General features: G+C 37.7%; 1 long non-coding RNA gene across 1 annotated transcript; it reads right to left on the minus strand.

Moving 5' to 3' along the window:
* Nucleotides 1-13,538: 13,538 nt before the first annotated feature.
* On the minus strand, nucleotides 13,539-48,376 carry LOC311430266. Its single transcript, XR_014688649.1, has 3 exons — nucleotides 47,336-48,376; nucleotides 28,809-28,944; nucleotides 13,539-15,507 (listed from the first exon to the last, which is right to left on the minus strand). It is a non-coding gene; the product is annotated as an uncharacterized lncRNA (long non-coding RNA).
* Nucleotides 48,377-72,089: the final 23,713 nt, after the last annotated feature.

Genomic DNA, 72,089 nt, shown 5'->3' on the forward strand with positions numbered 1-72,089 from the left:
ATGATTTCCACAACCAAAATAAATTGCAGCATTTCTTCTGTGATCTTTTCAGTGTGACATTTAGAAAATGTGTTGCATATAGGCAAGATAAGTCATAAATAGGGATTCAATTTATATGGCACACCAAGTCATCTTTTTGTTCAACTATATTCCAGGAACCATGTATTTATTTCATCTTTTGTTGAAAGGTTATCACCACCAGGTGTTGTTAATATCAGATTAACAACAACATTAGCAGTAAATATACATATAGCTTTTTAATGAGAGAAACATTCTGATCGTATAGGGACACTGATCACTTGTGTCTGATGGCATTAGTTTGAATTGCAGAAGTGTTGCTTCCAAGTACAAGCTTGCCGAGACAAAGTTCTAATCTATATCCTTCATAAATAACTACAGTGATGTCCATGTTTGATAAAAGTAAAGCAAGTCTGCTATGACTATTAAGATAATGCATTTAATTAACCCTAACAAATAAAATCAGGTCAGAGCCACTTAGTGTTAAGTTTAATTCTGAATACACTTTCAGTTTATCATGCTATCATCTGTGCTAGTATTTTAATGTCCTTACTGGGTTCTACTAATAGCTTTAATGTAATCAGAGATGTAGCTTTTTGTGGACTTACTTCCCCTCCCCTCCTCAGCAGAAGTAGGGATACTTCCCTCCCTCACACAGGTGCTAGAAATGACATATCTGAAAAACATAATTGGAACCACACAGTCAGTCACCTTAGACAGTATAAGTGCCTAAGCATATATACTATCCTCTCTGTACCAAAAGAGTGATGTAGTTTGCATATGTTGAGGATTTATTTCATGAAATAAAAATGAATCAAACAGCCTTGAACACTACTTCCAACTTACTAACCAGAAATACTAAATGAATAGTCATTCTAAAACTACAGCATAAATAGTGAAATTGTATGCTGTCTTAATATGATCATGTTCCATGATTAGGTAAGTCATACAGCAAACACATAAGATTCCAGGCATGCAAATTTAAAAACCACAGATCAGCGGAAGATCCAGAGCCCATTATTTTCTTCCAAGTAGACTTTGTGACCACTGAGGGGAAAACAAATAAACACAACAAAACAACCTAAGACAATAAGGAAAATGGCTACAGATGCATTTAAAGCAGTAAATATCAGATTGTGGAAGGTCTACCCATGGAACATCACAGGGACTTCATACTTTGGGAGTGAGATAGTTTATTTATATAGCTTATTTTGCTGATATTAAAGTGAGCTAGACATAGATTCCAAAACTTTAGTGAGTCGTGTGAGTTTACTGAGTCATGTCATATTCTTATGTGAGAGTTTTCTCTTGTGAGAGATTTAGCAAGTGACAGGAATTGTAGACAAGCTTCCTTTATTAAAAACTATTATTGTATCAGTGCCTGAGTGAACTCTCTTGTACCATGCACTATAAGTAAGCTTTCTTAAAAAGAGAACTTCATAAAAAAAGTCCAAAGTATCTAGAAAAATGCCTATGCATTTCCTTTAGTTTATAAATTTTTTGGAAAAAAAAAAAAAAAAAAAGAGAGAGAAAGACTAGCACTGACTCAAAGGTAGCCTTTAAGAGTGCCTATTACTACTTGAAAATGTTTAGTAACAATTCTGTAAAAACATTAATGCATTTTAAAATAAATTGTTTGTGTTTGGCTCTTTTCCTACAGCAATGGCTAAAAGAGCTCAGATTAATTCAGATCAAAGACAGAATTAATGTAAGTAAATACCAGTCACTCCAGACATACAGCTACCTGGTTTCTTTATTATTCTTCATTGGAAACTAAGTCCCAACAAAACAGCTGGGAATGGCCCTTGTACTTACTTACCTAAGCAGAGGAGAATAAAGGTCATTGAGAACTAGTTCCACTGATGTTGCAGCTAATGAAGTCAGCTGTAACATTCCCAAAGTCTTGCCACAGGCCTATTTAGGCTAACACAGGATTGCACGATAGCATGAACTCACGTATAGACTTCATCACCACCAGGTGATCACATTCATAGCTGCAGATGTGGAAATTTTTCGCTTACACACAGTTTCTATATTACAGAAGAAGTTCTTATTCAAATACACTATCATTTTGTTTGTTTGTTTGTTTGTTTTTTAAATGCCACAAATCAGCTTTTGTTGTAATACCTCTGAATTAGGGGGTAAAAATATCCTTCCAGCTTTTTACCCTATCAGGGACAGCATTTGGTTTTCCTTCCCAATCTGTGTTCTGTACTTTAATGCAGTTTTTCCATCTCTCAGCTTTATAAAAGTATGTTGTCCAAGCTTATTGCTACTACCATAATTAAAACAAAACAAAACAAAACAAAACAAAACAGAGAATAATGGCATTATGCAACCTCACTAAAGCTGGTAAGATGGAACCAAGCACATACACTGGTGAGGTCTTGATGTTCTGGTTTCCAAAAAAAAAAAAAAAAAAGAAAAAAAAGAAAAAAGAGAAAAAAAGAGAGATCTAGTGGAGGAAGCAGACATGGACAAGTTTGGTATGTTTGTAGTAAGCCAAGAATGAGCTCTAGATCAAAGCAGAAAGTCATTTAACCAGTTACATAAGCTCTGAAGCCTCAGTCACTTAGGAAGAAAGCTTTCATGCCAATAAAGGAAGAGGAGTTATTATGGCCAAGCCTGATTATATCCTGAAAGCAAAAATGTGATTTTATTTTTTTCCCCAGCAGTAGCAGCTCAAACAGTTGATTTAACTTTTCTCCTTAACTAGATGCAACTCCTTCTCTGGTACTTTGTAACATTAACTACCATTTTCTATCAACCATACATCTCCCCTAAATTAATCACAATTGAAGGGGTGGTTGGAAAGCAACATTGACAAATCCAAAGAAGGAACCCAGGAATGAACACTGAAGACAGAATGTTTTTGCTTCAAAATGCCTGAGAGAAGAAACTGCATGCAGTAGGATATCCTAATATCACCTAGTTGACTGATATTATCATCTTCAGAAACAGCTGAGGAAAAATCATCCAGAAAGACAAAGATATAGTTAAAAGAATTTATAGCTTCAGTATATAAGAGCAACAATCCTTTTATACTCCTGAGGTGGCAGACAGAACTGATGCCATCTTTTACTTGCTGGAATCTGAACTGTTTCTCACAGATTAAACATAATCCTGTTGGACAACTGGAAATGCAGTTTGTGGGAGAAGAGAAATCTGAGTGCAAATAGGCAGGGCAAAGGACTCTAGCAAGAGTTAAAATACCTTTCCAAGTGTGCCAACAGCTGGAAGTCTGAAACAAGAAACATTGGACAAAGGGGAAAAGAAACATCAAGCCACAGAACTATGTGATGTACCACAAAGAAATATTTTTTTTTTCCCAATTTGAAGGATTATTTCAACTATCACAGAATGACATGAGTGACCAATTGAAAACAGTACTCTTACAATGAGAAAAGGCATAACATCATTGCTCATCTGAGTTACTAAAGCCATCCTTATTTATCCACACAAAAAAAGCAAGAAACAAAAAAAAAAGGTTATATAGAGCTTGGGAAAAATAAAAGTTCACCTGCATCTGTGCATTAAATCACATTTTAGTGAGCAACAGAACGCTATTGCTGGCAGCAGGTGCTCAGTCATTCACTGATCAGTATCAAATAGTTGTCAGTCTTTCGATCAAACATTTCAAGAGCTTGAGGAAAAAAAGTCAGCTTTCAGAAACAAATGATAGTGATATCACTATGGCAACCAAATCTTTCATGCATGATGCTGAGCAATGTGTTTCTGACTATCACTTGAAGGCTGCTGTCACTATATTAGATCACAGTTTTGGTCTTTATTTCTCAAACAATAGCATGTGCATCAGGAATGTTTGCTGAATAGTAAAATAAGTATTGTATTTAATATAGTTTTAGAAGAATGGAACATAAATAAAAGTTTCAAGAGCTGATCTTTATAACATTACTCCCTTAGCTATTGGACTGACAACACTGAACAGTAGTTGCTAGCATCAGCACAGTGGGGTCATTTCTTAATTGGAAGTGTTAACAAGTCAGTACTTCTGTAACTAATGCTGCCCCATAACATTAGATAAGTTAATGGCAATGCAGCAAACCTTTAAATACAAGGAAGAGGAAGCAGAAGAATGAAGAGAAGAAGAAAAATATTTCCAATCTCACTGCTTACTGGGATCATATTATTATAGGCATTTTAAAGACCATCTTTTACTTCCTGTGAGATCTATCCAATAAGATTGCAATAGAAGACAAGTACTCTTTGACATGTACTGTCCCTAAGTATCCAATAACCAGGCAGGTTGCAAACAGAAACAGTGAGAAGTATCTGCTTGCAACAGAGACTCCTTGCTTAGCTGCTGACTTTCAGCAGTCCATAGGTTCAAGTATTAAAAGTTATCATTATCTTAAGGGAAATTATACTAGCAGTAGAAAGTAGTGGAGAGGAATGTATTATCAGGAGCAAGTTGTTGCACTTACACCGAAACTTCTAATTAATTTACACTGGGAAAGAAATATAAACAAGTCAGAGTCATACCACAGAGATAAAAAGAATATTTATTTCTGTGAATGTACTTTGTGTATCTAAATATATATCTACTGAGAAAATCTGGAAGCTCAGTTTTCAGCTATCATCACACTGTTTAGACACCTCAAAGAGAGCTGAATCACTGATTTTCAATGTGTTAGTGATATTTGGTCCAAGCTGGGATATCACCAATACCCTATAATCAACTAGAATTTTGAGTCCTTTAAAAAAAAATCCAGCATAATAGCATTTATTTTACAAGGCAAATATGAAATAGGTTAGGTGAAACGTTAGGCGAAATAGATTGTCTCATGGATAATTCTGACCTTGGATAGCTCAAATCTCTTTAAGTATACAGTACTTCCACAAGCCACTCCCATACCCCTCACCCCAAACAGGAAAAAAACAAACAACAAAAAAAAACCACAAATCCTTTCAGTTCATTTGTCAGATTAGACAAATAAAATAAAAATGAAACCCCAGGCTTCTCAAAGGCTAAGTTAGCACATGCTGTTGCATTAATTAGGGGACAGACTTCAAATGCTTCTCCAGTTCTGAGAGACTTGGAAACACAGGCAGCCTTGCAGGCAGATATTCCACCAGTTATCTCACTTTCTCACCATGTCAGTATCTTCTCTATCACACAAATGCTCCTTTTCCTCTCTGCACTAGATTAAAACTTATCTCTGTTGAACAATGCTGCAGAATCACTGGTGTTTCTTCTCGTGCCCTCCCACAGCCACAAATACATAAAAAACATTTGCTGCTACAGCCATAAAAGGAATGGTTAGAGATTTAGCTGATCATAGTTTACTTACCCAGAAAATGAATGTGAAATCTGGGGTCTGAACAAAAACAAACAAGCAAAAAAACCAAACAAACAAAAAAAACAAACACAAGTCTGCAACGTAGCTGACACCATGGACTTCTTTTAGAGATGGGGAGAGACAATACTAAGAGATCAGCATGGAAGCCCCAAACCTGGGACAAAAGAGAAAGTGCTTTGCTTTAGAGCTCCATCATGAGAGAGCTACACATCAGAATCTCTAAATACATACCTGTTTTGTACAATACTTACAAAATTTGAAATAAATCATGTTTGTTTCCCTCATACTTACCTTCCAAGGAAATCAGACCTGCTTTCCCACCATTTTGGGATTAAAAAAAAAATAATAATAAATAAATAAATAAATAAATAAATAAATGGAGTTATTTCTTAAAGACAACTTCATTCATCACGCAGCACTTGCAGGGCAAGCAGGCGATCAGGTCCAGTCAGCATGGGTTTATAAAAGGCAGATCCTGCTTGACGAACCTGATCTCCTTCTATGACAAAGTGACGCGCAGGGTGGATGAGGGAAAGGCTGTGGATGTGGTCTACCTTGACTTCAGCAAGGCTTTTGACACCGTCTCCCACAGCATTCTCCTCAAGAAACTGGCTGCTCTTGACTTGGACTGGCACACACTTCATTAGGTTAGAAACTGGCTGGATAGCCGGGCCCAAAGACTCGTGGTAAATGGAGTCAAGTCCAGCTGGAGGCCAGTCACTAGTGGCGTCCCCCAGGGCTTGGTGCTGGGGCCAGTCCTCTTTAATATCTTCATCGATGATCTGGACGAGGGCATTGAGTGCACCCTCAGTAAGTTTGCAGATGACACCAAGCTATGCGCGTGTATCGATCTGCTTGAGGGTAGGAAGGCTCTGCAGGAGGATCTGGATAGGCTGCACCGATGGGCTGAGGTCAACTGCATGAAGTTCAACAAGGCCAAGTGCCGGGTCCTGCACCTGGGGTGCAATAACCCCAAGCAGAGCTACAGCCTGGGAGATGAGTGGTTGGAGAGCTGCCAGGCAGAGAAGGATCTGGGAGTGATGGTTGATAGTCAGCTGAATATGAGCCAGCAGTGTGCTCAGGTGGCCAAGAAGGCCAACAGCATCCTGTCTTGCATAAGAAGCAGTGTGACCAGCAGGGCTAGGGAGGTGATCTTGTACTTGAGCCCTGTACTTGGCTCTGGTGAGGCCGCACCTCGAGTACTGTGTTCAGTTTTGGGCCCCTCGCTACAAGAAGAACATCGAGGTGCTTGAGCAGGTCCAGAGAAGGGCGATGAAGCTGGTGAGGGGCCTGGAGAACAAGTCCTACGAGGAGCGGCTGAGGGAGCTGGGCTTGTTCAGCCTGGAGAAAAGGAGGCTCAGGGGTGACCTTATCGCTCTTTACAGATACCTTAAAGGAGGCTGTAGTGAGGTGGGGGCTGGTCTATTCTCCTACGTGCCTGGTGACAGGACAAGGGGGAATGGGTTTAAGTTGCACCAGGGGAGTTTTAGGTTGGATGTTAGGAAGAACTTTTTTACCGAAAGGGTTGTTAGACACTGGAACAGGCTGCCCAGGGAAGTGATGGAGTCACCATCCCTGGAAGTCTTTAAAAGCCGTTTAAATGTAGAGCTTAGGGATATGGTTTAGTCTGGACTGTTAGTGTTAGGTCAGAGTTTGGACTCGATGATCTTGAGGTCTCTTCCAACCTAGAAATTCTGTGATTCTTTTTCACAGCAGTTTAATCTTCATGAGTCTCGACATGAATTACCACTCCATATATAACAGTATGGGTGACAAATGTTAGTTTGTGAGCTTAGAGGTTTCATGACTTGCTTTTAAAGAAGAAAAAATATATAACCTTGTTATATAAGGAGTGGTTATTCATGTCGAGAAAATGGTTGATATTAATAAAGAAGGAGGAGATTTGAGAGTATAGCCATTGGGGTCGGAAAGCCCCGTGGTTGATGATAACATTAGACTCTTAACGATGAGGCCATCAGGAATATAAAAGAGTTTAGAGGGAACAAAAAAAACGGTGATTCAGGAGACTCCATGCAGTCGCGGGTTGCTTGTTCTCCAGCCGTTAAGGCATGGAAGTTTCTGGGTGTTTGCTGTTGTTGTTATATTCAAAGTTATTTGAGCAATGAAAAATTGTTTTGAAAAGAACTGCTGTGGAGAGAAGGGTATATGAGGGGAGCCTGCCCTCAAGATTAAAAAAAAAAAAAAAAAAAAAAAAAAAAAAGCAACACGATGTAATGAAGTTATATCATCAATAAAGAAGCAGAAAGAAGGAATGAAAAGGAACAGGCTAGCAGAATGGAGACCAGAACGGGAACAGGCACATTGATCATCTCATGAAGATAGGTTTGGCCAAACTCAGCAAACTGCTCAGAGAAGCTCGTACAGAAAGTCGCTGGAAATAGGCGCACTGGAGCTGGGAAGAAGCTCAAGCTGAGAGAAGCGGACCTGTGCACACAACTGCCCCTCGCTGGTAAGCAGTTGTGCATTATGGGGAATCATACGTCCTTAGAAACAAAGACTGTCCTGGTAACCTTACAGCATATTCTCCTTTTTAACAATCGCATAGTTAATGATCCTGAAACATGGAACCAACTCAAGGTGTGGGACTCTGCAACTAAAAATGACGAGGTTGCAGCGGGATTGCTCGGCACCTGGTGAGCAGTCTCTGAGGCCTTGAAGAGCCCTGTGGGGCTACAGTCACAAATGTGTGTTTTACCAGTCAGTGAGGGAGCTGTGGGCTCCTTTATTGATCCGACTGCTACGCCATCAGCCCCTCTGCTGCTACAGCCATCTCAGGCCTTTGCTGTTACGCCCCCTGCTGACCTGGACGTGCCTTTTAACCCAGGCCCTATAGGCCTTGAGAAGGAGATGGATATGCTTTTCTTCGATCCAGGAAGAAGGGGATATGTAGGGCCCAAAGACTGAGTTGCTTGACAACTTAAAGCAAGACATATTGTTCAAAAGGAATGGAAAATGGAGACTGTTAAGTCATGGAACTTAAGGGATTGTTTGTTACCTTTCCTAATTGTACGTACGTATAAGCATACTCGTGCTTAGTATGTAAAGCAACATTATGTATATTTAGAATGTTTGATGTTTGTGTTTGCGTGTTGGTGGAGCATAGACTTCCCGCACACCCAGCACTGTTTACTTGCCTTTTATAATGATTCAAAGATTGAAGCCGAAATTCCTTTAAGTGGTATATTCTTTATTGCAGCGCTGGATGCATGGGGGATCTCTCCACCTATCGTGCATACCCAAAGCGAAAAGCAGTCTTGAACTTATACAATCAATCTATCAATATTCTACTAGCATCTATACATATTCATTACTTATCCCCGCCTTCCCTTGCTTCTCATGCTAATTAGCCTTTTGGCACCTTGCACCTGTGTAGAGCCTCCCAAGAATTGAGGGCAGGGGTCTTTGGAAGGAAGACCCCAAGTCTTCCTCACAGTGTACTTTTCACCTTTGGCCAGGAATCTGCTGAGTTGGCATGTTCCTTAATTGCAAGAGCTGGTTGTTGCTAATTCTTCCATTTGTTGTATCTTTATAATGAATTCCAATGTCCAGTTTTGAGATTTATAATCCTTACATTTGTTTCTCTGTCTGTCTGCCGCTTCCTTATCATGAGTTCCAGTGTCTTGTTTTGAGATATACAGTCCTTGTCTGGGGATTGTCCTTGCCTCCCCAATACCTCCTTAATCAATAAGTATAAATATTACAAAATTCAGATTGAGTTGAGATTTCATTTATAACAACTTGTGGTGTAATGACCCCATGGTCTCCAAGGTTCTTTTAAGATCAGTAACTGCTACCACTTTATTGATGACATAACTTCAACTTCTACTATATCTTCTTATACCATTCGCTCTACAACAGTACTTTTCCACTATTTGTTGGTCTACAACTTTGCCCAGCAACAGCAAACACCCAGCAACTTCACTCTTACGGGCTGGAGAACAAGCAGTCCGAGACTCCTGAATCACCCTTTGTTCCCTTTAAACTCTTTACATTCCTGATGGCCTCATCATTAGGAGTCTGATGTTATCACCAAGGATGGGGCTTGTCGACCCCAGTGGCCACACTCCTACACTCTCTCATCCTCATAAGGTGACTGTTTTATATAATAAAGAGGCATAAAACTTGCATTTTTTTTCCTTATGCACTTTAATAGAAGAGTTTCAAGTCACATTTGGTCTAAGATAAAACAGAAGCCTTCTCATATCAGGGTCATTTTAAGACTGACATGAAAAGAAGCCTATAATTATTCTCAGTTTCCCATAGAGACACAAAGAAGATTTACCTGTTATCTTTGCTTTCATAAAATGAAGTAACATTTCTTAACTTAGAACCCATCAGAGGGAATCCTACTGCTCAGCTACAACTAGAGCATTTAGAGCATCTCCTATGAGCAGATTCTTTAAGTTCGTTTTCACTACTTACTTTATCATGATACTGGTTATGGAGAAGCAATAGGCAGAGACTTCATTCCATTGAACCAGAGATAAACACATACTCTTAAACCCTCTTCATTACAAGAGCTCCTTAAAGGATAGAGTCAGTATTAATGACTACATTTAATAATAAAGTATAACTCCAAATCAAAATGTTTTCACTCTAAAAGCTAAACTAAAACTAGGATTAGCAAGCAAAGCTAAAAATCTAGTTTCTTGCATGGAGAAGGATAATGACAAAGTCACCTAGGGCTTAACATCCCCCATACCTGCATACTGCTCATATTTCAGTCTTTCCCCAGTCACTCTACAAAAAGTAGGCCAAAGCTGTAAGAAGGCACCAGGTGCTTCAAAGACTCTGTCTTTGAGGACAGAGTCTTATTAACACACCAGGGCTACTTAACCCTCCCCCCCAATTCCTCTGCAAAGGGGAACACTCAACTGCAGTTCCAGTCAGGGTAGGCTAATGAGCTGAACCTGCCAGAGCCGTCAGTATGAATCAATTAACATCTGCCTCTAGATTTGCAGCACCTGCTAGAAGGGTGGATTACTGGAGAAAGCCAGCTATGCTCGCCCAGGGTACTCAGAAGCGTCAAAGTACATTGGAGTTAGCGGAAGTAGGTTGTTTAGTCCCTGTTGGTTAGTGTGTGGGAATGTATATTATTTTCTGTAACAAAATATCATACCATAAGTAAAAGGAGCTAATTAATGTGCTTTTTTTTTTTTTTTTTTTTTTTTTTTTTTTTCACCCAACTGCAAGATATCTGGCATTGTGGCTCTTAACTCTCACTGCCTATAAGCTTTTAGATGCTCTTTGAAATCTGAGCTATCTTCTGAGGCTTTACAAAGCCAGTAAGGGGCAGTGGACTTCCTCCTTGATTTTTGCAAATGTATATGTGTTAGCACAGGTGCTAAAAACACAGTGGCTTCTGTTCAGTTGTTGGTCAACCTAAAAGTCATTCTCATAAAGTAGACTGCTTTGACAGACTTCTTATCACCTGGAGCAGGATGAAGCTGGCACATATACAATGAAATGGGCATAGCAGATGTGCTGTAGATTATCATGAAGATCAAATAGTCTAGAAGATGATGTGTTGTAGGACAAAAACATTTCTTTCTAAGGTTGCTACATCTTTCTGTAAAATACAGATCCAGATCATTCAACAGATGCATAGAAAATATTATTCTATGTCAATTACTTCCTTAGTAATTTATTCTTAAAAAGAACATGCTTGTGCAGTCTTGCTTTCTTCAAAGTTCTCCCTTTATTTTCAAGATTCATTTTTTCCCCTTTTTCATATCCAAATTTCATGTAGCTGGTATTCTGATTTGAGAAAAATGATCAGTCTTGTGTAATTCTAAAAAAATCTATCAAGTTTTCTTCTAGTTAACAATGAAGTGTTACAAAACCTCTCCTGTAGTCACCCAAACCTCAAAAACTCAGGCACAAACTGAAATCCTATCTAAGACATACCGGTTGTAAATTTCTGAGGCTTAACTCCAAGTAATACTTTTGTTGAGCTACTGATACACAATGAGAGAGAAAATAGCTTAAAATTGCTTGGTATATTATGCAAGGTAAAATATTCATGTTGAATTAATTGAACGTATAACAGTCTTCTGATTTGCTGTGGTCTTGCTTTGTCAATTTCATCAGGAATCATAAACCCTTCTGCACTGATGTCTTTGGACAGGTATATTCCCTCAAACAAATAGTAAATATCCTCTTTGCCTGTTTTACCTTAATTTATCTTTGTGCAACATGAGAGCTATGAGAACAGATAAAATGAATTCTATTTGTTTAAGAGATTCATTCCCAGTCTCATGTTTAGTTGGTGTTGGTTCTGAATTATACAGTCATGATAACAGTTTTCCTGTCACTGAAATATATCTCTTCAAAGAAGGCACATAAGAGTTCAGAGGAAGAAAAAAATGGCTTAAAGCCATTAAGTCAGTTATGGAAAGTGTTTCTGTAACAGTAAATTTACGAATTTATTAGGAAGGAGAAGAGTATAAATCTAAGTTAGTTTTGCTTCTTTATTTGGATGTTGCTTTTTAAAAGATTATATGAGATATTATATCCTCAAAGGAAAGCCTTGCTTCAAATAAAAGCTTCAGCCTGGACATTAGGAAAAAAATATTTCCATGAGGGTGGTCAAACACTGGAAAAGGCTTCCTAGAGAGGTGGTCGATGTCCCATGCCTGTCAATGTTCAAGAGGCACTTGGACAATGCCCTCAATAATATGCTTTAAATTTTGGTTAGCTCTGAAATGGTCAGGCAGTCAAACTCTATGATCTTTGTAGGTCTCTTCCAATTCAACTTTTCAATTCTAACAGAAACTCTATTCTATTCTAATAGAAACTTCTTCCATTCCATTCCATTCCATTCCATTCTATAGCCATGGTTAAGAATTTACAACCAATGTCACTAGGTTCTCAACTGCAAGGTGAATATACCTGCTCTCACCTTTACTGACTTTCCCTATCAATAGGAAAACCTTGATGCAACTTCCTCAGCTGTGGGACTTATAATTTTGCTGCCACGTTTATAGATGACACATTGCCTTTTACTGCAAATCATGAAGTGTCTTATCAACTACGCAGTAAATAAATGGGGTATTTGTGCTCGAAAGTGCACTATAGGGCCAGCTGCTGCAGAGACCTTACCTGCAAGCCCAGCGGGAGAAGGAGTGGAAGTCTTGTACCTGTGGGAGTGCAGAGAATATCCCTTCTGGACACACATTTGCTTTTCCCCTGTAGTTGTCTGTGGGATTTTTCATCTACTGGGGCTAGTAACCTACATTGCATGAAGGGATGTGACAGTACGCATACTTACCCTGCCTTCCGAGACATAGTTTTAAATTATTTTTTTAATGATTGTGGCTTTCTCTAATCCTAAAGGAAATGAATGGGATGAATATTTAATGAGGTTGCATTTTTTCTAACAAATCTAGGTTTTTCATTCAGAAGTAATGAACCATTGAAATTATTCTGGGTGTCAAAACTACCAATAATGAATCATTTATACGAATCCCAAATAAATTGAAGTGCTACACTGAAAGCAAATATAGATAATAAATACATTAAATGTCTTACTTAAAGAAGTTAATAACAGACATTTTTTCAAAACAAATTTAATGACACTGTTTAAAAACAACTCATTTTTAAATTAATATTGAAACTGTGCTTTCCAAATTCTGTCCATTACTGTTTTATTCAAACAGAAATCCAGTTATCATGTAAGTGTACACCTACAGGCACACAGAGTGGAGAGGTGAGCTTCTGACAATATTTTTTCCCATTTATATATTGAAGTCATCCATATGGAAAAGATAACATGGCTGCAAAACCTGTTTCTAGATATATATGCTTAAGGAAATAGAGGTTGAGAGAAAAAATGCCAACAGCAATGAATAAAACATGTGAAAATATGATACTACCATGATTTTTTTGGACAGAGGTTTTCCAGATTCTCTCAATTCTTATTACTGTCTTTTAATTAAAACCTTCTTAAACCTTCTTATTCCCTTCTTTCATTCAAGTCTTCATTGAATCTCTCTCTCCCTCTACCTTTTTTTTTTTTTTTTTTTTTTTTTTTAAGCAGTTTTGAGACTGTCGCTATATGTTCTGGATAATATTGTTGCTAAAGTTGCAAGGATTATATATGCCTTGGACTTTATACCTTTGGCTATCTGTTGCCACACCTCTTTTGTCTCATGGTAGTACTGCTATTCTGGTGTCAGAGTGTAAATGTAACTCTTCAATAAATCTCACTAAGAGCCATGCTAGTCTTTCCAAGCTTGGAAAAGGCTTGGTAGATAGAAAGACCTCATCCATAGTTTACTGAATTCAAAGGGAGTTTTGCAATAACTAATGAGTACTGGATGTAGGGTGGCTGAAATGCACTAGTCTGTCAGGTCAGTCATATTTATTTTTTTGTTTTTTTTTACAGAAAAGTAAAGTAATTCCAGATCAACACTGCTAAATGTTAGCAACATTTGATTATACATTTCCCCTAAACATGAAAATCAAAAGTTTTATTTTTGTTTCTGAAGACCTGTTCATATTCAAGATTTTTGGTTTTAATCAGTGGTTTGCCAAATGTTCTAGGCTGCTTTCCTTCCAGGGTTTCTCTCCTATGACTTAGAATTAGTTAATAAAGGGGGACTTGAATCTTACATTACTTGTGTCTTGTATCTTACATTCTCCTGTATCTTGCATTAACATTCTCAGGAATGCTGCAGAAAAAGGACCCTTCATCCCTCATCAGCTAGGTTTTGAACTTAGCAGAGCTACTGTTCTTCCTATTCAGCCTACACATATATTTTCTTCCTCAAATGGCTGATCAAATGGCTGAACTGGACATTACCTGGATCTTCTCTCTCTAAGGACTTGGAAGTATATCCTTGGATCCAAACATTTGACACAATTCATGGATCTGGTAGCAGAAAATTGACTTTTATTCTTTTTTTTTTTTTTTTTTTTTTTTTTTTTTAATTCACATTTTGGTGCAGATCATAAATGTTAGCAGTTGCAGAGCTTAGTGGATCTGTACCAAGTTCTTCAATCACTACTGTTCTTTTCCCCTGCAATAGAAAAGTTTTACTGCAGTAGAACAAACAGCATCCTTCTGTGCAGAAGATGTCTGGTAGGATGCAAGGCTGTAGTAGAGTGGTCTTTTCTCATATTAAAATCAGCTGAGGTCAAGATGGGAGAAGCAGAGCTACTGACAAAGTCTTTGTGGCTTTTTGTTTTTGTGCAATTTAGAAGCAACTTTTTGTGTCCAAGTTCTGCTTGTTAGAAGTGAGTTTGCAACCCTCCCTCCCTACAGGCACTGCAGTCCCCTATATACATGTACAGCCCTTGATTGCTCAAATAATCCATTATTTGGCTGAAAATACTTCAACTCTTTGATATGAAGCCAGCCAAGAAAATGAATGCCTAACTGAATCAATTGCTCAGCTGCAAAATGAAAAGCATGCTAGATTAGAATAGAAAATAAGAGTAGAGGTGACTTTAGAGCCATGATTTTATTTTTTTTTTCTGCTTTTGTCAGTGGAAAACTATAATTTTTCTTTATGTTCTCCAATGACAAAACATGATTTATAGCCAATTTTTTTAAAGTGTATTTATAGTTGTGCTCATGAAAGGTGCCACACTGACAGCTTGCTAGGCTCTGCTATTCTGTTAAAATACAGTTAGGGCAGAGGCAATGGTGAGAGACCACTTTTTTTTTTTATCTTTTCTTTTTTTCTTTTTTCCTGTTCTTAAGCTCTCTCCCATCCAACGTGAACAACTTCGTACTCCAGGCTTGATGGATACTTAATAAGAGTCAATGGATTCTGTAAAGATTTGGTAATTCTATATCAAAAAATTAGAAAGCATTAAACGCTAAAATCATCTGGTTTTAGAGAAAAGAGAAATAAAGCTCATAGCTTATTTCAATGGGTTGCAAGCTAAAATCCTAGGGTCCTATTTGTGGTTATTTGACTTCAGTCATGTGAAATGCATAGTAAGTGGCACACAGTTTTCAGAAGAATGAATTCATGTCAGGAATGTTATATATAATGAACATTGATATGACTCATGAATTAGAGTTCCCATGTGAGAAGATTGCAGGTGTGAAAAACAGAAATGCGCTACATTGTCAGTTAGAAAGTGTACTTCTCATCCATTTTTCCCCAGCTGGAATCTTTATCCAGTTTTCTTTTATCTGAAAAAAAAAAAAAAAAAAAAAAAAAAAGAGAGAGAGAGAAACAACAAATCAAGCTGATAGAATTTTTCTGATACTGTACAACCCAATGTTTAGAAGAAAAAAATCTAACCCACAGGGGATTATAAGTAAATTCACTTTTTTTTTTTTTTTTTTTTTTCCTGTGCTGTGTAAAACACATATTTAACAGTCTTAGCTAGTATGCTGTGAGTAACAGATTGTTCCCCAAACCTGTACTCATAAGCACATAGAGTCATGATTTCTGAAAGCCTGATACCCACAGTGCAAAATGCTGCAAAGATTTGAGGAGCTCTGCCTCTGCAGAGCACACAGTGAAATATGTACACAGATTCTTTACCTTCTGCTACTCTAAGAGCAGAAGAGACAGTAAAGCTGTGCCTGAAGGAATTTGGCTCTGTTTAACAACATGTGGTTATAATAGCTGTTAAATGGAACTGTTCCCAAAGTTTTTGTATAATATAATATGCTGAAAACATTTCTGAAATGTTCTATATCAAAAGCGATATACTTAATGAAAGTATTGGAGTGGTTTAATGTCATAGGTAATCAATCAAAAAAGACAGAGAGCAATTTTATAAAATTTTAATTACTGCAGATGGATGAAAGTGTAAGATATTTATATATGTAGCTGATTTTTAATATTAATGATGGTAGTAGAAAAGAAGGATATCTTTGTAGCATTTGGGAGGAATGAGAATATTATTTTTTAAGCAAGACTTCCTAAACTAAAGAAATATCATTTTGCCTTTAAGAAATAAAATGTTAGTAACACATTAAGCTAATCATGTAGCAATTATTTGGAAAATAATTGTAATCAATATATTTGCCACTTTCTTGATAATAAGATTAAAGAGCATAATAAACAGGAATAAGTGTAGTTACATAGAGATCATGTATATATCACTGAAGTTCCCATGAAGAGAAAGAATAACTTAATTGAAACCTGTTCTTCTGTTGAACGCCGATACTGATCTTACATTGCTGTGTTAATTTAGCAGAATTTAGCTCAGTGACCCTTAAAGAATGAAAGCTGAGCTATCAGAACCTTTTCCCCTTGTCGCGGTATCATATCATGTGAACTTGAAGAGAACATGGTCTGTCTAATTAAATATGTTAAAATCTTTGTAGCTAGATTAATGGCAGGGATATAGCCCAATATAGAAGAAATACCCTGATTGGCATATAAAGGCTATTATTTTTTGGATAGCACTAGCCATTTGTATGCCCTCCAGGGGATATCACTGTAGATGTCCATTTGGTGGAAAGCCGTAAGAAGTCTTGGGGTCTGTCTAGCTTTTATTGTCACCCAGAAGACCACACAAAAGCAAGAAATATGTGCAGCTACTGAAACCAATTATTCTTAAAACTGACTTACAGATGACTCACAGTTATATCTTATCCACAGATGAAGAACTTATGGTACATTAGGTGCAGGAAAAGAATCAGCTGGAATTTTCAGTTTCTTTGGATTTAATAGAGTCCAAATAGCATCAGATGTGACATGCTGAAGTTAACAGAAGGAATAATATGCTACCTGCATGTTAGTGTCTGTGGTCATTATAGTTAATCCTTTGGCCCACCTGCAACATGCTATAAAAATATGTAGAAAAAAAAATAGCCAATGAAAAAAATCCTTTATTGTACAATCATATTGTCCCTATTTTACCACCTAAAATTAGCAGACCCACATGAAGCTATAAGGGCAAAAGTAATGTTAACAAAACATTCTGGAAAGAAGTATGTAGTCTGATAGCTATTAGGCTTTTGCTAAAGGTATCTTTTCCTGATTATGAATTTGTGTAGTGATCCTATTGAGCAATTCACAAATAATTCAATTTTTCAGATGGATTTCTTCATTTTCAACATGAAAAATAAGTACATCTTTGTTTATAGAGAGCTTCATGATACTAGAAGAGTCAAAATTATTTATCTTATGCTTTGTCAGAGCTTAGTTAGTAAAAATTCAAGAGGATTTATTATTTTCTAAGGACTATAGCAAATATTGAAGTAAAATTTCATTATCTGAAACAAAATGATCTAATGCAATCTGTATGGCAATATCTTTCAAATACTTTTTCTTTTATTTTGCACTCAAAAGGGAAGTCTTCTGCCATAAACTGAGGGTCTGACTCACATCACGTAATTAATAATTCTGTGATTTTTAACCATCAGTACTGTCACATGGTCAAAAGACCATTCAAACACTGCAACTATTCAGGCAATGACACCACTGCAAACAAATTTTGACCCTTATTTAAGCTTTCCAGAAGATTTAGAAGATTTTAGATAATTAAACTAACAGTATAACTGGAAAAAAATATCTCTGGACTCTCATGATTGCCTTTTATCCATCTTCATTATGAGTGTCTTTTATGAAGATACACCTGTGTTCAAACTTACAATTAACAGAAAAATTAAAATGATAACAAACATAGGTAAAGAAAATGGATTTTAAAAAATAACCTGGAAAAAGATTTGGGTAGACCGTGGTCAATAAAAATAAAGATAGTACCAATGACTGTATTGTTGTTTTATTCAAAAAAGGAACATAACTGCTCTACAGTTAAGTAGCCCAGTCATCTGTATGAAACAGAATGTATATTCTCACTTCAAGGTCCTAATGATACTGTTAGTAATATAATTAAGCACCGTATTTGCTGAAAAGAAAATTTTGAAGTAAGAAGCCTAAAAGACAAATAGCCGTGAGTGCATGATAAATTGTCCAAAACATTAAAGAATTTGAGAATGCCTTCCATGAATGATTTGTTAGAATGGCTTAGGGAAAAAAAAAAAAAAAAAAAAAAAAAAAAAAAAAAAACAGTTATATTTGTTAAGGCTTTTTTTTCCAGATGTTTCTTGTGTTAAGAGATTATATTAATTTCTGGTATACTTTACAAGTGATTGATCAGGATTCCTAGAGATTTAAAGACTGAAAAGGCCAGAAGGCAATACCTTGGAACATTCTAGTCCAACCTTCTGTGTGATAGTGAAAGTAGAACTTGTCTAAGTTTGTATATTCTAAATCATGTTTCTTCATTTCAAATTATAACCTTAAATGTAAAGAGAATATGACTGGAGTCTATGGGGCTGGTGAAATAAATGAACATGGCATCATAGTAAAAGTTTTCTTAGTCTTCTTCACAGCAGAAGATGAAAGTTTTGTTTAACTCATAGACCAGAACAATCTTATCCCTTGATGAGATGCAGAAATATTCTCTTTCATAACAAGTAAAATATTCTTCCCCCCTAAAATAAGTCTTCCCACAACAGTGTGAACTCTGGTAAATACTTATTTTTAAATTGTTCAAGATTGTTCTGTTGGTCACTATAGGAGACTGATAAGCTATTTAGAAAACAGAAGTTATTTTACTTCTTTTAACAATAACTAATACTTCCCCCTGACACCATGGAAAAATTACTGCAGTTCTTGCTGAGGTATCTAAATGTTGAGGTCCAGTGTCAAAGTGACTGCTTCTGTTGAGGAAAACAGTAGCTTTGTCCCACACTAACAAGTACTTTGTTTCTTTGTTAATTGTTCTTCATTCTCATCTCCTTATTTTCCATTGATTTAACATTTATATATTACTAATAAAACTTTTTGCCATAACTTTTATATTTAAAATATATAATTTATTTTTTTTTTTCAAGTCAAGCACGCTTGATGAATCCGATTTTTTATTATTTTTTGAGTGATTTTTTCTCTATGTTAGAATTGCTGGCTTTGGAAGGCATTTGTGGTTTTGTTTTGTTTTGTTTTTCAAAGACAGTTATGCATTTCACTATTTTCTGTCATCAACACTACAGAAAAAGTTGTGTTATTTTACATTTCAGGGAAATATCTACATGAAGACTTGGACCATTCTAAAGGTGGCATTCTCAGAAATGCTTTCACATTGGAAATAGATTTGGTAAATTATTTTTTTAATTTTCTTTTTGGTCCTCATGGTAGCCTGAAATGGGCTATTTTTTGTTAGAAAATAAAAACAGTCTTCTGTTGTTAGTTCCCAATATCAAATATACACACTTTGGCTTATTTACTCATAAAAATAAAGTGAATGAATGCATGTAATTACTAATGCATAGCAGCGGTCCCTGATGGAAATACTATTTCTGAAAAAAGTTCCTTGCATGAACTGAATGTAATTGAGCTGTATTAAGTTTAGCTGTGTGATGATGTTCACATTCTAACAAGAGTAGTTCATTAAGAATTAATAATTGTGTCTAACCAATCAATAGTCAGAAAAAATATACTGCAAATGATCACATATTCCCTAAAGAAATCTTGTAAGATTGATTAGATGGAACCTTTTTGTGCTCTAGCTGGAAAAGTATATCTCTTTCAATAAGGTCACCAATGTGAATGCATGTGAAAATAACTTTTAATTTATATTTACCAATAGTTTCAAATTGAGCTTTCTTGTGTTATATCATTCAAAATTCTAGTTCATAAAAATGTATACAACATAAGTGTTGATCACAGTAAATGCAACACTTGAATACAAATTAGCAAATTATTTTGCTAAATGTGCAGGTAGGAAAACAAATTTATGCTTAAATTATCCTTAACATAAGAAACAACATAAACACTTAGTATAAATAACCTACAATTAAAATTTTAAAGTGAATATATTATTATGACTTAATTAATTATTTTTAAATTCTAAATGTATAATCATAGAGTGAACTATTCTCAATGTGCTGTATTTACAGTGCCACTTACATTTCTAGGAATATATGTGATTTAAAATTTGTTTTTGTTTTTGTTTTTTTTTTTTTTAAAGAAGAAGAAAGCAAAAATTAGTAGTTCAGTTGTTTATTATGGACCAATTGAGAAATTTATACTTAGAGATGGGATAGCAAAACTATTAAATCAAAAAGTGACATTCTAGCAAAAGCCGAGAATAATCAAAGACTCTTTTCTTTAGGTTAATAAGAACTTGTATAAAGAGGACTAAGGTAGACTGATGTTTCAAATTATATATGCATAAAATTCATATATAAATATTCATATAAAATATAAATATAATGAATATACAAATAATATATATATATTTAGTGGGTTTACATGGCAAGGTTTTGGTAGCAGGGGGCCATAGGGGTGGTTTCTGTGAGAAGGATCTAGAAGATGCCCCATGTTTGGTAAGGGCCCCATTGTCTTCCAGAGCTGAGCCAATAAGCGATGTTGTTTTGCGCCTCTGTGAGAGCATATTTAAGACAGGGAAAAAAACGCTGCGACAGGGAAAAAAACACAGCTGGGAGGGAGAGAGCAGTGAGGAACGGCCTTGCAGGCACCAAGGTCAGTGCAGAAGGAGGGGGAGAGGTGCTACAGGTGCCGGAGCAGAAGTCCCCTGCGGCTTGTGGTGAGGACCATGGTGAAGCAGGATGTCCCCCTGCAGCCCATGGAGTACCACGGTGGAGCAGGGTTCCACGCTGCAGCCTGTGGAGGAGACCACGGTGGAGCAGGTGGCCCTGCACCGACGGAGGCTGCCGCCTGTGGAAGACCCCTGCTGGAGCAGATTCTGGGCCGGACCTGTAGCCCGTGGAGAGAAGACCACGCAGGAGCAGGTTGCCTGGCAGGAGCTGCTGCCCATAGGGGAGCCAGGTTGGAGCAGTTTTCTCCTGAGGGATGGACCCCGTGGTACGGACCCATATCTGGAGCAGTTCTGGAAGAGCTGCTGCCTGTGGGAAGCCCATGCCGGATCAGTTCATCAAGGACTGCATCCTGTGGGTGGGACCCCACAGCACAGGGGACGAGAGTGACTGAGAAGGAGCGGCAGAGAAGAAGTGCTGTAGACTGACCATAACCCCCATTCCCCTGTTCCCCTGCACCACTCGGGGGGAGGAGGTGGAAGAGGGTGGATGGGGAGGGAAGGTGCTTTTGATTTCTTTCCTTTGTTTCTCACTTCTCTAGCTTGTTAGTAATGAGCAATAAATCGTACTATTTTCTTATGCAGAGTCTGTTTTGCCCATTACAATAATTATTGCGTGATTTTCTCATCCTTATCTCAACCCTTGAGTCCTTTTCACATATTTTCTCCCCATTCCTCTTTGAGGAGGGGGAGTGAGAGAGCGGCTGTGGTGGAGCTCGGCTGCCCACTCGAGCAGAACCACGACAATATATATATAAATTCATATATAAAATTCATATGAATAAAATTCAGCCACTAAGAGCACTGTACATGTCCTACTGGTTTTCATTGTAGGAAGAGTTGTCAATATTACATTTAAGACCTGTAATACCTCTTTCATTTGCAAAAATAGAAAATGATTTACAACAGAAATCAAAGCACTGTATTATCTTCTAATAAGAATTAAAAATAGCTTACAATCCTCAGTGCAAAATGTCCTCTATTAATGATAATCCTTATGATTATTTAGCTTCCCTAAAGTAAACAAACATACAGTGGAACTGCTGTCAAATTAGTTATCCTCACAGCAAATGCCCTGTGGTACATCAGCAACAATTTATTTTGCAAAGAAAGTAAAGGAATAAAATAAGAGGAAATGTTTAACCACTTATGCAAATTTAATATGCTGCCCTGATAAAATATTCTAAGGGTGCAGTGTATTTGGGGATTTAGATTTTGATACTTTACTTTGAGAAATCAAATATTGATGAACTTGGGAAAGCTACACAGGACATATGCACTGAAAATAACAAAGGCTGGATACAGACCTATTTATTTATTTATTTATTTGTTTGTTTGTTTATTTATTTTAAGCTCTATAGCTCTGCAGTGATAAAAGAAATAAGGACATAAGCAACGTCCTAGGGCAGATCATTCTGTCCATCATTCTCCCCATCCCCTCTCTGACAGTGGCAGAACAGGTTATTTCAGGAGATCACAATAGCCTGGCCATTTTTTTCCCCTCATACTCCTCCATGTCTGCAATATGGAATTAAGGATGTTAGCTGGCATATCCCTACCAAGACTTGTTAGTTTACATGTGTCAGTGTCAAGCTGCTGCCTATGAATGTGCCCGTGTTATTCCCAACCCTGCTGTTACAGCTCCCTCTGCAGCTTCCTGTATCAGCAAGTTTACTACCTGCTGCATAAGGTACTTTCTTTTATAAAAGGCAATTGCTTTAATGTAGGTAAAGTGCCCCTACAACACAGGAGTCTATCATGTTAGTGAAGTCCTTTTCTTTACAGACATCAGCCAAAAGCAATATAAAAATGGAAAAAGATCTTGATGTTCCCTGGAGGTAGACAATAAGCTGGGAAAATTCCAAGACACATCAGATAAGCACATGCTTATCTGCAACTGCACTAGGGCTCCTGATTCTAGGGGACACATTTTTCTTAGAATTTGCTTTTTGTTCTCTGCAATAGGAGGACATTAAAGATAATGGTAAAGCCTTAGTAAACACCAACAAACCTAAGGTTGCAGACAATAGAGGATACTAATTTTCACCTCAGCTAGTAGATCTCAGATTTGTGGGGAGCCATCCAGAAATATTACCTTGTGTCCCAGGGCAAAATAGCTGCATTAGCACAGATATTAGGTTTACCTCACAACAGGACATCAAGCACAACACTACTGTACTTGACACAGATATCCCCCCTTTTGTTCCAGAGCTATCCTCTCTTCTGCTAGAGCTCAGCCAAGCTCTCACTATTTCACATACAGCCCTACCAATTTCAGAGGGGCCAAGACTTCACTAGGCTGACCACGAAGCACAGATCATTGCACTATTTACATTGGCAGTCTGACTCTCAGTGGATAAGAACATACAGAGGCTTTGAATCAAGTTTGCGTGGAGCATAACATACTGACCTGTTCATAGCAAGAAAAGATTATACAACTTGCTGAGTCATCTGAGTGATAATGACACTCATAACTGCTTACATGTATAAAATGCTTACATAAATAAAATCATCCAATTTATATTGATCTTACAACATACAAGTATGAATGCTGCTCTGAAATCATCTGTTGTAGCACAGAAAGGGTTTACAAATTTCCTGGCATGGAAATTACGACATTCAATTGTATTTATTCCAGCTATGTAATAGTTTTTTGGGGGGTTATTTTTTTTTCTTTGTTTGTTTGTTTTAAATTTAGTTCAGCATCTCTCTTATTAACTACTTATTTTTCCCTAGATGTTTGCTAATTTTTATTCTCTTTCTGTCCCTCTTCACAGTTTTTTTATTTTTTTCCTCTAGCATAAGATTTATCCAAAGCCATTTCATTTTCCTGTTATTGCTGCCATTTCCAGAACATCCACTATCTATTTACTGATGAGACAGACAACAGGACACAGTGACAGAGGCAGGTTGCAAGGCTAATGCAGAAGCAGGGAACAGTGTGTATGGTGAACAGGCAGACAGAAAGATGGACACCAAAGAAAACTAAAGTTTATAATTCTGAGAGTGATCAGAGGGATTGTGACTGGGGTTTTTGATGGCAAAGTTCTGCCCCCTTGGCCATGTGTTGTTCTGAAATCTGTCTGTCTCTCATTTAATTTAGAAATTTCCAGATTTAGGGTAACATTATTGACCAAAAATTAGCTGAAACTCTCAGAGAACATTTCAAGTTTTGTTGAACTTTCATCATGAAAATTGCTAGTCAAAAATTTATCTGCAGCTTGACTGCAAATGTGCAAGTTGCTGCACTCCATGCTTGATAAAGAATGTAGCAAATTATTTAGGTGAAGGGATGGAGGACAAAAAGGTTAATGACAGACTCACTTTTGAAGATGAACTATGAATTAATGGATTCAGTTCAGATACTGCTGGTTATGGTCCAGTGGTAATTCATTTATAAAGACGGTTATCTCATCATCAGTTATAAACATATTGGGAAATGGCTTCTTTAAATTAAAACTTGGGAGCACTGTATTCAGATTAAATTATTGTTTAAAAGGCATCATAAGCTTAACAAAAGTATGACAGAAGACACTGTGATTTATGCAAATGCAGACAATCACAAGCAAAAAAAATGTCTCATGCTTTCTGATGCTTTTAGTTTTTGCTTTCTGTGTTAGTCACAGAAGCCATTTTTACATCATGTTGTTGAAGAAGTCTAATCACAGAGGGGGAAAAGAACAGCTTATCAACAGTAGATGAAAATAAATAAATATATAAATCTAATTAGCAGCCTTGCACTATATTTGACTTTCCGAGGTTAGCATGTTGAATGTTGATGAACTACTCCTCATTGTAGGTTTCCCATCCATATCTCTTTAGCTTTATTGGATTGTGGTAAAAAATCAATGAAAAGGAAGAGAGAGAAAGCAAGAAAAAAGGTAGGAAGAAAAGAAGGACAGACTCCATAAAAGAAACTGAACATCAAAAGCAAATATGGTAATTATTTTCCAAAGTTGATGGTGATGAACAATCTTGCATACGAAGGAAATAAAATAAAAAATCAGCGAACAGAATCTGCAATGCTTTCTTTTTTTTTTTTTTTTTTCCTTTTTGTTTTGGTCTTTTCAGCACTAAGAAACTGCAGATTTTCTCATGATGAGATGTGCCCTCTGTGTATCACAGTTGCGATGTCATAGCCCTGACCTAACGTCTTTGAGAAGAAGGACATTTGCTGTTCCAGCACAGTCCCTGATGAGAGGTTACTTCCAGTCTCTCCTCCTTCATCCCACCCGGGCATAGCAGTGGCTAATAAAATTATCTTCAGGCACAGGCTCCTTGTGCTCAGCTGCAGTGCCTGAGATGCTGCACATTTTTCATCTGGGCCTTCTACATAGCTAACACATTCACCAAGAAAGACATAAATTTGGCAGAAATAATAAAACAAAATCAAAAACAAACCCAAAAAGACCAAAAAAAAACAAAACAAAACAAAACAAAAAAAAACACCTGTGACCATCTAATTAAAATGCACGTACTAAGGCTTACCCAGGAAATTCAGCTTTTTAAAAATTGTGCATACTAGATTTTGTAAATGAAATAATGGTCTTTTCACTTGACATTCTGTAATTTGATTTACAGATCTAATTATTGTTATGTATCAGATTTGTTATCTTGGGGAATGAGGGAAAGGAATCATTGTGCTGTGAAGACCAGCAGCCTTGTGGGCTGGGGCCTCCCTCGGGGCAGCCTGGTAGGGCCTGGCAGTCAGGTCCTGTCCCATCACGCCACCCTGCAGCAGGGAGGCTGGGAGCACTGGGGCAGCCCCAAGCACCTTCCTGGGGGCAGAGCTGGGCAGAGGCCAGACTGTAGGCCCAGCAAGGTGACAGCCATGGTGGGGCAGGGCAGGGCTGTGGGGAGCTGGAGCCTGGCCCTGCTGAGGCCTCAGTGGGGCAGGGGCTGACAACTCCAGGGCTGGTGTGGAGGCCTAGGCTGGGGCAGGTGGGGGAGCCCTGGACATGGGCAAGGATGAGCAGGGCTGTGGGTGCATCGTTATCCATACGAATTGGACAAGTATGTCCAAAAATGTAGTTTACAAGTAGCAAGTGATAATATGTTCAATGTTTCTTTTTTTTTTCTTTTTTTCTCAATTTCTTACTCCATTCCACATACCATTATAAAAAGGCAAAAGCGTGTCTTCCTCTGGCTTTCAGCAGAGCAGCAACTTGATAATCTCAAATTTTTCCTTGTGATGGCAATTTGGTCTTCATGGCCTCACCTATTACATAGGACACCATAGTTTTCATCAAGAACAAAAGTGGCTAACTGGAATAGTGGCAGGATGCAGGAAACACACCAGGACAAGAGGGAGGAGGCAGCACTTCTGTAGCTGGAGGGCCAAGCACCCGGTGCATATCAACTGAGACTGCAAATAATGAAGATGTCACTGGAAGAATGGTTTTGCCAAAGAAAAGGTTACAGAAATCTTTCATAATACAAGCTGATAGGTAATTTGCCAACAATATCTTTCAATTACACTGACAGGCAACAAGTTTTACTTCATCCTTTTCCTGACATCAGCATCAGGGACAGGGCTGTGCTAACTGCAGGAGTCTGTTCTTTTTTATTTCACTGCAGAGTTATGGGTGCATATTTTCTCTCTTAAAAATCTCAGTAAAGTGAGCTTTGACAAGTTTTTTATTATAGGGTATGTGTAAAAATAGCAGCAAAAGGAAGCATTTTTGAATTTGCAAAGTCCCTCAGAAACAGTCAAGTTTCACATTTTGATGAAGAATTTTCAGCTAAACAATTTTCAGTAGCCCATGTATGAGATATTTCCTTAAAATATTAAAAGTATAGGTAGTCTTCTACAACATTTTATGTAACATACATTAATCTTGAAACATACTGAGTACCTAATATTTAAACACCGAAAATTAAGATTCAATTTAGTTGATACTATCATAGAATCATTAAGGTTCATTAAGAATCATTAAGACCTCAAAGGTCATCTGGTCCAGCCATCACCCTACCACCAATATCACCCACTAAACCATGTCCTTAAGCACCACATCCACCCTTTCCTTAAACACCCCCAGGGACGGTGACTCCACCACCTCCCTGGGCAACCTGTTCCAATGCCTGACTGCTCTTTCTGAGAAGAAATGTCTCCTCATTTCCAACCTAAACCTCCCCTGGTGCAGCTTGAGGTCATTCTCTCTAGTCCTATTGCTAGATATCTGTGAGAAAAGGCTGACTCCCAGCTCCCCACACCTTCCTGTCAGGTAGTTTTAGAGAGCAATAAGGTTGTCCCTGAGCCTCTTCTTCTCCAGGCTAAACAACCCCAGTCCCTTCAGCCTTTCCTGATAGGACTTGTGTTCCAGGGCCTTCACCAGCTTTAGCCCTTCTCTGGACATGCTCCAGGGCCTTAATGTCCTTCTTGTAGTGATGGCCCAAAACTGAACATGGTACTCAAGGTAAGGCCTCAGCAAACTAAAGTACAAGGGGACGATCACCTCCCTGGTCCTGCTGGCTACACTATTTCTGATACAAGCCAGGATGCTGCTCAAGAATAAAGGTTTATTATGTGAAATGACTTAAACAGCATACTATAAGTAAGAGAACCAAATTAAATAAAGTCTTCTATTGACAGAGGTGCAAAACCTGTCCAGAGCCTGTGATAAACACTTAGAGTCAAACTCCAATTTGCCTCTTAGGGAAAATGCACAAGCAATAAAACTAGATTCAAATGTAAGTTGTCATAACTATATACTATGGTGGCCACATTTTATATATGGTAAAAGAAACACATGATTTTAATGGTGTGCTTACAGTTACTAAAGTTGCAGTAATTCATACTGCTTTCACTAACCAAGAATTGAAGTTAAAAACATAAATTAATAAAAACAAGGAGGTTTAGACTTTCTTAAAGTAGAAGTGGAAACAAATGAAAATGAAGGTCATTTAGAACTTTCCAGAATATCGGTATAGAGCTGGGGCACATATGAAAGAGTGATAACCTTGTGTCTTAGAGACCCCATAAAATACTCACAAATGGCAGTAATTCTACTTTAGCACAGAAACTAGTGGCAACACTCTGCCTAAGTGTGACAACACTCTGACACTGCTTAAGTATGGCATTAATTGTACCTTATCAGATATTAAATACCAGAGGAAAATTTTTAAAAGTAAGAAAAAATAAACGAATGTACCAATCAGGATTTTTCACTTCAGCATTAGAAATTGGACTAATTTGACCCAATATAAACAATGACATTACAGTCATCTACAAACTGATTTAGAAACATTTCAGTTGCTGAAGCATAGGTGTTTAAGATCTTGGGCACTGTGGGGAACCCAGTTTGGCATTCAATCCATTACCCCATACCTGCTTTAGTAAAGATGTTTCCCTTTAGAAGGAAATGCACCTTGTAAAACAAGTTGGATTTTGTATCTTCCTGCTTCTTACCAAGGTACTTGGTAAGGTACTCAAGGTATACTAAGCACTTATATTTAAATAACTGAACTGTGCCTTAGCATCATATCTCCTGAGTCAATCAGGAAGAATAAACATTTCTGTGTAACGATTGATCTTACCCAGCAGCGAACATCAAAATAACCCTACACCTTAGAAATTCCTGTTTTCCTGCACTGACTATAGAGATACTAAAACAGATGCCTTGCAGAACTACACAGTAAAAATAGTATAGAGTTCAGGTAATAATATAAATTTCACTTTAGACATCTAGCCAAAATTTTCTGGTTACTGTGATTCCCTGTATTGACCTTGAACAAGACCCAAGTTTTATGGGAAAAACTGCAAGATATTTTCCTATACAGAACTCAGCAAATTAACAGCTGAGCAAACAAATACAGACAGTCCAAGTCAGGGTGTTGGTCTTCTTCCTCATTTGTCATCGATTAAAAAATAAAACAAACAAACACAAACAAACAAACAGCAGAGACACTCACCTAAATGAAGACTCCCTTGAAGGACATAGTTGAATCTGTCAGCAAAGTATTGAGACTTGTCAGTGTTTGCTCATCCTCACGGTTGTGGTTTAGAGTTACATAACAGAGGAGTCACATGGCAGGAGAGCAGGCTTTCCTGGCGTGGACAAAGGAGGAAACCACAACACATGACATCCATGACCACCAGACTGTGTAGGAGCTACACATCTAGCACCATCACAGCTGGTGGTTGGAAACTTGTTGCCTGTGCCCTGGTTAAGAACCCTGAGGTATAAAATAGCCAAGCCATGAGATCTAGTACTCCACACATGTGGGAGCTACAGTGGCAAAATCACAGAAAACTCCAACTAATGGCACATACACTGAACTTAGCTTTTTTATGACAGACATAGCATCCATAAGAGCAATAATAATAATAATAATGGTTTTATAGCTTAAGTACTTCAATCTCTTAAAATGTACTGAGGTATGATTGAGGTACTGAAACAAGGAACTAATTAAAAATGTAAGTATCCACTTGGTTGTTGTTGCTGTTTGCTTATCTATCTATTTATTTATTTATTTTTAGGAAATATAAGTGGCAAACCAATTTTTTTTAGGATTGGTGGTAAAATAAAATACCAAATTTCTGACAACAGCTCCCTGTTTTTGTTATAAAAATTTCATTTTTTTAACATTTTCTGAGACATTCGGTTCTCTTGACACCGCATCTTAACTGTATCCCCAAACAGATTAACATCATGGCGGGATAGCACGTTATGTAATGATTTTAATAACATTTATTCATGAGTTTGTTACGCCTCCCAGCTTCAGCCTCAGGGTCTGCTAAAACACCATGTAGTTCATTAGCAGACACACAGGGAAGGCAATGAGGCAGATACAATGCGTAGGTGAAAAAAAAAAATCATCAGGTTTAACTCTTCTCTAACCTTTTAAAAGGCTTATAGCCTTATTTAATACTAAATTTCAATAATGAGCATAGTGTTTCAAATAATAGATAATTAGGAACAATGAAATTCAAACAAATTGTGTATTTTGAGGTAATTATGCTACTGGGACACCCAGCAAAGACAAAAACAAGCAAACAAACAACAACAAAACAAAACACAACAAAAACACAACTGAAAACAAAAGCAGATAAAAAGGAGGAAGATATCAGATAAATTTCTATAGAAAAGTTCTTAAAACATTTCCTAGTATTTGTGTGAATATTAATGTATAAATGTACAACTAGATATTTATCCAGAATCATTATGTCATATTTTAAATGATATATTGAAGTATATATTTTCTTAAAAGGTAACTCATAGAAAAAAAAAAAAAAAAAAAAGAAAAAAGGTGGAGACTGTAATCTCTACTTCAGCCATGAATAATCCAAATTTGTCTATAGGAATGATGATGTGTAATGAATTTTACAAACACCACTAACCTGTCGCATCTATACCAAAATGTGTAGTGGTATGTCATAAGAAAATAAATTCCAACAATAGAATTATGTGCCATTTTGAAGAATTAAATGTCTTAAACTGTCAGTATACCCTCTATATCAAGGCTTTTGTCCATATTCTAAATTTTAAGATTTTTTTTTTTATTAATTCTGGAACAGACTACTTTAAAAAAAAAAAAAAAAAAACACTAATGCATATATTGTCATTATTATCATTATTTTAGTGATTAGCTTATTTTCCAAACTAAAAAGCAAGAAACTATCTCCAAGAAAAGGTCCAAAAGTAGATGACCACTTGACTACATCTTCATGACAAAACTCTCTGGTGGTAAAGTCATTGTTCTATATTAGTGTGTTTGATCTTCCAGTCAAGGAATAATTTGGCTAGGAGGCATGCATGAAGCCTTTCATACACTTACGAACATACTGTTCAGTATTTACCTCTTGGGAAAACTGATCTTGTTGCATGATCAGTTTTCTGCATCAGAAATCAGAAATAAAACAAACAAAACTCCTCACTTTTCTGTCAACAGTTCCAGCATGAGACAAATTAACTGTCTTGCTTTTAAAAGATCACTTAACCAGGTTTTCTGTTTCACAAGGTTATGTGAAACAGAGTTATGTGCTCTGTTATGTGTCTGTAGAAGGTTATACAGTTGTTCATAGGACTCTATTTTTTTTTTTTTCCAGCTTTAGTCATAAGAATTATTTCCATGAACATACTTTCCTTTTTCCTCGACTTAGATCAGGTTACACTTCATTTTCAGAAATCAGAAACAAAGGCTTCCAGTGTTTCTGTTCATGAGAATAGCAAAGGGACTTCTGGTGTCCTCTAATGAGCAAAGGTCTGATCCACCACCTCAGTTGGGGTAGTTCATGGAGGGTAATTCTGGACCAACCTAGATGGTGAAGATTCAAATTCTCCCACCCTGAAGATGGAAAAGTCTGCTAGGAAATATTTGGATGTGGGATATGCAAGCTGCTGCCACCTGCTTTTTATAAAATGTTACCTAATCTATTTGAATGAAGAGTGCCATATGGCCATACAAGCAATTCTGTGAACAAGACTGGTGTCAAATACAAAACAAGCATAGTAGTTGCTACCCTCAGCCAGGTTAGATTTAAGTAATGTCAACAAAATCTAGAAATGAGAATAAACCAAGCCAACACTGGATGAAGCTTTAGTTTCAAAGCTCTCAATCACAACTACCAAAAGCTGAATTAAATTAAGTCTGAAAACAATAATAAGAATGAAATCACCTAACATTTGGCAAATAGGATTTAGGTTTTGAGTTGGAATAGAAAGCAGAAGCAAAACACAAACAGAAAATAAAGGGTGAAACAGAGCTAGTGTGGCATCTGCCAAAGTATCACATTGATCTCTTATAGTTGGCATCCTCCACTGATTGTGTTTTAGTGGAAACTAACCTGAATACTTTGGACTGCAAGGTAGTAGTAGAAATGGGTAACCAAACATATGTCAGTATTTGTGTCCTTGCCATGACTTGAACATAATGTTACATACCCAGTCAGGGTATGCTCTGTCTTGCCTTTAGCTGAAAAGAAATGGTAATCATCCTGATCTCCCAAATACTCCTATGAAAATAGCTCCCTCCTCCCCCTCCCCTCACCCAAAGAAAAAAAAAATCAAAAATCAGTAATATTTATGAAAAACATATTTGTCCTAAGTTTCTCTGGGTGATAAAAACTGGATGGAAGATCTACATTTCTTATATCCCTTTTTCTTTTCTCACCATGAATACAATCCCACATTTTTCTGTACATTAACAGCAATTAAAAAAAAAAAAAAAAAAAAAAAAAAAAAGAGAGAGAGAGAGAAAAAGGAAAAAAAAACACTTCTCCAAATATTTTCTAATTAATATGAGAGCAAACTATTTTAAAGGCAGTGAATCAAGTAAGCACTGATGTGTACAGTGTCAGATTTTTGTTTCTGTTTTTGGTTTTGTTTTTTTTTTTTGCATTTTTACTGAAAAAATACAAAGCCCCCGTATCTCTTCATATAGATGTCACAATCTAAAATGCACAATGGGAGGAAGAAAAAAGTATTATTATCATGTGTTAGCCTATGCAGGTTAGATGCAGTCATTGGCAACAGTAAGAGCTGCTCTTCCTGAGCTCAGCAATAAATAAATAAATAAAGCCTTCCTTCCCCTCCCCCCCTTTTATTACATTGAATTCAACAAGAGAAATGAAGAGCCAAAGTAAACAGGATCCATAAAAAACTTCAAGCTTTTCATCACAGAAAATTTCAGAACTGAAGTCTGTTTCTGAGAAACCAACCACAAACTTTCCTTTCCACTTTCTACAAAGCCAGATGATGACTGTAAAAACTGCCTCCTACCCATCTGTTCTTTCAGCTGGTATGTGGCATTCTTCCCCCCATTTTTTTGATCTTTTTACATAAAATGCAAATTTTCAGGCCAGGAAACTTCAATATTTAGAATAAAAAACCTTAGCCTTGAAAAAAAGTACGGACTCTCAGCAAAGAAATGTTCTTCATGTAAGTGCCCAAGGATATAAGCATACTAAGTTAATATGCTGAATGATGAATCACTGAAAACATCAGCAAAGAGAGATTACTCCATGTCTGGTCTTAATTTCACTTTGAGTTAGAAATATGATACCTTATGTAAGCTACCTCAGGGAACATATGCCGTTAAAGAACAATGAAAATTGTTGAATATTCTGTGGATAGAATTCACTGCTATAGCAGCTTCCCAAGGGAAAAGACACAAGTTTTCAAGCACTTTCTGAACATTAAAAACTTGGCAGTATTTTCAAATCTCACCATGAGAATGCTTATCTTGCCCATCATTTGCTTAACATCATGTTAGATTGCAGTTCCCATCTTCAGTCGATGGGGAAATCTGGCTTCTTTTTTGGACTGAAATAAGCATTCTTTTATTGTGAATCCTGCATATTGTACAGAAGGATATTTCTTTAACTGAGCCATTAAAAACCTACTTAAAAGATTCATAACTACAGCAAAACATGCAGCAGAGAATGCAATAAAAATATGCAGTTTTCTCAAGTCTTGAAGAGGGTTGTTTTGGGAAATGTCTGGCGATGGAACTAATGTATGAAATAAGACATTCCTTCAAATTAGTAGTACTTGTGAGCTCTGTAATTTTTCATATACTTTTTTTTTTTTTTTTTTTCCTGCACAAGATGCATTTTTAACATTGCTAAGCACCTTTCGCTATTGTGATTTGGAGAGATAATAAGAAAGAAAGTGGATAGCGGATAGACTTTTGAGTTGGCCTTGACAGTCTGAGTAATCAAGCCTTGATACTTTTTGAAAACCTTTAATTTTTCAATAAAAAAGACCCCAGATTTATCTTTTAGTAACAGATGTTTGGCCAAAGGCTGCAATGATTTTGAAATATTCGGCATTCAGCACTTCCCAATGTAACATAAACTGTGGCTACAAATTAAAGATAAATACACCCTGTATTCTCTGTTGCATTGCTACTTCCTTTTTTTTTTTTTTCCCAAAAATATCACTGGAAAAACATAAAAACATGCAATTTTTCTTTTCATAAAATAATTAATCTTTCTAGATCTTCTCTAGACTAAAACTGAAATAAATAAATAAATAATAAATCAGAACACAATAAAGTGTGCAGTGTTGTGAGGGCTGGCTCTGCACTCTGATGTTGGCAAGTTGTAGCTGATGCATCTGGTGCTTCAGTTCAAAGGCATATCTGGTTGTGGTCTGTGTGCTGGGTAATTGCATGCTGTGTTGTACATAATAATGTTTTTTAATTGGGCATACTCCAGTTTGTATAACAGACTCTATTATATAATAATTTCTACCTCTGTAAGTTAGTATATTTTATCTTCTAGTTGTCTTAGGAGTAAAATTTCATACAAATTGTTCAGGAGTTTGAGTATCAATTTCTCTCTTGCCTATTACTCAGACATTTAGAATATCTGCTTTTCTTATAACCTACAGCAAAGAGGCCAAAACACTGAAGTTTGCCATAGAACTCTCAGAGACTTCCCTTCCCTTCCTAAGTGGAAGTAGATATTGAATTGGTCACCATTTACCATTTCTAATGAAAAGATTTCCTGTTCTGAAAGACCACATTTCTTTCCTTTTTTTTTATTTTTATTTTTGTTTTATTTTTTTCTCCTGTTGTTACACTTCCATAGAAACTGGAAGAATCTAAGCAGGTAAGTAGCATTACTTCTAAGACCTTTTAAAATTTTTATATATTATATTTACATATATTATAATAATATATAATATAATATATATTATATTTATATATATTAGGAGCTTCTAGAAAAGCTTTCTACTTAGTGTACTGCATAACTAACAGTTGTTCCCTAACAATCACGTGCTGTCTCCTACAAAACTTCTGTTCATTTATTATGCCATTAACTCACCATTTTGTATTAGTCTCCAGACTTTGATGCCATATTTCTAGTAGAATACAGATGAAGGACACTGAGAGTTTAGTGAAATCTCTGTTGACAATCCAAAAGACATTTTTCTCTTCTTTTAAAAACCCATTCAAAGAAAGAAGAACCTTTTTGTTCCCAAAAGATATAACACAGACATCTATATCCTTAGAAATGTCAATTTAGCATTCTGATGGTAGACTGTACTAACACTGTGCCTCAAAGTATGAATGTATTGATCTATTGATTACAGCATTCAAGAGTTATCTGATTTCCTTGAAAAAGAAGAATGTTCATGTGACTTAAATTATGGAGGAAAAGGAGTCCAGCCAAATTAGCGAAGGATGATTGAATAAAATATCAATAGCAGTATATCTTCTGTCACTAGTGTTTTCTACATTTCCTACATTTTTCCAGAAAATATTTATTAATCCATTAAGTCTGTATATTTATAGAAAGCTGATAACCATTTTTGTACAGCCTAGGAAGTGGAAGAACAAGCCTATTGTTTATAAAACCTGAAAGGAATTAGAGCGAAAAGGAAAAGGAAAAGGAAAGAGGCGAGGCGAGGCAAGGCAAAAAAATTTCTTGCTGAACATATAATTTAAAAATAAATCCTTTACCCCTTTTAATCGTGTTGGAGATAAATACAGTTCCTATAGAACAGACCTTGGCAATCAAGATGAATGTTTTACTTAGTACAAACACGTTCCACCTGTTCTAGGAAAATGAATCAAGATGAAATTAAATAGAGTTTTTTTTGTTTTTTTTTTTTTTCTTATTTAAAAGGGTGAAATTAAAAGATGTCACTGAAAATCGTCATATTTAAACATATTAAGTAGGAAGTATTTCAAACATTAAAATTTAAAAGGGGACATGAATATAATGAAATAAACAGAACATATGCCACATAGAAATCCTATTGCTGCCATTTATATTTGAAAGTTCAGCATTTGAAGCTGCGCAAGCAGGAAATATCTGAAAGGTTAAAAAGAACAGTCCTGGAAGAAAAGAAAAATCAAACAAATCATTTAATAACAAATGCTATTACTAAAAGAATCTATCAGGAAAGAAAATGTCATGACAGACAGCCCATTTGATATATATAAAATATTCAGGGTTTGTGTTAAAAGTCTAAATTCAAGATCAAATACCTCAGGAGGAAAAGCTTATATTCACCATGAAAATAAAATATAATCTATTCAGATATCATGTCTATGCTTTTAACTTAAAAAGAGGTTGACTTAATGGGATTTGGCAAATTAAACTGATTTAATAAGATGGAGCTCTCTATGGCTAGGTTGTGCAGGTTAATTAGAAAATACTGAGCTGAAAAACCCACTTGTAGATGAAACATTCCCCAAAGATCTGATTATATATAGTGATTTTTAAAACCATTGTCTGGTGCTTACTGAGGCTGGCTGTTAGCAGGACTAAAATCTGATAGAAGATCAAACAGAGATCTTTGAAGATTCTGAGATACATTAGGAACAAAATATAACTGCATCATCAAAAGACTCAGTTCATTGGAACTGAATCTGGCCAGGGATGTCAAAGGCAACAATAAGGGCTTCTACAGGTACATCAGGGACAAAAGGAAGGTCAAGGAAAATGTAGGCCTGAATGAAATGAGTTTACACAAGACAGTTAAAAGGCCAAGGTACTAATGCAGTCTTTACCAGCAAGACTGGACTTGAGGATTCCCAGGTCTCAGAGACTAGAGTGGAAGCTTGGAGCAAGGAAGAACCCTTGATGTAAAGAGGATCAAGTCAAGGAGTATTTGAGCAGACTGGGTATTCACAAGTCCATGGATACTCATGGGATGGACTGTGAGTGCTGAGGGAGCTGGCAGATGTGATTGTAAGGCCAATGTCTATAATCTTTTCTTGATCATAGCATCTGGAAGAACTGATCAAAGACTGGAAGAAAACACATGTCACTCCTATCTTCCAAAAGGGGACCTATGGACTGATCAGCTTCTCCTTGATCCCTGGGAAAGTAATGGGACATCTAATCCAGGAAACCATTTCTAGGCATATGAAGTAGAAGAGAACCATCGGGATTAGCCAGCATGGATTCACCATGGGGAAATCATGCCTGTCCAACCTGATAAGCTTCTATGATGAAATGACCAGATTGATGGATGAGGGAAGAGCAGTGGGTATTGTCTTCCTGCACTTCAGTAAAGCCTTTGACAATGTCCCCCATAAGATCCTCCTAAAGAAGCTGTTGAAATGAGCAGACAGTGAGGTGGATCAAAAATTGGCTGAACAGCTGGACACAGAGGGCAGTGGTCAGTGACACAAAGTCTAATTGGAGGCCAGTAACGAGGAATACCCCAGTGGTCAATACTGGATCCAGTTCCATTTAATATCTTCATTAACAATATGGGCAATGGGTTATAATGTACTTAGTAAATTCACAGATGAATGAAACTGAGGGGGGTGGGATGTGGCTGACTCACCAGAGGGCCATGCAGCCATTCAGAGGGACCTCAACAGGCTGGTGAGGTGGGCTAAGTCTTATGAAGTTCAACAAGAAGTGCAAAGTCCTATGCCTGGGGAGAAACAACCACAGGCACTAGAAAATGCTGGGGGCCACCCAGCTGAAAAGCAGCTTTGCAGAAAAGGTCCTGGTGGACACCATGTTGAATGTGATCCAGCAACGTGCCCTTGCAACAAAGAAGGATAACCATGTCTTTCCTGGGCTGCACAGGGAAGACTACACTAGGTCTAAAGAGGTGATTCTTCCCCTCTCTTCAGTGCTGGTGAAGCCACACCTGGATTACTATATCCAGTTCTGAGCCCCCCAGTACAAGAGAAACCTGGACATACTGGAAGGAGACTAACATAGGAGCACATCAAGATGATCAAGGAACCAGAGAATACCTCTCCTGGGAGAAGAGGCTGAGAGACCTGGAACTGTTAACCCTGGAGAAGAGGAGGCTCAAGTGGGGATCTTATCAATGTCTTCAAATACTTGTAGGGAGGGTGCAAGGAGGGCAGAGCCAGGCTATTTTCAGTGGTTTCCAGTGCCAGAACGAGAGGCAACTATCACAAACATGAACTCAAGAGATTCCGTGTAAACACCAAGAAGTGCTTCTTTCCTCTGCAGATAATGGAGCACTGGCACAGATTGCCCACAGAGGTTGTGGAGTCCTCTTCCTTGATGATCTTCAAAAACTGTCTGAACACGGTCCCATGCAACCTGCTCTAGGTGTCCAGCTTGGGCAGGAGGGTTGGACTAGATGACCTCTAGAGGTCCCTTACAACCTCAACCATTCTGTGATTCTGACTTCACCACACAGATTGTAAAGTAGACTTTTACTTTCAAGAATGTCCAACAGCTCTTACAGTAATCTCTAAATCATTCTAAGACCATAAAGATATACAGAGTACTTTCACTCCAGTAACACAGATTTTCTTCCTATGCCAACTTCACATACAACATACTATGATGATATGCTGCAGCCTCTCATTGGTCAAGTAACTAGTAAAAGACAGTATTTCCTCCTCTGAGATGCGCTGGATATGTAATGCACCTCTTCAGAGAGAAGACATTAATATTTAATTATCAGTATAACCAATACTAAAAAGTTATTCAGATCATAAATTTTAGGTAAATTGTACAGCCATCTTAATCAAAAAAAAAAAAAAAAAAAAAAAAAAAAGTTCCACTGTATTTGGGAAAAAACAAAACAAACAAACAAACAAACAAAAAAAACATTTAAGATGAAACAAAGCTTAGAAAAGCAGTACCAGTGCAGGATACCAGCTGACCTTTTTGGTATTTTGTACTGAACACTTATGGTGCAGCTGTCCAATACCTCACTTAAAATGTCCAGCTGCACTTAAAATGTTCAGACAAAAGTGATAACTTGTGGTAGTTTTAACCTGTTGGACAACTTTCTGTGATTCTAAGAGCAAGTGTGGGATTCTGCACCTGGGAAAGGGCAACAGACTGGGGGATGATATGCAGAAAAGGATCTGTGGGTTTTAATCAACAGCAAGCTGAACGTGAGCCAGCAGTGTGCCTTGGCAGCCAGAAAGGCCAACCATACCCTGGGGTACATCAGGCACAGCACTGCTAGCGGTCAAGGGAAGTGACTGTCCTGCTCTGCCCTGCACTGGTGGGGCGTCACCTTCACTTCTCTGTGTGGTTTTGAGTGCCACGGCATAAGAAAAATATAAACCCGTCAGAGAGTGAGCAAAGGAGGGTTATGAAGATGGTGAAAGGGCTGGAGGACATGATGTATGAGGAGCAGCTGGGGTCCCTTGGTTTGTTCAGCCCAGAGCAGAACAGGCTGAGGGGAGACCTCATGGCAGCATGCAGCTCCCTCACGAGGGGAGTGGAGGGGCAGGCACTGAGCTCTGCTCTCTGGGGACAGCGACAGGACCCGAGGGAACAGCATAGAGCTGGGACAGGGGAGGGTCAAGCTGGGTGTTAGGGAAAGGTTCTTCACCCAGAGAGTGGTCGGGCACTGAGACAGGCTCCCCAGGGCAATAGTCACAGCACTGAGCCTGCCAGAGTTCAAGAAGCGTTTGCACAACACTCTCAGACACATGGTCTGATTTTTGGGTGGTCCTTTGGAGACCCAGGAGCGGGACTCAATGAACCCTGTGGGACCCTTCCAACTCAGGATATTCTGTGATTCACTCCACCACAATCAGTTTCTCGCTCCCCCTCACAGGAAAAGGGGTAAATACACGATCAAAAGGTCTCAGGCATCAAAGACAAGGAGATCACTCACCAATACTTGTCACAGGCAAAACAGACTCAGCATAGGGAGATTAATGTAATTTATTTCCCTTCATTAGCAAACTAGGACAGTGAGAAACTAAAAGCCAACTGAAATCACCCTCCACTCATCCACCATCATCTATGCTCTCCTTGCGAGCAGTACAGAGGAATAAGGAATAGGAGTTGTGGTCAGTCCTTAACAATTCAACTAAAAATTGATTTAGGAGAGAGAAAAAGTGACTTAATTTTATTATCTGTTTATTGGAGTGCTGTAGTTATATTCATGTCAGAGACTTGCATATGTATTTTTTGCTTTATGAAATGAAAGCAAGGTAGATATTCTCTTACTGATTTCTGGCAGGTGGTGCTGTGGCAGAGACAGACCATGGGTTACACACTAAGTAAAGATGGAGATTTTAATAGATACATACTTTTTTAACCTGCTGAAAGTAAGCATGTGTGTAAGACATGTTGGAAGTTACTCATACATAAATTTATTCAGTGGGAAATGAAATAAAACATGAAAGAAATAATTAAATACTTGTTTATAATAAAAATAATTATACTTATTATTTATAATAATTAATAGTTGTTAAATACTTCCTATAAGCGTATAGTTTTTCTACAGTGGAAATAACAATAATGAAGCCTGGATTTTTTCCCACATACAATCCTTTTCCCCCCAAACTGAGTTGGAAATGAATAATTATATAACGTAGGCATAGACAGAGAAAAAGTGATGTCTCTTCCTTCCCTCCCTTGTTATACATTTCCAACCAGAGCTTGCAAGATGATCTATATTTACATGATGGCAGAAAGAATTCAAATGAAGCAATTATTAGACAAAAATACTTGATAAATGGTAGCAATATGTTCAGTAAAATATACCACAGACAGAGTTATTTCTAGACAACCACCTGAAGAGTCTTCAAAATTTATTGCTATGAGAGCTTAAGAGACAACAATGCCTTAATTTTAGATAAAGAAGAATAAAGAGACAAATATTTTCTTAAATGCTCAACAGCAGATATTTCACTGGAGACAGACATGGGTTAGGTACTCAGCTGAGTATCTGTGCTCCCCTTCAAATTATTTATGTCACCTGAAGACATGGCTCTGCATTTTCATCCATACTCTTACAAATATAATTGTTAGAAGACACATATATGGTTTGAAATACTGTGTTACAGCTTAATTAATAATAATACCAGTAACATTGCAGTACCTGTGACCTGTTCATGAATCAGGGCCCCTCTTTATAAGCTGGGCAATTCTGCTGCCATCAGAGCAGTACCAACAGTGAATAAATAAATAAACAAAAAATAATCAGACATTCAAACAGCAGACAGGAAATCCAACAAATTACTTTTCATTGATTTCCCAGTGGCAAATCTGTGGTCTACGTGGATGTGTGCTCATGCCTCCTGCTATTCTTGGAAGCACACCTTCACTTCCACCCCAGTCAAAGAAACAGATTCCAACATTTTCACTAGTTATGAAAAGCACCCGTGTTAGATGACTTGTTGTAAATCCTTACCCTTTATTATCTACCAAATGGAGGTAATAATTAGAAAAGTTTCTTGATTCCCTAGAACCTTTTTCAGTCTCACCATCTACAAATTAAATTAATTATTTAAATCTTTGTTAACCTTGGTGGTGGTTCCTTAAAGATGTTGAAGAGATATTGTGTCATAAATCTAAAGTAGAAGGGGAAGAGGGGAGGACAAAGAAAAATAACAAACAATGGGAGATATCAATAAAATACATGTCTAAATGTCACCCCTAACAAGAGCGAGTCCACTTCTGACAAATAAAACCCTATCTATAAAAGCCTATCTACAACAGTGTTATTATTATATCCTCTCTCAGTAATAGTATCAGGCAGAAGAGATGAGACACTATGCCAGCTTTGAGAATTTAGTTTCTTCCAGCAAGACAGTGACACAAAACTAGAGACTAAGGGCAGAATCAATTTCGCACAATCCTAATGGTGAAAATGATGGTGGATAATGAATGGTAGTCTCACCTTCTCAAAGATACATCAGTCTTAATGCCAGAGAGGAGATGCAGCCTGGGAAAATGTGTACTGGGGTTGGGAATAACTGCCAAAATAAATGACACTGACAAATAAATGACAATGCATGAAGTTCCTCTTTGATAGAGATATGAGGATAAACAACAGTTAGTCAACATTTACATTTTAAAGTGCCTAGTAGTATCAGAGCCTTTTACTGACCATGGACTTTTGGTTAACACTAGGAGAACTGAACAATTATTTTGATTTGTACAGTACAATCCTTGATCACGGTCCCATTCAGTGTTTCTATTAGCACTTGGCATCACTGTTGCTTTCTTTGACCTTAGCACTAAATCTTGATATATGCATTCTTTTGTGTTAAAAATAGTAAATTTGATGGAAAATGAAGTTTGGGTCATTCCAAATGCATTAGGAATTTCAGAAAAAGGTCAAATAGTTTAGCTGATAAAGAAATGGGAAGCTAGTAGAAGGACAAAAGGCTGTGACATCCTGCTTCTATCAACTATCTAAATATTACAATATATAGATAGGTTGTATATTTCATAGGTTCCTGCTTGAGGAAATCATCCTGCACTTTCCATTTCCTAAGAAAGGGATCCACCAGCGATTTTCATGTTTAGAACATAAAATAACATAACATGTACACATGTAACATATCATTCTAAAGAGGGGATTGCTCAGTCTCTCTACTGAAGCCAATCCAATTTTTAATTGGTTTGATCCCAAGTATTTTCCTAGTTCATCTGCCAAACAAACAAATGCAAAGATTAATACAGACGTAATTAGCACAATGCTTTCCAAAAGAGGATGCAGAATATTTAAGTTCTCTATGAGAAAGACTATCCATTATTCTTATAGGTGGCAGAATATTTTCCATCTTTTATTTTATTTTTTGAAGTGAAGTCTGCAGTATCATGCCAACATTTCTTGCTTCTGTCCAGACAAGTCACTTATTCTTTAATTTTTCAGATGCAGCTGGCACAGTGCCTCTACCCATAACCACACAGAGCGTGGGAAAGAAATGTGGCAAGCCACTTTTCCCAGAGGCAGAATTAATAAAACTATGAAGCCAATGAGCATTGTGCCATCTGCCCCTTTTACAGGGACAGCATTAATCACAGCAGACCTCCCAGCTGAGTCCATCTTCTATCCATAACCAGATTCATGAATCTACCGGGGCAAGAAAACATCAGACAGCACCAATGGCAGAAGTTTAAATCTGCTCTCGCAGCACCCAGCCTTGCTCCCTGGCTCAGCTCTGGCCAGCAGCAGGTCCCCTTTGGAGCTGGCTCGTCTGACATGGGGCAGCTGTTGGGCTCTGCTCACAGAGACCACCTTGCAGCCCCTCCCTGCTACTAAAATCTTTCACATAAACCCAAAACACCTAGTAATTCATGTGATGCTTTCTGGCTCTCCCTCTCCCCTTAAAATCTATGAAAGCCTGATGAAAGACAATCTGTTTTGCAAATCAAAGAAGGAAATATGTTTTCTACTGAAATATCATTCAGTAAAGCACACTTCCTTCAGTTCCTTCTATGTAGGAATCACAGAATCACAGAATCACAGAATTTTCTAGGTTGGAAGAGACCTCACACACAACTCTATCCCTTGGAAGTTTGTGTGCTGTAAATTCAGACTGCAGAAAAAAATCATGCGATAGGACTGATCAGATAATTCACATGTTAAAGTGGGAAATTTATAAATAATACTGCTGACAAAAATCAAAGCAATTTAATGTTTCACTCTGATAAAATTTGCTCTGAGGAATAAAAATACTTCATTTTAACTTTATTATCACTTTGTTAGTCTTTTAGATCACATCAAAATGATTTATAGGCTGGACTTCAAACCTCTGTTCTTGATTATGAACATCACGATACTTGGATCTCTTATTTTCCTTGGTTTATGACCTATTCTTGTCAAACTGATCTCTCTTCTATCTGAAAATCTTTTAATATGAATAACTAAAGTTTTGAGAATAACATTTTAAATTTTCAAATGAGAGTTTTAAAAGTTGTTGAATTATAACATAAGTTTTATTTATAACAACCTTGAAATTATTAGTTAAGTGTGCACTAAGGTACAGAAAATAGATGCTTAACATCACAGAAATTCTGCCTTACGTTTATTTGTAAAGAAAAATAGACATACAGGGAATTTCCTTTCCCTTTCTTCCTGACCACAGCTGATGATCGTTGCATTATCACATGCACTATGGGAGTCAATAACATCTAATATTTTTCTGCATATTCTTTTTTTATTACCTATCCAGTTCTCATTCATATGCAGTCTATAAAGCTTTTCATATTCTTGCTCATCTTAGCTATTTGCATTGCTAATATTTAACAGTAAATTTAATAGTCTAATTATTCATTACATTAAAAAACATTTATTTTTATTGATTTTAAAGTGTTTGCCTGATAATTTTAACAAATGCCCTTGTGCTTATTTTATGAGCCAGGCTGATTTGCATTCTCTAGAACTATAATTTTAATTATTTTCTTTTTCCCTTAAGACAGAATAGAACAAAACAAAACAGTCTGAAACTCATGATTTAGTCTCTATTCATCCTACTAGCTTAGGGTAGGGTAAGCAGATATCTGACTTCAGCAGGGCCCAGCCACATGGCTGCATCTGCAAGATTACAGTCAGAGCAAATGATAGCTATCACTTCTACCACAAAGGTTTTGTACCTGTAACTGCAAAGTCTGAGCACAATCAGCTGGTAAGAAGGAGGCTTCTGCTTCTAAAACTTTTGCCCATAGGATTCAGCTGACAGTCCTTTTTTTCAGATTACGTTGAGTTTCCACATACTATTTTTCGCATAACCAAATATTGATTTTTGCTTATTTCATTAACAAGTATTTTTTAACTGAAAAACTAATTAGGTAAAAACCTACTGCCTTCCATCCCCCCCTCCCCATTTCATATTGCAATCAAAATAGAAATAAACTTCTGCTATTTGAAGTCACTTGATAAAATATTTTTTTAATGCTTTGCAAAAGTTGTACTGATGTTGTCCAGCACCCATTTTGCTCATGTGCAAGGCCCTGTGGGGCCTGAGTCAGAGGCAGATCCCTGCCCAGTGTTACAGTGGCTGGCACCAAATTCCACAGACTAGCTGGAACAGGGCTGCAGAAAGCCTAGCCCTACCAGCTGGTGTTAAGTAGATGATGTTTGTAGCCTAGCACAGCCTAGAACACAAGTGTTCAAACTGTCTCCATCTTTATTTTGGGAAAGTTTTATTAGTATAAAGATAAGCGAGATAAATTAAGATCCTTCTGCTTTCTTCCATGCAATTTCAGAATTTACTGAAGCAATGCACAAGTCGTAACTCTCAAGGGAATAACACAACTACATCATGTACAATGCTATGGCAGCAGCTTGCTTCCTGAATCTCTTTCAGCCTTTCTCCTCTCTTTTTAAAGTGCAGTCTACGTCTGTGTTTTGTTATCTCTAAGCAATATGAAAAGGTGACTGAATTTATTAAGATCAGTTGGTTGTTTGGGGTCACTAATTTAACACATCAATTACACTTATTAAGTAAATATTATTTTTCTGTATGATAAGGAGAAGAATACAATACAAGAATACAATAGTAGACAAGTAAGAAGAACATAAGGATGCCAGTACATCAACCCCAGAGAGCTTTCAAGCATAGATCAAATATAATAAAATACCTGCGTGCTAGCACAAGAAGCATGAAGGACAAACAAGGAGAAACTGTAAGGTGTGACTAACACAGAAAAATGATATAGGAGAGTTGACAGAAACATGGTGGAACAGATACCTTGCTAGTTAGTAAACATGGTGAGTTAAAGCTCAGCAATGATGGCTGAGGATGAAATAAAAATGTATATGTTTGTACTGTCAGGGAAATTAGACTTGTGATATGATAGACAACTAAAACAGAATTCCAGAAGGCATGTAGGAATCCACCCTAAAATCCTTATGTTTATTATAAGCAATGATGAATCACAGTGCTCCTGTTGAAAAACATTATTCAATAATAATTCTTTATACAATTTGTAAAGGACTAAATGAGAAGGGAGAAAATTATAATTAGTGGATAAGAATGGATAGATGACCAAACAAATGTGATCAACAACCTTCAATGATCACTGAAGTTCAAAGAGGAGGAGAAAAACAACTGCAACTTAAGTTACGTGGCATTAAAATTTTACTGATAAAATACTTTATCAGTAAAATACTCCACAGGAGTAAATCAATGACATGGCTTACCTATGGAAAACTGCCACCTAACTATCCTATTAAGTATCTTCTATCTGTACCAAAACATTTGTATGTGCTCTATTCTTGTATAGCATCAGGTGAGAAGTGACTTAACCAATCAAAACATATAAAAGAGATGCCAAAACCCCTAACTGAATTTGAGCAGTATAAATAGCAGTATAAAGTATAGTAGATATACCCAGTGCTATGACATATTCATGATATTTTTATCATGTTTTTCTGCAATGAAATCAACAAACAAGAGTTTCAAAAACAGAAGTAGGGAATAAAGCAGGTAATTAATATTTTATTTTTTTTTTTGCCAGGTAATTTTAACAGAAAAGACTCTATAACTGAAAATCATTATCATGCATTCAAATTTAGAATCAGATGTCTACAGAGCAAACATATTAATAAAAGCAGAGAAACATTTAATAGCACAACTTGCATATCACCTTCAACATAATAACTATAATAATATAAAAAAGATCTCAACTTGCTTTTCTGCGGTTGTAATATCTTGTGTTTTAATTTTGACTTCATATGTTGTAATATAATTTTATTTTGTGGCCTAGCTGCATTTACTGTGCCATAGACAAGTTATGAAACTGAAAAGAAAAGGCAAAAAGGAAAGAAAACCAACAACATAATTTAAAACAGTTAGGAACTTGAAAAAACAAACAAACAAAAAAAGTAAATGTAAAGAGTTTTAAAGAATAAATTTAAAAGAGTTTTATTTGTCAAGTAACAGGAAGAAAGATAAAAGTGAAGACACAAAAATTGAAAGTTAAAAAAAAAAAAGTATACCAAAATGAGTAACTTTTTCTCCCAAAGTGTCCATGAGTTAAATATATACATACATGTAAAATTTTAAAGTTTGTCATGAAAATATACATTATTAGAAGATCTGAGTGTATTTCATAAGATTTTTTCTACAGGGAAAATTTTCAAAATAGGAAAATTTTGAAATCAATCTGTTCTCTATACGTCCTTCAAGCTACTAAGAAACTATATTATGCTAATACTGGAATGCAAACATTTATCATTGCATTATTGAACTACATGTCACAGGATAACTACAATAAATCTAGGTTATGATCATTCAGAACAAATAATAAAAACTTCTATATTTGTTAAAAATATAAAGCCATGAATGATTGACATCTATATGTTCATTCTAAATATTTGCATCAGGTACATTTGATATCATGCACATTAGAATAAAACATACAGTCCAATGGGAAAAAAATGATGAACAGAGACAATGAACTTTGAATTAACAGGACAAATACCTTATCTTATCAGATCAAGCCACATTTGCATATCTAAGTGGAAAAATAAAAAGCTTACTATAATTAAAAAAAATAGCCACACTATCTTCTGCATAAGGCGGTAATAAACATTCAGGGATAATACTCAATCTGTCTGGATTGCCTGAAAGTCTTAAGAAGAGGACTGCCTATAGAAGCTAACCATTCTGCACCGCAGGGGAAGGATGGTATGGTTTACCAGACTCAGTACACAGGACCTCTCCCTGCAAGGGGAAAATGTAATAATGACTAATTAGAGTGACAGCAAGTTACTGAGGTAACAAGACACATTTTTCTTATTTAATTAGGTAAGTCATACACAAAAGCTAACCTGCCCCAGCTCACAAGAAGGATCTTGCTCTCTTCCTCCTCCTTTCTACTGCCTCCATGGTGCTTACAGGGAAGGTGATTCAGGCAATGAGCCATTTCACCTGTGCAGCCAGGCAGGAAGCCAATTTTGCAAGAATAGGGAAAGTAAAAGCAGCAGGAACTGCTCTTACATGTACTGCAACTGGTCCTGTGGAGCCTATATCAACACTTAGGCTCTCCCAGTTGCACTACCTGTGACTCAAAGTAGTTATGGATAAGCAGCTGCAGTTTGTTACATCCTTTTGCTTAGTAAATTAACTTTTTTTTTTTTTTTTTTTTTTTACTGTTTACATTGCTGGTGTTAAGAGCATGACACATCATCAGACTGTATTGCAAATTCAAGTACACCTTCATTAGTGATAGTTACTTTTCACACATCAGACTAACAAAAAAGTGAAAAAAATAAAACCAAACATGCCATCAGGGACCCTTCAAGAAAAATATTAGTCACAGACCTGTCTGGTGTAAATGAATTAATTCTGGCTAATTCACAACAGTAAGAAAGAACAATTACTGAAGCAGAAGAACAAGTAGTAACAAGCTATAACTGAAACTACAAACCAGATGAACATGCGGATAGCACCTGTACAAAAGACAAACAGTGTAAGAAAACAAAAAGCTTAAAAGCACCTGGTTAATAGTGCCTTTCAGCTAACCATGTCCAAGCAAATTCACTCAGTTTGGCCCTGGTGGGGGCTAAGACAAAATTGCACAGAATCACAGAATCATCTAGGTTGGAAGAGACCTCCAAGATCACCTAGTCCAACCTCTGACCTAACACTAACCAATCCTCCACTAAACCATATCACTAAGCTCTACATCTAAACATCTTTTAAAGACCTCCAGGGATGGTGACTCAACCACTTCCCTGGGCAGCACACTCCAATGTCTAACAACCCTTTCAGTAATGAAGTTCTTCCTAATATCCAACCAAAATCTCCCCTGGCACAACTTTAGCCCATTCCCCCTCATCCTGTCACCAGGCACGTGGGAGAACAGACCAGCCCCCACCTCGCTACAGCCTCCTTTAATGTGCCGATAGAGAGCAATAAGGTCGCCCCTGAGCCTCCTTTTCTCCAGGCTGAACAATCCCAGCTCTCTCAGCTGCTCCTCATAAGACTTGTTCTCCAGGCCCCTCACCAGCTTGGTCGCCCTTCTCTGGACTCTTTTGAGCACCTCGATGTCCTTCTTGTAGCAAGGGGCCCAAAACTGAACACAGTACTCAAGGTGTGGCCTCACCAGAGCCAAGTAAAGGGGGACAATCGCTTCCCTAGACCTGCTGGCCACACTGCTTCTTATACAAGCCAGGATGCTGTTGACCTTCTTGGCCACCTGAGCACACTGCTGGCTCATATTCAGCTGACTATCCACCATCACTCCCAGGTCCTTCTCTGCCTGGCAGCTCTCCAACCACTCATCTCCCAGGCTGTAGCTCTGCTTGGGGTTATTGCACCCCAGGTGGAGGACCTTGCACTTGGCCTTGTTGAACTTCATGCAGTTGACCTCAGCCCATCGGTGCAGCCTATCCAGATCCTCCTGCAGAGCCTTCTTACCCTCGAGCAGATTGAGGCATGCACCTAACTTGGTGTCATCTGCAAACTTACTGAGGGTGCACTCGATCCCCTCATCCAGATCATCAATAAAGATATTAAAGACGATTGGCCCCAGTACTGAGCCCTGGGGGACGCCACTAGTGACCGGCCTCCAGCTGGATTTGATTTCATTCACCACAACTCTTTGGGCCCAGCTATCCAGCCAGTTTTTAACCCAATGAAGCGTGAGTGAAATAAAGACACTGAGTGAAATAAAAATATTCCATGAAAACCTATGTCTTTCATTCATTGGTTTGAAACATTACCTGCTCCATTTTCATAAGTGTTTTTTGGAATGAAGCAGATCTCATTTTTCTCAATATTTTGCATGTGTAAATAGGTCCAAAATTACAGGCATCATATTATGTTATTCCAAAAAAGGATTTCATGGAGGACTGCAATAGTACAGAACTTTGTTATTCACTTCATTAAGAAAACTGATCTTGAAAAAGCATAAGATAAGCAACTGGAGATCCAGGGCAGGTTGCCTTGTGACCTGCTTTTTTATCAAGCACCTACAGTTTTCATGCAAACAGCATCTGGATCTGGAAAATGCTCAATACTAGTCCAACTAGTAAAAACTAGAGCAGTGATTTAACAGAAAATCAATAACTCTTTGTGCTATGATAGGAACTTCAGGAAAAATAAATAAATATCTCATCCTACCTTCACATAAATGCTTTTCTTGAGAAAATTCCCTTGCAAAAGGTATTTATTTATTTATTTTTAATTATGTTAAACACTATGTGTTTAACTAGGAAAATTTCTGATATAGCATTGAATATTGGGTTTACTTAGGACCCATGTTGGAGCAGTTTCCTCCTGATGGATGGACCCTGTGGTATGAACCCATATTGGAGCAGACCTTGAAAGACCTGTGTAAAGCCCACGCAAGATCAGTTTAGGAATGAAGTCATCCTGTGGGAGGGAACCTAGGGACCCTACCCTGGAGCAGGGACAGAGAATGATGATGAAGGAGTGGTAGAAATGAAGTGTCAGGGACTGACAGCAGCCTCCATTCCCCATTCCCCTGCACTGCTTGGGGGGAGGGAGGAGGAAGAATGTAGATGAGGGTGGATGTGGGGAAAGTGTTTTTAGTTGGTCTTTAGTTTCTTGCTTTTCTATTCTTCTAATCTCCCTATGCTGAGCCGGTTTTGCCTGTGAGTGAAAAATCACTCTAATTGGTGAGTGATTTCCCTGTCCTTACCTCAACCCTTGAGCCCTTTCCATTGTGTTTTCTCCCATTTTCCTTTTAGAAGGGGGAGTAAGAGAGTGCCTGTGGTGAAGTTTACGTGCCAATCAGGGTGAAACCACCACACATTTTTAGGTGAATAATAATTAAAAGGTAAACAATATTGTACTTGAATTAACAAGTAAGATTATATATTGCCTGTAACTAAACCTTATGTTTTAGAAAAATAACCTTTATCTTACTTTTCACAGCTGCATTCTGCTTTCAATGCATATAATTATGTGTCCTGGTTATTTGTCAAATGGCACATTAAAAAAAAAAAAAAAAAAAAAAGTGGATTTCCATACTGAAACACAAAATACTTTCCTAAGTTTTCCTAATAACGGCTTATAAAAAAAAAAAAAAAAAAAAAAAATGTTTTATACAATCTTTCCATTCTCTAATATACTTTTTTTTTTTTTTTCTTGAGTGGCTGTTATAGTAGGAAAACAAAAATCAACAAATGTATATCTGATAGCAGTTAATACATTTATTCAGATACAATAATATTCAGATGTATTATCTACTTCAATGTATTAGGCTGTGGAATTCAGTATACACAATGACTTGTGGCAAAAAGGCTCCTGAAGTCAGGGAACATGAGGAATCAGTCTAAAATAAAGGATGCATTGAACTTATTCATCATTTAATAGGAATTGTGGAAACAATTCTCATAAGTTATCAAGTAAGCCTTTTCAATAGTCTTTCAGAACCATCTGTTTCTACACAAACTTTGCAGAAAAACATTAAGAGTATGGGAATGAATACTCTAAAAAGTGATATAACCAAATAAAATTTGTTTCAATATATTACAATGATCCTCTCCCTTAGAGAGGATTGAACATGGCTATATACTTTTTTCTTTTCTTTTCTTTTCTTTTTTTCTTTTCTTTCCCCCTTTGGCCAGTAGGAGCATTGCTGGCAAAATGACATCAGCTATTTTTCTTCCTTGGGTAAATTACACTAGCTATATTAAAGGTGTTTTAGTTGTTGTTATTGTTATAATAATGAAAAATTAAATGAAAAGCAATAAAAATACCAAAAGCAACTACACATAATAACAAGCTGAAAGAACAGTGCTCTTTAATGCTATTTTTTTTTTCTCATGTAAATGAGGAGTGTTTTACATCAGTTACATCTCATGTAAAACATTTGACTGACACCAAAATATGACAGATAATTTATTTTTCTACATAACCACATAGTGAACTAAAGAAGCAGTACTCCAGATAGACAATAGAATTGAAAAAATGTAGGCTATCAAATGCCTAAATTAAAGTACATAACAATACACCACCACAAGGAAACCTGATTTTTTAAATTCATAGAATGAATTTAATTGGAAGGAACCATAAATATCCTTGCCATAGCCCTGGACAACAGTAGACCTGGTTGCTCAAAGCCCCATCTAACCTGGTCTTGAACAGCTCCAGGAATGGGGCATCCATAGCTACTCTGGGCAACCTCTTTTCCAGTGCCTCACAACCTTCTGAGTAAAGAATTTCTTCCTTATATCTCTTTTAGTTTAAAGCCACTACCTTATCACCACACTCTCTGACAAAGCGTCCCCCGTTATCTTTCCTGTAGGCCCTCTTTAAATATTGGAAGTTGTCCTGGTTTCAGTTAGGACAGAGTTAATTTTCCTCTTAGTAGCTGGTAGGGTACTATGTTCTGGATTAGGATGAGAAGAGTGCTGATAACATGCTGATGTTTTAATTGTTGCAGAGCAGTGCTTACACCAAGCCAAGGACTTTTCAGCTTCTCTCCCTGTCCTGCCAGCGGGCAGGCTGGGGGTGCAGCAAGTGCTGGGAGGGGACAGACCCAGGACAGCTGACCCAAACTAGCCAAAGGGGTATTCCATATCATATGGCATCATGCTGAACAATATATAGGGGTGGCTAGCCAGGGTGGGGGAGCCAGCTGCTTAGGGTTAGGCTGGGCATCGGTCAGTGGGTGGTAAGCAACTGCATTGTGCATCACTTGTTTTGTACACATTATTATTAGTAGTACTATTAGTAGTAGTACTAATCATTATTGTTATTATTATTATTGTTATTATTATTTTCCTGTCTTAATAAACTGTCTTTATCTCAATTCACAGGATTCACTTTCCCGTTTCTCTCCCCCATCCCAGAGAGGGAGGGGGGAGGGTGAGCGAACAGCTGTGTGGTGTTTAGCTGCCAGCCGGATAACCACAACAGAAGTATAAGGAGCTGTCTCTTGCCTAGGCTGAACAACCCCAACTCTCTTAGACTGTCTTCATAGGAGGTACTCCAGCCTAGAACTCCTTCAGCCAAGTTTTCTTCAAAGGATTTGTATCCATCTGCTGACAGCACCTGTTTTGTGAAATCGCAGTGGGGATGAACCTGCAGGCAATTACTCTATAAGTTACTATTTGTCTCTGCTTTTTCAGTGACTGTTAACCTTCTGCCTAAGATTTTAATGAGCTAGCAAAGTCTAGCAGCGTAAACAAGGGAAGCCAAGGGCACAATGAGAAAAGGACAAAAACAGTTACAATATACAGGAATGATGGTTTTGTGGGCTGGGTCTTTTCTGACAGTTAATAAGCAACTCAGTTGGGATCCATATAGCCTACCTGGCCTCCAACTCCTTCCTAGAAATAATTGTACCTACCTTTTCTATGCATTACTGATCATGTTACATTTTGAAAATATTTTCTAAATATTGTCACATCTAAAACACAATAAATTTCATAATAAAGGTGCTTTATGTCAGATTTTTTCTTGCCAGTTTTATTGTTGAATCTTTCATTTCAAAACCAAAAAAAAAAAAAGTGACTGACCTTTTTGTCTTATTTTTAAAGAACTGGAAGAGCAAAACACGTTTTCCATTCCATTGGAATAAACTTTAGTTTATATTCACCAGAAGAAAGCAAGAGAACTAATATAAGATGTTGGTTTTCTTGTTTTCTTTCCTATGTCTTGCTGATATGGTGTTTTGCTTTTGGTTTCTGTTTAGATTTTGCCTATGTATCATCATTGAATCACCACCATTTAATGTTTGACTACCTGTTTCTGCTAATTATCACGACCTTTATGTTTTCTGCTTACGTGTTATTTAACACTTCCTTTCTCAAAAGTTCTGTTATTCTCACCATACCTTTGGATCTTCTCTACTGAGGTGTATCTCTTCAGTTTGTGAAATAATGAATTAATCTTCTTATATTTTCCATGACAGAATAATGCAATATGTTTTTGATTGATAGCATTCATAAGTGTGCTTATATGTAATAAAAAAAAAAGTTTAAAAATAAAAAATAATTAATTTTAATCAATTATTTTTTTATCTTGAAATTGAAAGATAAGAGCCCAAAAGGAAAGCAAAACAAAGAAAAGGTAATAGAAATGAGTAGCATGAGGATATAGGTGAACATGCGCTAGTGGTTTTTCATGCTCACATACTCATGCTCACAAATCTCACTTGTTGAGATTACAACAGCAGTTGGTTTTAACTACTTTTTATTGTTCTGCTTCTAGACTTACATTCTCTATTTTTTTAAATATTTTTTTTTTCTCTGCACTCAGCTCAGACACATTGTTATACTTTATATTGTTATTTTAAACTCCCTGCAATTATTTTAAATTATCTATTTGCATTAACACTTATTAATTGATACATATGCATCACAGATCATCTTTGTAATTTTCAAGTATAGAATAGTTATGAATATTGGGGATAATGAAGCTTTTAAGTGAGATAGATATTACGTATGAAAGAAAAGCTTTCACTTAATAGTAAAAAATGGGGAAAAGGAAGTTCAGATGTATATGGAAAGCAAACTCTACAGTATACAAGAGAAATACTTCTTCATTTCTCCTACTTAAAGTTTCATATTTATGTGGAAAAGTCCTGCAGATTTGTGCACACAAGAAAACTAATTTTGATTTGTTCTCAGATGCAATACTGGAAAAGATATCTTACTGGAATAAGTCATATGTCAATGAAAGAAACATTTCAAGCTCTGATTTTTCTTCTTAGTAAACTCTGAGATCGACTGTAAACTCAGCAGTAACACATCTGTATATTGCTGCTGACTTATTTGCTGGTAAGCAAAGACAGGAAATTGATAGTCTAAATCATCTTATGTCTTATTTTTAAAGAAGTGGAAAAGCAAAATCCTTTTATCATTTCATTGGAATAAACTTTAGTTTATATTAGTCAGAAGAAAGCAAGAGGACTATTATTCTTTTTTTTTTTTTTTTTTTTTTCTGTTTTAGAAAGTGTTTCTTTCTTTAGAAAGTGTTTCTTTTTGCTGGAAAACCAGCAAAAAAAAACAAAACAAAACAAAACAAAACAAAAGGTGCAGAAATACTGCATATTAAACATGTTTTTTGCAATCAGATTATAGACTCTTGTTTTCACTCTCTCTCCTCTCCCAAAATACTACAATCCTAAGCAAACCCAAACAACCATAAAAGTTGAGGTACCCTAAAACAATAACAAAAAAAGATCCGAAAAGATGAAAATATACTAAACTTAGATGTTTAAGAATCACAACCATGTTAACAGAAAGAAGAAGAACAATTGCTTTTGAGAGTTAAAAGGTGCTCTTTGAATGATTTTGCATTGATTTTTTTTGTTTGTTTGTTTACTAAATAATAATAATTAAAAACAAACACACAAAAAAAAAAGGAAAAAAAAAAAGAAAGAAAAAACCTTTTGTGGAAAACAAACAAACAAACAAACAACTTTTCTTGTTGTGTGTGAGAAAACATCTTTTAAGAACCTGTTTGAGAGGAATTCCTTCTTTTCCTTCAGACAGCAACAATAACTTAAGAATCCTGAAAACAAATATTTACTTGATTTGGTGCTCCTTGATTTAATTCAACTCAATGAGTGTACAAACATTACTGAAAAGTGTCAAATGCTTTGAAAATATCTTGCTTAGTGACATTGTTCTGTAGCAATGTGAACAGCTAAAAAAATAATAATAATAATAAAGGCAATAAAAAATGTAAACTAATCAAACAAAAACTAGACCTGAAATAATTTTAATTTAAAAAATAAGTTATTCACACAGTAACTTATACATGCACATATAACAATTTACATATACAGGTGCTCATGCCTCTCAAAACCTAGAGTGAAGAAACAGCAAGAGCATTGAAAGTACACATGAAACACTTTAATGAGAACCGGTATGTGTTTCCCTGGACAAACTGCAGAATTTGCTTTAGTTTTAATATTCCTATGACATATGAGGATTCTTCACCATGAAAAGGTCAAGTATATAATTTATCAAGCAGAATATACTTGGGAGACAATAGAGTTGTAAAATCTGAAAGGAGTAAATTGGCTGTGCCTTCTAGATGATGATTGCCCTGCAAAGTGTGGGAGGAGATCCACACTGTTCTCATAGTACATCTTAAGAGAAGAATTTAATTTTGCATCTAACATCCCTTTTCCAAGACAAATATACATAGGCCTTAGGAGCCTGGAATAAAATCTCACAGTTCAAGTCACTTAGAGTTGTGTTTTGTCAGACTATCTGTTTGTGACAAAAAGAGTCTTAGAAGCTCCATCTCCTGCTTAGCTGCTGCTCTTACATAGAAAAATAGGCAGAACTCCACTTTGTTGCCTTTTCCTGTAAATAATTATGAGAGTTATTGTAATAACAATTCTAATAATCATGATTACATATGAGTATACAAGTTATAATAATCAAAATTTGAGTATATATCTAGCCAAGCCTTGTAATGGTTTAATTTGACCAGACAATGATGAGTTCTTCAGCCATGTATCTATTTGCTGACTGAGACAAAAACAAGTAGCATTTGGTTGCCTGATTTTGTATTTCACAAAATCTTCCTCATTTATTTCCTCATCTCCAAGGGCAATCTCTTTTTTAATCTTTGTTTAATCATATGAATGAGAATTAAACCTAGTCCACACACTGTAAGGAATAAGATGAGTTCAATGGGAAGAATGAGTGTTTATTAAGGAATGGAAAACCATAATATTCCTACTGTTATCAGAGTTCCTTTCCTGTGGGCTTTGCCATCAAGCACATCACCATCTCAGCAAGAATGGCACTGGTTTATCTTTTTTTGTTTGTTTGTTTGTTTTTTGTTTCCCCCTTTGGTTTCCAACCATTATTCATATGATTAAATCCTTTATATATTTAAATGACTCCGTGTCTCCTTGTCCATTCACCAATATCTTCCTCTTCCACTTCCCACTTTAAAGTCTGACCTCAACTGCTTCTGATTGTTTGCTTCTGCTTTTCTTTCACATTTAAAAAGGCTGTCAGGCCCAATCTTGCTAGAGTTAGACAGTTTTTCAATTTATCTGCAAGAAGAATCAGGTCCTAAAGTACATATTATGTCGATGCTAAAAATGTTACAGTTCTCAAACCTTATGCAACTCCATACCTCTTGGGGCAGTATTCATTCTATGCAAAGCATGTGCAAAGAATTGATGAGCCATCAGAAGAAGCAAAACATGACAGTGGAAAACATTTCTGACAATTTCTTTACTAACAGTAATCTTGAAGCCTCAAATTTTCAGAGCTCAGATTTTATTTTATTTTATTTTATTTTATTTTATGACCAGACCTTCTGGATACATGCCTGGTTTTGTTTTTCATACTACAAAGCAATGCCTGGAGTATTGTCTGTTTTACACTCAAACTTTGACTCTACATTGGAGCATCTAAAAAAGAGGATTTCTCTGTCAGAACTTCAAAGCTATTAAAATTCATTGCCCCTCTCCATTAAAATAGTGAAGATTTCTCTCAAAAGTCCTCAGGATGCAGCAAGAAATACTGATGGTACTGTTTTGCTGTTTCTTATTGTTTCTGTTATATATGGAGTGGTAATTTGTGTCAGAAAAACGGTTGATATTAATAAAGAAGGGGCAGATTTGGGAATGTGGCAATGGGGGTCGGAAAGCCTCGTGGTTGGTGATAACATCAAACTCTTTAACGATGAGGTCATCAGGAATGTAAAGAGTTTAGAGGAAATAAAGAAGGGTGATTGAGGCGACGCCCTGCCATCTGGGATTGCTTGTTTTCCCCTCTGTTAAGGCACGGAAGTTGTGTGTGTGTGTGTGTGGCGGGGGGGGGTTGCTGGTTAGAAGTGTTAACATTTATTGTTTAGTGTGATTTCAAGTGTTAACGAAACTCCGGAAAAGCAATCACGTTTTGTTGCTTTCGGGAACCTTGTGGTGGGCAGAGCATGTGTAGAAGAAGGAGACAGTTAAAGTCACTCCTGCAGTCTGGAACAAAAGGTTGCTAATGGTGATGGGGAAACCGTGAGCCCTTCACCCACAACGACCACCACAAAGAGAATTATAATATGAAGCAGGAATAGGATATCCATATGTATAGGGTTTCTTGTAAATATGTAACAGCAGTGTCCTATATATATTTGGAAAGTTCGACGGTTGCGTGTGCTTGTTGGTAGAGCATAGACTCCCCACGCACCCAGCGCTGTTTACTTGCCTTTTATAAATATTCTTTTATGATACTAAATTCATAGTTGAGACTTCGTTTATAACATTTCCTTTTCTAAAATTTTTTAGTTTTACTTCTTGACGGTGCTGTCCTGTGTGCTATGCTGTTAGCAGGAAATCTTGCTAGTGGAGAAAGGCAGAAATGTCTGCTCAGGGCTTGATCACCATCTTTACTGACAGAAAAATCTAGCATTTTCCCTGTCACACACCTGTAGGAATTACCTCCTACAGGTAATTGTAGCTTTTTTTGTAAATAGTAAATGCAGCTGTAGCAATTACCTCCCCTTTAAAGGAATACATGATGCGCGCAGGAAGGGCAGAGCGCTCCCCCTGCCCACATGAACACCTCCTTAACGACAGCCGTTAGCTAGGTGATAATGGTCTCCACCAGGCATGGTGCGCTCTCCAGGAAGTCGGTACACACCCAGACCGACTACCCGTTAAAAAATGCCGCAGTTCAGGTCACCGGATGCAAGGAGTGTCTGAGCCTGTTGCTGCCATCGGCGGGAGGCAGAGAAACTGTGTGCGTGAGGTGCGAGCAGGTGGATGACCTGGTCCGCATGGTGGCGGAGCTCAAGGAGGAGGTGGAGAGGTTGAGGGCCATCAGGGAGTGTGAGCGAGAGATAGACTTGTGGAGCAACTCCCTGCAGGGCCTCAAGGGGGGGTACCGAGGTGAGACTCCTCAAATGGGGGTGGACCCCCTGCCCCGTAGCCGTCAGGCAGAGGGAGGGGATCTGGGAGTTGAGGAGGAATGGAAACAGGTCCCTGCTTGACATCACAGGCGACGCCCTCCCCTTCCAGCCCCGCATTCCCAGGTGCCCTTACACAACAGGTTTGAGGCCCTGGAGCTCACCAGACCAGTAGCTGAGGAAGAGGTAGCAAGTGTTCCCAGGAGGGTGCCTAGGGCGAGGAGGTCAACTCCATGCCTCAGGACTGCCTCCACCAAGAAAGACAGAAGGGTTATTGTTGTGGGAGACTTTCTTCTTAGGGGAACAGAGCGCCCTATTTATCGGCCTGACCCTACCCGTAGGGAAGTCTGCTGCCTCCCTGGGGCCAGGGTCAGGGACGTTGCCAGGAAGCTTCCCAACCTGGTACGCCCCTCTGACTATTACCCTCTTTTGATAGTCCAGGTAGGCAGTGACAACATTGAAGAGAGAAGCCTGAAGGCTATCAAAAGAGACTTTAGGGGGCTGGGTCGGTTAGTGGATAGAGCGGGAGTGCAGGTAGTGTTTTCGTCCATCCCTACGGTGGCAGGGAGGGGTTCAGAGAGGACACGGAAAGCCCACCTGTTAAACATGTGGCTCCGGGGCTGGTGCCAACGCAGAAATCTTGGGTTTTTTGATCATGGGGCACTTTACTCAGCACCTGGCCTGATGGCCGCAGATGGGTCCCTATCTTTTAGGGGAAAAAGGATCCTGGGCCAGGAGCTGGCAGGGCTCATTGAGAGGGCTTTAAACTAGGTAGGAAGGGGGATGGGGCTGAAGCTAGGATTGTTGGGGCTGTGCAGGGGGGAACAATAGCAAGGTCGGGGGATAAGGCAATGGCCCAACTGAAGCGCATCTACACCAATGCACACAGCATGGGTAACAAACAGGAGGAGCTGGAAGTCATCGTGCGGCAGGCAGGCTACGACTTGGTTGCCATCACGGAGACGTGGTGGGACCAGTCTCATGACTGGAGTACTGCAATGCCTGGCTATAAGCTCTTTAGAAGGGACAGGCAGCACAGAAGGGGTGGTGGTGTGGCTCTCTATATTAGAGAGTCTTTCGAGGTTGTAGAACTCGAGGCTGGGAATGACAAGGTCGAGTCCCTTTGGGTTAGGATCGGCAGGGACAACAAGGCTAGTGTCCTGGTCGGGGTCTGCTATAGACCGCCTAACCAGGATGAGGAGACGGATGAGGAGTTCTACAGGCAGCTGACAGAAGTTGCGAAATCGTCAGCTCTTGTACTCGTGGGGGACTTCAACTTCCCTGACATATCCTGGAAGCACAACACAGCCCTGAGAAAGCAGTCTAGGAGGTTTCTGGAGAGCGTGGAAGATAGCTTCCTGACGCAGCTGGTTAGTGAACCTACCAGGGGTGGTGCCCCGCTAGACCTTCTCTTCACAAACAGAGAAGGACTGGTGGAGGATGTGATTGTCGGGAGCTGTCTTGGGCAGAGTGACCACGAAATGGTGGAGTTCACTATTCTTGGCGAGGCCAGGAAGGGGACCAGTAAAACCGCTGTATTGGACTTTCAGAGGGCTGACTTTGAGCTGCTCAGGACACTAGTTGGTGGAGTCCCTTGGGAGGCGGTTCTGAAGGGCAGAGGAGTCCAGGAAGGCTGGGCGCTCTTCAAGAGGGAAATCTTAATGGCGCAGGAGCGGTCTGTCCCCACGTGCCCAAAGACGAGCTGGCGGGGAGCCTGGCTGAACAGAGAATTGTGGCTTGATCTTAGGAGGAAAAAGAGGGTTTATAATCTTTGGAAAAGTGGGCAGGCCACTAGGGAGGACTATAAGGATGTAGCGAGGCTGTGTAGGGACAAAATTAGGAAGGCCAAAGCTCATCTGGAGCTCAATCTGGCTACTGCCGTTAAAGATAACAAAAAATGTTTCTATAAATACATCAACACAAAAAGGAGGACTAAGGAGAATCTCCATCCTTTACCGGATGCGGGGGGAAACTTAGTGACAAGAGATGAGGAAAAGGCGGAGGTGCTCAATGCCTTCTTTGCCTCAGTCTTTAGCGGCAATACCGGTTGTTCTCTGGATACTCAGTACCCTGAGCTGGTGGAAGGGGATGGGGAGCAGGATGTGGCCCTCACTATCCATGAAGAACTGGTTGGTGACCTGCTACGGCACTTGGATGTGCACAAGTCGATGGGGCCGGATGGGATCCACCCAAGGGTACTGAGTGAACTGGCAGAAGAGCTGGCCAAGCCACTATCCATCATTTATCAGCAGTCCTGGCTATCGGGGGAGGTCCCAGTTGACTGGCGGCTAGCAAACGTGATGGCCATCTACAAGAAGGGCCGGAGGGCAGACCCGGGAAACTACAGGCCTGTCAGTTTGACCTCAGTGCCATGGAAGCTTATGGAGCAGATCCTCCTGAGAGTCATCACGCAGCACTTGCAGGGCAAGCAGGCGATCAGGCCTAGTCAGCATGGCTTTATGAAAGGCAGATCCTGCTTGACGAACCTGATCTCCTTCTATGACAAAGTGACGCGCTGGGTGGATGAGGGAAAGGCTGTGGTGTGGTCTACCTTGACTTCAGCAAGGCTTTTGACATCGTCTCCCACAGCATTCTCCTCAAGAAACTGGCTGCTCTTGGCTTGGACTGGTGCACACTTTGTTGAGTTAGAAACTGGCTGGATAGCTGGGCCCAAAGAGTCGTGGTGAATGGAGCCAAGTCTAGTTGGAGGCCAGTCACTAGTGGCGTTCCCCAGGGCTCGGTGCTGGGGCCGGTCCTCTTTAATATCTTCATCGATGATCTGGACGAGGGCATTGAGTGCACCCTCAGTAAGTTTGCAGATGACACCAAGTTAGGTGCGTGTGTCGATCTGCTTGAGGGTAGGAAAGCTCTGCAGGAGGATCTGGATAGGCTGCACCGATGGGCTGAGGTCAACTGCATGAAGTTCAACAAGGCCAAGTGCCGGGTCCTGCACCTGGGGCGCAATAACCCCAAGCAGAGCTACAGGCTGGGAGAGGAATGGTTGGAGAGCTGCCAGGTTGGGAGTGATGGTGGATAGTCGGCTGAATATGAGCCAGCAGTGTGCTCAGGTGGCCAAGAAGGCCAACGGCATCCTGGCTTGTATCAGGAACAGTGTGACCAGCAGGGCTAGGGAGGTGATCGTCCCCCTGTACTCAGCTCTGGTGAGGCTGCACCTCGAGTACTGTGTTCAGTTTTGGGCCCCTCGCTACAAGAAGGACATTGAGGTGCTTGAGCGGGTGCAGAGAAGGGTGACAAAGCTGGTGAGGGGCCTGGAGAACAGGTCCTACGAGGAGCGGCTGAGGGAGCTGGGCTTGTTCAGCCTGGAGAAGAGGAGGCTCAGGGGCGACCTTATCGCTCTCTATAGGTACCTCAAGGGAGGCTGTAGTGAGGTGGGGTTTGGTCTATTCTCCTACGTGCCTGGTGACAGGACGAGGGGGAATGGGCTTAAGTTGAGCCAGGGGAGTTTTAGGTTAGATGTGAGGAAGAACTTCTTCACTGAAAGGGTTGTGAGGCATTGGAACAGGCTGCCCAGGGAAGTGGTGGAGTCACCATCCCTGGAGGTCTTCAAAAGACGTTTAGATGTAGAGCTTAGGGATATGGTTTAGTGGGGACTGCTAGCATTAGGTCAGAGGTTGGACTCGATGATCTTGAGGTCTTTTCCAACCTAGAAATTCTGTGATTCTGTGATTCTTATAATAATCACAACGAATTATTGCCAAAATCTATGTGGTATTAGAATTACAAAAATTTCAGTTACTTCACTTTTTTTCTTTAATTTTTTTTTTTTTTTTTTTTTTAGAATACAAAATATTTTCTATAAAAATGGTAAAATAAGGATAATTTAAGCTAATAATTGATTCACTGATTTGAAGACTATTCAGAAGATAACACAATCATTTCATTGACTGCTGATCTGTGGCAGTATTGCTATTTATGAAGCACTGGCAAGAGCTGAAAACAAACAATTGTGTCACTTTTTTCTTGGGTACTAGTCACTTTATTGGCATGTCTGAATTTGATACATTATCTCGCACAGACCACAGAAAATAGAGCTTCTGTAAATACACAATTTATTACAAAAGAATACTGTTTGCAAAGTGTCTGCTGTGTAGGAGAAAAGTAATTATTAACCATGCACATAACTTCTCAAAATTCAAAAATTAAAATTACCTATAAATTTGTATTGCCTCTGTGCAATTTCAGTAGCTTCTTCTGTGATTAACACAGAATGGCTTGTGATTGGATATCTCTTTATGGTCCAGTCTAAATTAATAGAATTTCATGGAAACTGAAATTCTATTTATTGTTATTATTGTGTGTGTGTGTGTGATTGTTCAAAAACCACAGGTACACCATTGTTTGATAATAATGGCTTTCTAATTGTGACATATTTTATGACCACACTGGGAAGGGTTTTCTTTTTCATTAATGCAATACCTGTACGCACAAGAGACCACAGACATTCTCAAGGGTTGAATGCTTTGCTTTCACCTCTAATTTTCAGGACTGTTCCACTTCTAATCCTGTATTTGACAGTCTTTTTTGTGTTTGTGTGTGTGGCCTTGAGCAACTCCTCATACTTTTAAATTTCATTTCTCCATACCATGAAGTGTTGAAAACATTTTTTTTTCCTATGAATTAAATTTACTAGTGTATTTGCAAATGGAAGGAAACTATAAACAGAAAGTATGCGTGTTTTTATTTCCTTTTTTTTTTTTTGTATTTTTTTTTTGTTTGCTTCTTAAATTTCAGACAATGAAATTACTAGACAAGTGAGTATAAGAAGTTATTTTTTCAAACATAAAAGCCTAAAGTTGTTAAAAAGCCAAATCACTCTCTTTCCTCTAAAGAAAAAACAGATATATCTTAAGCTCCTTAGGTTTTCATCATTGCTGAAAACAGATATTTAACAGAGTTTGGTCAAAGCACAGTAGAGAAAAATCTTTCCCTATGCCAGAGGAGGTGAGGATAGACTGACCCAATGCCTACTGCTTTCCTGCATGTCCTTCTGTTCATGCTAAAGAGACTGCTGGAATTTCTTTTCAGCAGCTTTTCCTTCCATTCAGCAAAGGTCTCCACTCTGTGCTCCAGTCCTCTCCTTGTTGCTTAACAACTCATTGTCCTTCTCCTTCCCAGTAGCCAAAAATAAAGATAAAACAAAATTATTAAGGAATGTGTGAGTAGAAAAACAGAGAGGGCTATTCGCTGTATTCTGAGCTGATAAGACTGGGCTGCATCAGAAAAGGGAGGTTTTTGGCTCTTGGGCCTCTGGGAATGGGGAAGGAGGAGAGCAAGATGTCAAGATTCACTGCTATCGTCCACTTTCATGCAGGATGCTTCAAATCATGCTATTCCAGCTAAGTACCATTCACCCATGCAGAATTCTCCAAGTCTGCAGGTCTTGACTCCTGGAAGCCAGCAGGTTGCTTCGTCCAATCTCACACAGAACGGAGTTCTCCTCCTGCTCCTCCTGCTCCTCCTCCCAGCTAGCCATAGAACCCGTCCTTTGGTGATCACAGGTGTCATTCTTCTTACACAATAGAGCCGGCTGTAATACCTTCTGATTCAAAAAAATAAATTGATTGATTATTTTGGAACAAACAGATTTGTATCTGTAGATAGTTATAGTATTGTTTATTAGACGAACACTTTTTAAACAAAATTTTGAAGTGTCGGAATGAGAAAGATACTAGGACTGGAGTTAACTGTTTTTATCTGTGTGATATATGATTTTACCAAGTGTTTACTCTTTCTAAATCTGCAAGAGAGCTGTTGATAAGAAATTCTAAGCCAACATATGCTGATTACCACAATCTTTATCTCTGTAAATATCTTCTGGAACCATCTAGAAAAAAAGAATGCAACCAACTTGTTAAAATATTTACAAGATGTTTGCATTTCCCATAAACTACTCTTGACCTCTTTATCCTGTTGAAGACTGTTCCTGCTTGCTGAAAAAGCCCGAGGTAGACTGTGCACAATGCCAATTAGGGATTTACACATTGCCTCTACCAAAGAGTTGGGCCCAATATAAACACTTAAATAGCTATTCCAATTAGAACATCAAACTTCATGCATGCACTTACACTTCATCAGATTTTTCTGTTATTGTACAGAAAAAAAACTAACCTTATTCTTTGAAAATGTCAGTAACTTAAACTATGTTATTGATGATCTTATTTTTTTCCTTTGGGGGGAAAAAAGTTATAAATAAGACTTTTTTTTTTTTGATAATATTTCAAGACCATTCATTAACTATAATTTTGGTGCAAAGGACTGAGGCCAGATGAAATAAGGTAATTACTATCTGTTTGTCTTTTTTGTCCTTTCTGTTTCATATTTATCTTTTTCTATGATGTTACTCATATATGCTTGGATAAGGATTTTACAATCCAATCTCAGAAAGGATTAATGAACCCCTTGTAGTTTTCTAACCTGTTCTAGTCCTGTAAAGTGGAGCAATTTAATGTTTTGTGTTAAAGTAAAAGGAATTAAAAACACCCAGTCTGAACACCCAAAAGGATAAATTAATTTGCAAAGGTCTGATCATTTTCTGCTCTACTGTAAACCCATTGTCATTAATTCTTTCTTAGCATAGTGTAAAATTATATCCCCATAGTTAACATAAGCGTATTTTAAATAGGTAGATATATCTATATATGTTTAACTACATGCATACCTCAGTTTAAAGGTTGCTATAATTAGTTCAACTATAATTATATTATAATTAGTGTTTAATATTATAAAAATATAAAAATAAAATACTATAAAAATACTATATATATAATACTATAATACTAAAATACTATAAAAATACTATAAAATACTATAATTAGTATTTAACCTAAAAAAAAAAAAAAAAACAACTAGCTGTTAGATTATACATAAAAATAACATTCAATCTGTTCCATTCACCCAAAAACTATTGATTGTAAAGATCACCATTTCTCTGATAGATGAAATTCAGCCTCCATGTTAAAACAATCCAGAAGCTCTTCAGAGCACACTCAGACCAATAATTGTACTAAAGTACATACAGTAAATGACGCTATTTTGCTTTACTGAAGACTAAGTGGTGTTTAACTCTCCCCTCAGATAGATAGCTTCTGGTCCTTTATTATGTGTTAAAATCTATCTACATATATTTTAGTAATTTTATTGCAAAGGTGAAAATAAAGTAATTTTTTATCTGTTTAAAAAGGTATGAACAAATCACATCCTATATATCTAAATGACAGTAGGAGACATGTCACAGAATCTCAGCAGAAACACAAGAGTCTGGAAATCTTGGGTACAGCTGAGCTAGAAATGATATTCTCACCCTTTGCAGTTTTTGAGAAAAGAAAGTGAGATGATTTCAAAATGGAGGGGTAGGCATTCACAACAAAAGCCAGACACCGAAAGCCAATTTCTCTTCCTGCTCTTGAACCCTCATGAACCCAGGGGTCACATCAGATAATTGCCCAGCTTATAGTCATTCTGATATGGACCTTTTCCAGTCTCTTGTCTTGAAGTTATTTTCTTTGTATTTCTTTGCACCAGAGTTGTACTCCAGTCTGCTTTTGCTCAGGAGAATTCCTGAAATACTGAACTTAAGGACAAAGAAACTCTCTATCCTTTTGTCCTAACCTAGTTTCTTGGAAGGGAAACCTTTAAAAGATGAGATGGAAAGAAAGGCGTCTATGTTGTAGCCAAACAGGTACTCAGAATGGCACTGTATTTGGTCTCTTACCAGCTGCTGACCACCACAGTGCCTGTCTGTTCACATGTTGTTCTGCTCTGGGACTCATACACTGTGCTGAAAATGATTGATAACATGTTTCCATCTGCATGGCAAGAGCTGACTTACGGACCACCTTCTGGTACCATCCCGAGGTGATGTCCTCCACTGTGAGCATGGTCTCAGGATCCTGTTTCTGGTGTCATGCTGGGAGATAGACTCAGCTGGTACCTCTCCTGCTGCTTTCCATCATTTATTTTGTGCTGGCTCTAGCACTCAATCAGGTGTTGAACTCCTTTTAATCAGTAAATGGCAGAAAATTAAGTTGGGGAAAAAAAAAAAAAGTATTTGCTGCCATGCTCATGATACATTACATGCATTCTTGCCATGTATCTAATTCAGCAAACTAAATTAGATCACAAAAAAAAAAAAAAAAAAAAAAAAAAAAAAAAGAGAGAGAGAGAGAATGGGAAAAGGGAAGTGAGCCTTTCCTGTTCCCCCTGGTTATAAGTTTTTTTGTTTTGAGTTGTAGTTTGATTCAGCCATAACATAAAATGTCACAGTTCAGTTTTTCCATCTGTACCATTAGGCTTCTTTCCACAAAAGAAATTTGGAAGGATGGAAGTTTCCAAAATTCACTTCAATTTTTGGCAAAGAGTGATTCATCATAAATTTATTATGTGGATATTTTGCAAATATAACTATTAACAAAGCTGATGTTTCAGACAAAATATGAATCTACAATGCACTGCTTGATATTTAAAGAGGTTTAAAGAGCTTCTGCATAAATTTATGACCAAATCCTGCATAATAATTTAGTCAATGGTGTCCAAAATCAGTAATCCTTAACACAAGTTCATGCATCAGTTTATTCCTGAGAATTTTGTATTTAAACACAAACCTAATTTGATTTTTCTCATCTCTCTTAAGTCCTACCTTGCTGCTACACCAGAATTAGTTGCAAAAAACAATAGCCTTGTAAAAAACAGCAGCAACAACAACAATAACAAATGGATTAACATTTGAAAAAATAATGTATTTCCAGCAAAGTTGTAACAGAAGTGCATGGTTATTTCAAAATCAGAGACTGCATTTGCTTTACTATTCACAAGTGCAATCAAATACTATCACTTAAGATTTGCAGCAACAGATTACTGAAGGAATTTTATCCTTCGTTCTTTGAAGAGGAGATTAAAAACTGTGTTTTTCTGTTTGTCTATATCACTGTCAGCACCCAGATAGGAGGTATATCAACCATAGATGAAATAATAAACAATGCTGATATGTAATACATTGTAAATTTCTGTTTAATTTCTTTTGTTGTGTTTGATGAATTAACTTTGTGGAAAAGGCAATAGATCTCAGAAATGTCTACACCACTTTGTTGTGTTTTTTAATCAGAACAATATTTCAATTCATATGAACACAGAGACAAGTACATTAGACTATGAAGTTTCCTCCCTCCTCACTGAACACTGCAGCTATAACCTAGTGAGTAGAAATGAGGCAGCTTAAACATCAGAAACTATTTTTCATGAAGATAATTGACATCACAAAAAACCTTCACTGTGTAGAGGTGAAAAGACATAATCACATATCTATACAAATTAGTGTGGTTAATTTATGTTTATGAAGTGCCCAGTTCAAAATAAAGGACTGCATGTGGATTTAAAAACAAAATTGTCAGAAATATACACTGTCTTAATAATAATAAGAAGAATTAATAATAATAATAATATTATGGTTAAAAAAAGTAGTGTTTCCAAAAGCAATATGTATTATGCACTCTTCAGGATACTTACTGAAAAATCCCCTACATTGCATAGAAATTTTCAGGGACTGAAAAACCATCTCTTTGACTCCTCTATTATCCCAGTTTGTTACAGACATAGCAAAAAGCATCATGAGATAACTAAACTCCTACATGTCTAAGGGGAAAAAGGTGTGTGTGTGTAATTAATGTAGTTACCATCCCTGAAAGCCAACTTAAGGTTAGGACACAGGAAAATAAAGCATGTATCTGGATTGTAAAGATGGTCAGTGAATGACCTCTATTGACTCTTCAGTCAGCTAAAGAAGGGTGAAGTGGAAAGTTTCCATTCTAGAAGTAAAGTGAGCATGGGTCTGTGCATATGTGCATGCATGTGTGTGTACACGCATGCTCATGTGTCTCTGGAGAAGGTAATTTGACTAAGTAAGGCATGATCCTCCAAATGAGTAATACCTACAGATTTTCTGTGGGTCTGGTTACATGAGAACGTGGTTTCCCCATGTCTGTTCAGTAGTCCAGCAACAATTTTTTGAAAAACGTATTGATCTGGAAAGCATTTGTGCTGGCCTACAAATAAAGTCTTACAAACTTTTCCCACATGCATTTTAACAGCCAACAGCCCAGGGATACTGGATTCAAAGGTTAATATTTTAAGATACCTGAAAGCTCAAATTCCAAGATTATGCATGGCACTAAAATGTGCTTCTCTAGCTCTAGCAGTATGCAAAGTATTGCTCCTTCAGTTTGTGCTGGTTTTCCAAGTCTAGCTATTTTAGCTGTTTTTTACTGTTGGTTTTTGAACCAGCTCGTTCCGAAATCTTGTCAGAAAAGAAGAGGAAGGGTAATAAAACCAGATAGCAATCATAATACAATTATCTTAAGGTCTAATCTCAAGTCCTTCTGTCATCAAAATAAATGTTTAAAGCTAAGAATTTCATCCTCACAGAGCAGAAAAAAATCTCCTTTCTTACAGTTTGCAGGATATTAGATCAGAGCAAATAATAGCTTTGTTCTTTATCAGCATTTTCTGCCCTTGTAGCTGAAGTAAATACAGCATGAACTGGTCTTTGAGACCTAGGTATTTTCCCCATCCCAGCAATAAAGAACCTACACAGAAAGGAAAGCACTTGCTATTGTTAACTACCACTGAGCTTCTGTCCATAATGCCGTGTTTGTGGTAGGCTGGCAGTGGCAGGAGCAGGTGGGCAGGGATTGCTGAGGACACTGAGGCTGGTGGGCACAAGGGCCTGCTGATTGGAACCTGGTGAGAGCCCATCCTGTCTCAGTGCAAGAGGCTAATAAGACAATTTATAAGTTGTCATTTTTCATTGCTTTCAGTAATACCTTCCAAAAACAAGGTGACACTTCTTGTTTATCTTTGTATTAGACCAGTAAATGCATAAATATGGGATTCTTCCACAAAAAGGGGATATACTGCATTACAAACATTCATGGTAAGACAGACCTTTGTAAATGAGGACTGAAAAATACCGTGTAGGCATTGAATTCACTTTTTCTTTTTCTTTCTTTTTCTTTTTTCCCCTCACACTAACGGTAGCTTCAGGCTGGCCTAAGTAACTTCCAAATTTTTGTCAAATGTGCTGACTTATTTCACTGGAGGGTGGAGAGAACACTAAAATAAAAAGTTTTAATCTTTCAACTTGAATTATTCTACTTCAAATTTTACTGACATTTGAAATAAAAGACATTTCAAAATAAAATTTGAAATAATAAGAAGACAAGAAAACATCATAGAGGATGAAACAGACCATTTTCTATGGCATGAAATATATTTTATTGTAGGCTTTTAATTGATCATTTGACAAGAAAAAAATAAAATAATAATAATAATAATAAATAAATAAATAAATAAATAAATATTAATTCAGGCCTTTTTTTTTTTTATTTTTTTTTTCCCTGAAAAAAATCTGTTGTGGCTCTAAAATGAGAGGGATCAGCAAAAAGACAGAGACTGACGCATGTCACTCACATAGCCCTCATCCTGGCCAACTCCTATCTCAGAGGTCCATGACAACCTATACAGTTTGAGATGTGCAGACACTTAAAATTGCCTGTCTGCTGCTCCTTCTCAGTATAGATGTGAAATGTAATGGTGCATAGGTATTTGCCAGCAGGACTTTTGTACCATAAGTACATTTCACCTTTAATGAATGCTTTTTGTGTAAGAGAGGGGAGGGGTCAGGAGGGAGAAGGATATTTCTGGAAGAAACTGGCCCACGTGAATTACTTCCCTACGGTTCCTGAGGAAAGAAAGACAGGCATCTCAAGCAGTCCTTCACCATGGGAACATGAATTTAGGTTCTCTCTAGTGGGTTCATCTCTCTCCATAAAACATAGAAGAAAGCCAGGAAGACTATTTGGATTAGGCTGTAGCTGCCACTTATAACTCCCCAAAGTTTTCAGTTTCCTACCCAAGGTATATTTATGCATCATAAATTTTTAAATACAATGCATATTTGCAGTTCAAGAGGTATTTTTTTTAATAAAAACAAAGCTAAATTAACAAAAATTGTATCTACTGTAGAGACTTACACTAAGTCTAAGAGCAGAAGTGCCTTTTACCAAGTGAACTATATTTTATGAGAAGAGATAGGATATGCTTGTGAAACAACATCATACAAAATTCTGCTCTTTACCTTCCAGCATCCTTACTTTCCTGTTTTTTTACTGTCAGTCCCGAGGCAGTTTGTGTCTGGAAGTGTGGCTATGCATTAAATTCTGTGTTAGTATGAAAGGACTCTACACGTCCTTTACTAAGTCACAATCCTTTAAAACCTGGGCAAGAACTGAGCACAGGAACATTTGATAAATGCCAGGGAAGAGATTTGGTGCTGATAATCCATTCAGCACCAGATTCATGAAGGCCCAAATTCTCTTTCTTTCTGTCAGTTGTCCTACCATAGTTTGTTAGAGCCAGAACGGAGGAGTCACAATGAAGGATCACATCCGTGTTCTCATTTACTTGTCTGCATAATGCTGGCTCTGGAGAGAGCAGTCTCTACGTGGCAAAGGCCCTTTGGAAGCAGTTTCCTCCCTTTTGGCACACAGGAACTGGCAACTGCACTTGCTGATATCAGCTGCTGCCCTTTCAGGGCCAGGCAGATGGCATGTGAATCCCTCTTAACTTCCCCCAAATGGATCTGATGAAAACTCCAAGCTCAAGAAAAGCTCTGCTGACTGTTGTGCTGTCCTTGCTCAAGTTTTACTACTGTCAGTTTGCCTGGACAGCAAAATCCGTAACAGCAATGCACTTGAGAAAGGCACACAAGCAGGACAGTGCTCTGCATGCATTACCCAAAGAGCACTTGATTAATGTCAATGAATCTCACTTGAGTCTGTTCCAGCTTATATTGGACAAGGTGGCATATTGCTTAATCCAAGGCTAAATTTAAGGACACCTGTGCCTTCAGCAATGATTATGGTTGATTTGTATCAGTCATTTAAAGAGCAAAAAATCATGAAAAATAATGCCTGTGTTTGCCTCTACATTAATTCCAAAGGTCAGTTTCTTCATAGTGGTCATTAGCTAATTTTGGAAAAAAAAAAAAAAAATAGGACTCAATAATGAGATAACAAATTTTGTCAAGTAGTGTTTCTCTTAAATCTGTATTTTCTTATTCTTTAGCTCAGTGAAGCTTTAGCTGTAGGCAGGGCTATGCAAACTGATCACCTTTATTTTCTTTTGTGACCTACAGCTATGTTCTTGAAATGAATGCTTATATTGGATTCATTGCTGCAGCTCTCAGCACTTCTTACTGCTATCTCCTAGTGACAATGCGGCATTCAATCAGTTCCATGACCCTTCACTGCTCTAATGACACAAGCATCCCTTATGTGCTACAGATGTCCCATTGACTCCATTAACTCTCTGGACCAGTTCCATCTCCCTCACAAAGCAAGGCAACCTACAGAAATATCAAAACAAGGTCCGTAGCTGTCCCACAGCTTTGATATCTTCAGACATTTTTCTCCTTCTGAAACTTTCACATAGAAAACGACCATAAGCACACTTACATTTCTAAGTTTGATAAGACCATGTACATACTGCTATAGGCATTAAAATGTATTTTTCCTCCTTTTTCTCTTAACACACATTAATAACACTAAACTTCATAAATGTCGCTGCATAGCAAGCCATAAGAGAATCCTAAGGTGGCACGCTTTTTTTTTTTTTTTTTTTTTCCCTTCATATGCAGCCTTTCACACTAAACAGTCAATT

This window comes from Aythya ferina, assembly GCF_964211825.1.
Source record: "Aythya ferina genome assembly, chromosome: 1".
Classification (NCBI taxonomy): domain Eukaryota; kingdom Metazoa; phylum Chordata; class Aves; order Anseriformes; family Anatidae; genus Aythya; species Aythya ferina.